This window comes from Myxocyprinus asiaticus, chromosome 3 (genome assembly GCF_019703515.2).
Source record: "Myxocyprinus asiaticus isolate MX2 ecotype Aquarium Trade chromosome 3, UBuf_Myxa_2, whole genome shotgun sequence".
Taxonomy (NCBI): domain Eukaryota; kingdom Metazoa; phylum Chordata; class Actinopteri; order Cypriniformes; family Catostomidae; genus Myxocyprinus; species Myxocyprinus asiaticus.
In genome coordinates, this window is record NC_059346.1 from 4,822,740 (window position 1) to 4,874,614 (window position 51,875).

A 51,875-nucleotide genomic window follows, 5' to 3' on the forward strand; every position below is an offset into this window, starting at 1 on the left:
ACACACACATATATATATATATATATATACATATATATATATATATATATATATATATATATATATATATATATATATATATATATATATATATATATATACATATTAATATTAATAATTATGCACCTATATTTGTGTTTTCTACACACCCCTTGGCTTTCCTCATTCAGCTCGACTGGTTTTTCCGGTAGAGGAATGAGCGCGTTTATTGTGGGAGTGGCAGCGCGAAACACCTAGCGACCGCAGCAGCGTGCTCTTGTGACAGGGATCGTGCCAACTTGACTCATGAATATTAATGACGTAGCGCGAGGCGCTCCCAGTACGCCTATCTGATTGGCTGAAAGGCAGACGTTTGTAAGTAGGCGCTGGTCAGCTGGCGAATAAACACGTCCTACTCTGGGTTATGAATAATTAATATGTTGCGTGACTGGTCGCTCCAGGAAGGTTACCAAGAAACGTAATTGTGGATAAATTTATATTCATGAGGTAGTGTTCGTCTAGGATTTATGAATTTACGACCCGCCCTCTTTACTTTGAAACACTGAAGTTTCAGATGTACACATCTACAACCCTAAAGAACGCATAAGGACGTGTGTGTGTCCTCGGGAACTACATTTTCAGTCTTATGGAATAATTTTCTCTCCATATAGGTAAATGTTCAACTTTTGAACTCATCTATTTGTGTTATTCATATGTCGTGGTATTTCTAATTAAAACAAATGGTATGCTAATGTAGGCTGTTGTATGTATTTATTTTACATTAGTTTGCTGCATATTTAATATATATGACAACTGCAACAATAGTACATATTTTCCTTCTGTCACTATTTATGCAGGGTTCAAAGACAGACAGTTCACTGTAAGAGTCACTTATTTATAAGTTACCAATTAGTAACAGGTGCAGATTACAGTGCACCACTAAGATAAGGTTTGCTTTTCGTTATTTTTTATATTTTGGTAACACTTTTAATAATAAGCCATTAACTTTATGTGATGCTTAACAACAATAGTTCATTTACATTCATATATGGGGAGATATATGGCATTTCTAACTATTTGAATGAACATTAACAATCATTAAATACTTTTGTCATGCATTATATAATATACTGTTTTGATGTTTGCCAATGTTATTAATGAAAGTCAGTTGCTTATATGTTAAATCCACCCTGAGAAAAGCAGGTAAATAAACCTGGTTGTTGAACAAAAGGAGGTTTATTGGTCCTCTGATGACGTGCACTGGCCATTGGGTTGTAATAAGCTCAGCAGGCAAATTTGTGCATTATAATTTGCATATGTTCCTGGTGAGAGCTGATCTACTTCGGTTACATGTTGTCAACCAGTTCCAGTTTCTGGAATGTTTTCTTTTAAGCATTCCAGATCACCATTTTATTTGAGTGTGTAAAAATGATTTGATCCCAAGAAGGGGAGACTGTACACAAATTTTTCACATGTACCGTACACATGTTTCGGAAGGAAATTGGTACTTTAATTCACCAAAGTGGCATTCAGCTGATTACAAAGTATAGTCAGGACATTACTGATGAACAGCACCATCACTATTGGGAAAAAAGTCATTTTTGATCTAATCTAGACAGGCCCCATTTCCAGCAGCCATCACTCCAACACCTTATCCTTGAGTAATCATAACAAATTGCTAATTTGGTAATAGAAAATCACTTGCCATTATATCAAACACAGCTGAAAGCTATTTGGTTTATTAAATGAGGCTTAACATTGTCTTTGTGTTTGTTTTTGAGTTGACAGTGTGCAATAGACTGGCATGTCTTAAGGTCAATATTAGGTCAAAAATGGCAAAAAAGAAACGGGTTTCTCTAGAAACTCGTCAGTCAATCATTGTTTTAAGGAATGAAGGCTATACAATGCTTGAAATTGCCAAAAAAACTGAAGATTTCATACAAAGGTGTACACTACAGTCTTCAAAGACAAAGGACAGCTGGCTCTAACAAGGACAGAAAGAGATGTGGAAGGCCAGATGTACAACTAAACAAGAGGATAAGTACATCAGAGTCTCTAGTTTGAGAAATAGACACCTCACATGTCCTCAGCTGACAGCTTCATTGAATTCTACCCGCTCAACACCAGTTTCATGTACAACAGTAAAGAGAAGACTCAGGGGTGCAGGCCTTATGGGAAGAATTGCAAAGAAAAAGCCACTTTTGAAACAGAAAAACAAAAAGAAAAGGTTAGAGTGGGCAAAGAAACACAGACATTGGACAACAGATAATTGGAAAAGAGTGTTATGGATCTTAACCCCATTGAGCTTTTGTGGGATCAGCTAGACTGTAAGGTGTGTGAGAAGTGCCCGACAAGACAGCCACATCTATGGCAAGTGCTACAGGAAGTGTGGGGTGAAATGTCACCTGAGTATCTGGACAAACTGACAGCTAGATTGCCAAGGATCTGCAAAGCTGTTATTGCTGCACGTGGAGGATTTTTTGATGAGAACTCTTTGAAGTAGTTTTTCAAATTGTAATATTAATTTTTCACATTATTAATGTCCTGACTATACATTTTGGTCAGCTGAATGCCATGTTGGTGAATAAAAGTACCAATTTCTTTCCATAAGAGCAAAATATGTACATTATTCCAAACGTTTGGCTCCAGTGTAGTTTCTCAAGTGTTTAGTAGCTTTTAGCTGATAAAATCATTCTGCATCAATAAACTCTCTTGGTGGCGACTCCAATAAATATCAATAAGGGACTGTCTGATAACTTTGTTTACTTTTTTTTGCTTGCTGCATATGGCAGTTATTAACATGTATTTTGAGGTTAGCATATTTTCTCACTCCAGCAATACATCTCACCTGACAAACGCTGGCTTGCTGTTTGACCGGTTTGCTCAATGAAGACAGATTTCTGCAGAGCTATGATGTAAAACTCGAGAAGTGAACCCTTTTTTTCCCACCCGTGGGCTGTGGATAATATTTCAGTGCCATAGCTTAAAGGATTTTCTGTCACAGCCTGTTTATGGCAACTGGATTTTACGAAGCAAACGGAGATAATTAAACTTTGCCTAACTTTGTATACATTCTAAGGGGGGCTTAAAGCGTTTGTTTTGCATACTGATAAAAAAAAATAAAAAATAACGTAGTCAACAGTTTCAAAATGTCAGCATTCGGTCTGCTCCAGTTAATTTCAGGGTAGTGTAATCAGAGATATTTAACAATAAATGACTTGTTGTAAATGAGAAATGTATCCATGTGGCAGAGTGTATGCCGGCTTGCATTCTGATAATATCAGATTTAAACTTCAGCTGAGAGTGATGTTGGTCATTTATTGTGGGTTACACAGGGTGTGTATAAACAGCCTACAGAGAAATGTCTAGTCGTTTCTTGTTTGAGGAACTCTAGGTGGATTGAAAAACTTAAAAATCTAGCTCAACCAGAGTAACATGGCCTTAGAGATCGAAACCTACTGGATTGGTTTTTTGTGTCTTTCCCAGAGTGCACTGGTTTGATGTGTTTGGTTTAAGGCTGCTACGAAGAAACACTATAAGTATTGTTTCATTCATTGATTAACTAATTAATTCATTCGTTCATAAGAGCTTGTACCCTTCATACCAGCTTAAGTAAGCTTAGTTGCTGGTTCAATCCATTGTGCCCTTAAGCAAGACATTTACACTGCGTGCACAATTATTAGGCAAATTGTAATCTCAATTTTTAGAGTAGGTGCAACAAATAAGTAACACAAAATGACAATTAAATAACACTTTTGGCCTTTCAAAAATATTCAGTGACCAATATAGCCACCCTTCTTTTCAATAGCTGCCATGAGCCTTCCATCCATGGAGTCTGTCAGTTTCTTGATCTGTTCACGATCAGCTTTCACTGAAGCAGCAACCACAGCCTCCCAAATGTTGTTCAAAGAGGTGTACTGTCTTCCCTCACTGTAAATCTCATGTTTGAGAAGGGCCCACAAGTTCTCAATAGGATTTAAGTCAGGTGAGGAAGGGGGCCCAAGTCATTATTTGGGCATCTTTGAGACCCTTGCTGGCTAGCCAAGCAGTGGAGTACTTGGATGCATGTGATGGAGCATTGTCCTGCGTAAAGATCATGGCCTTCTTGAATACTGAGGACTTCTTCCTGTACCACTGCTTGAAGAAAGTACTGTCCAGAAACTGGCAGTAGGTTTGGGAATTGAGTTTCAGTCCATCTTCAACTTGAAAAGGTCCAACTACCTCATCCTTAATGATAGCAGCCCATACCAGTACCCCTTCCTCCACCTTGCTGGCACCTGACTCAAAGTGTTGCCCTGTGTCCATTAGTGATATAGCCACGGGCCCATCCATCTGGTCCATCAAGTGTCACTCTCATTTCATCTGTCCATAAAACCTTTGAAAAATCTGTCTTCATGTATTTCTTTGCCCAATCTTGACGCTTCAACTTGTGAATATATTCAGTGGTGGTCCTGTTTCAGCCTTCTTGACCTTGGCCATGTCTCTGAGCACTTGACACCTTGTACTTCTGGGCACTCCAGGTAGGTTGCAGTTCTGGAATATGGTAGTCTTTTGCAGTTAATTTGTGCCTTTTCTTCTGCATGTGTTTTTTGCGCCTCAGTTGACAAATCCGCAAAACAAAACGTTTGATTGTCCGGTGGTCACGCCTCAATAGTTTAGCTATTTCAAGAGTGTTGCATCTGTCTGAAAGGCATTTTACAATATTTGACTTTTCAGTGTCAGTTAAATCTCTTTTTTGGCCCATTTTACCTGAGGTAATGAAGCTGCCTAATAATTATGCACACCTTGATATTAGGTGTTAGTCACTTCCGCCACACCCTCCCTCATTACACAAATACATATCACCTGAAAATGATTGAATACATTAAGTATTCAAGTTTATATGGTTTGGAGTTGGAAAATGTGCATGGAAATTATGATAAGATCAGAATACTCACTTGCCTAATAATTGTGCACGCAGTGTAAAGGGATATTTCACCCAAACATGAAAATTCATTTACACACCCTCATGCCATCCCAGATGTGTACGACTCTCTTTCTTCTGCTGAACATAAACCAAGATTTTTAGAAGAATATCTCAGCTCTGTATATCCATACAATGCAATTCAACAGGGTCTAAAAAGCACATAAAGGAAGCATAAAAGAAGTCCATATGACTCCAGTGGTTAAATTCATGTCTTCAGAAGCGATATGATAGATGTTGGTGAGAAACAGATCAATATTTAAGCCTTTTTTTACTATAAATCTCCTCTTTAAAACAGCCCTCCTAAGTGCTCTTCTCTCCTAAGAGTTCTTCTTCTTTTGTTTTTGGAGATTCACATTATTTAAATAATTTTCTTTTTATTTATCACACATTATACATTTGCACATATACAGTGAAATTCTTCTTTTTCACATATCCCAGCTAGGCTGGGGTCAGAGTGCAGGGTCAGCCATGATACAGCACCCCTGGAGCAGATAGGGTAAAGGGCCTTGCTCAAGGGCCCAACAGTGGTATCTTGGCAGTGCTGGGGCTTGAACCCCCAACCTTCTGATCAGTAACCCAGAGCCTTAACCGCTGAGCTACCACTGCCCTTGTATTTGTGCATATCGCCACCTACTGGGCAGGAAGGAGAATTTATAGTAAAAAAAACGACTTTAATATTGATCAGTTTTTCACCCACACCTATCATATCCCTTCTGAAGACATGGATTTAACCACTAGAATTTTATGGACTACTTTTATGCTGCCTTTATTAGAGGCAGACCTATATATCTGTTTTACTGATTAATCTTTGCCGATAGTTGCTTTTTGGAACTATCGGTTATTAGCAAAAATTCATGCTTATAGTTGCCGATAGTTATTTTTATTTCTCTGTGGCCTCTAAAGGTGAAATAAAACAATAACTGACTGACAATATTCATCCATATTTTTATCCTAACTTCAATGCAAATTTGGTTATTTTGATTAGTTAAAGCTGCACTACGTAACTTTGTGCTCTCTAGCGACATCTGTGGTTGAAACTTAAAATTGCAAGCAATTTGCGGAAGAACGATTGATGTCAGTCGTGTTCTGGCGCTGCTTTTCTGTCGGATGAATCTCCCAATTTGATCTTACCTGGACATCACCTGTGTGTGATCATGACTGGAGCCGGAGTCATAACGTGCTATGTTCATGTTGATATTATGTTATACGATTAAACATTTGAAATATTACTTGCTTTGATGAAGATAAACAACACTCTTATTTAGATATTTGAATGAATTTTACACTTAAATCACTTTTCTGACATGACACTCAAAGCACTTTTAAATAGAGAACAGGGGACTCTCCTCAGCCACCACCAGTAGATCTTAATATGATTATTCAAGTGTTTTATCTACTATTAATGTTTGAATTGTTCTACAGTTTTCAATTTAAGAGGTTAAACTCATGATATGGCTGATACGAGTTCAACAGAAGACTTTATTATTGTTATACTATATTGTCCAGCCTCAGTTACTATAATAACATGTCTATGCAATGCACACAATAACACACAATAAACGAAAAACATAAAACGAGGATTCAGTAACGATGGGGATAAAATATACTTTATTAAATGTAAAGATAATATGCTTAAATATGCAATATAACTGTGACGAGGAGGAGGGCCATGATAACAATTATAAGAAGTCGATTTCAGAAGTCATGTATATTAAACATGCCACAGTAACTTCACCAGAAAACGTAGATACATCACGATCGATTAACTTACGAGTAATTTGATTCATAAAAGCATGACAAGCAATATAAGCTTCAGCAACCCTACCAGAAAACATATCCAAGCATTAAAGCTGGTTAACAACTTCACCAAACGGATAACAGGTAAACATCCATCTAGACTGTAACGATGCTGTCCTGATCTGTGTGAGTGTTACTGAACTGAGTTGAACAGCGTAGTTAGTTTCTCCAGCCAGAACACAAGACAGCCGGTACTTCTTTCCTGTGTGTGCAGACATGATGTAATGATGCAAGGATGTACGTCATAAGCCAGCGATTGTGTGGCAAATTGAACCCGACAGGTCAAAATACAAATAATTTTTATAGGCTTACCGTATTGAATCAGGGTAAGGACATTGTTTTGAACACTGATTGTTTATGTACTCAATCAATAATGGCAATTTGTTCATTTTTTACCAAAAAATCTTACATAGTGCAGCTTTAATTAAGTGTTCTATATTAAAGCGAGAGCATGAAAAGAAAAACACGACTGATTGGAGACATGCCCCGTCAGCGCATACATCCTGTCTCCAACTTTATGTCTTATGAATAATAATAAAAAAACGAATTTGGTGAAATGTACTGTATATGTACAAAGTCCTTAATCTGGTGAATAGTCTCACATCAATCATTTCAAAATAAGAGTCCTGAAATATGTGAGTTTATTTTGTGCTTGTGCATAGTCCTGCGTGATGCTCCAAATCTTCGTCTTTTTTATTGGGGTTTTGATTGCACAATTAACTGCAAATAGGATTTTATCAATTTTGGACTCTTGGTCATAGTAAGGAAAGGCTTTTTTTTTTTTTTTTTACACTATTCATGCAATTTTACAAACTATTGTCCGATTAATCGGTTATCGGCCTTTTCACCACCTTAGTTATCGGTATCTGCAAAATCCACTATCGGTCGACCTCTAGCCTTTATATGCTTTTTGAACATCACAGTTTTGGACCCCTTTTGACTTGCATTGTTTGGACCTACAGAGCTGAGATATTCTTTTAAAAATCTTCATTTGTGTTTTGCAGAAGAAAGAAATGCATACACATATGGGTTGGAGTAAATGATGAGAGTGGGTGAACTATTCCTTTAAAGGTCCCAAAAATGGAAATTCTGACATAATTTACTCACCCTCATGTTGTTCCAAACCAGAATGACATCCTCAGTCACCATTCACTTTCATTGTATATTTTTTTCTACACATTCTGCCTAACATTTGTTTTTGTGTTTCATGAAATAAAGAAAGTCATATGGTTGTGGAACAACATGAAGGTGAGTAAATGATGTTAAATGTCTCTTTAAAACATACTGTACAAGCTTAGCATTCATGAATGCCGTATATTGATTAAACAGTCCAAAAAACCTTTGACCACCTTTCCTTATCTTACCAACATCATGACAGTTGTGTATGTATTGCATTCGTATTCATTTGTTTGTTTTCCCAGCTAGCCACTGAAGTGATCATCACAACCACAAAATATGGACCTGTTTCTAAGTTGCTTTAGGAAGAAAGCATCTGTCAAGAATTGAAATTTAAAGTGAAAATTAATTCACTCACTCTCATGACTTTCTTTTGTGCATGTTACACACAAAAAAGAAGATTTTAGGCTGAAAGTTAGGGACTGACAGTCTAAGTCACCATTCACTTTCATTGTATTGAAAAAAGATGCAATGAAAGTGAATGGTGACTGAGACTAAGATTTTGCCTTTGGGTGAGGGTGAGTAAATGATGACAGATTTTCATTTTTGGGTGAACTATCACTTTAAATGCAATGCAACTTAATTTTTAAAAGGGCCAAGCAGACAAATAGTCTTGATAGACCCTGATCTGATTTTTTCATCCACCAGGCAAAAATCTTAGAAAAAATTGTTTAGAAAAGTAATAGCGCAACCCGCACAATTATTTGTGTCCGTAGCACAAATACCTAACATCTGCTTTTGTGTTCCACAGAAGAAACGGGGTTAACAATGACCACATTAAATTTTTTTAATGGAACTATTCTTTTAGGGTCAACAGAGATACTTTAGTGAGAGTCTGCTCTCATTTTATGGATGAAACACTGTTTTAAAAGTTCAAAAGTGCTCAGTAGACATCATTCATGGTATTTTCAAACATGTTAATCTTTTACGAACATGTGTATGGTAAGATCCTAAATCTGTATGTTGAGATCAGGTGTGTTTCTCTTTTGTGTTCCCACGCAGGTGTAGTGTGTGTAGCCATGGCTGCAAGGGTGGAGGCGACCACAAGGGAACTGAGCCAGTCAGGGGCGCTCATTAGCCCAGACAAATCTTCAGTTTCAGCCTCTGCACCCTCTGGAGACAAGAGGAAGCCAGCGTTGGGTCCCAAACCCAGCCTCATGCCCAAACCATTCGCCCTGCAAAAGAATGTCACCATCCGTCCAATTAAAGCCCCCAAAACCGTAATCGGAAGACTCCCTCGACCTGCCTCTTCTGATAACCTTGACTCGTTGAGTTACACAAAGCCTTCTGATAGTCGTGTTGGTGATTTAAAAACGCCAGGATCCCTAAAACCAGACTCAAACAGCACCCCTAATGGGTCTAATAATAGCACAGGTCCTAAGCCTGTCCCGCTTGGCTCAAAACCTGACTTTTTGGATAAGCCTAAACCAGCACCTACTAGGAATGCCGACATAACAGGTTCTGATCATCGAACAGGTCCAGATATAAAGCATGATGTCACTGCTACCTTAGCTGAAGACTTGAAGGAGGTTCAACCCAGGATCAGGGCAAAATCCTTGGGTGCTCAGGATCAAAGAGTTTTCAATAAGAAACCAGAAGGAGAAACCACAACCAGTAAGACTGACGCTGGTGTTTCTTTACCAACCTGGCCACATAGAAATCGTCTCTCCATGGAACTGACCTCCAGGTTCGAGTCACCTTCTCAGCTGGAGAAGGAGGTTGATTCTGCAAGAAGAGACAATGACAAAATGAGGCCACCAAATTCTCCTTCAGCAGAGTCCAAGTTGAAGTCTACAAAGCCACTGGTGGAGACAGGAGAGATGGGGGGCATGGAGGTCAGCGGAAGCAGCATTAAGAGACGAATCAGTCTCCTTTTCGACCGTCCTACAGCCTCTCAACACAGGGACTCTTTTATTAAAAGAGACGCCACACCTTCAGAAATATCTGTCGACATTAAACAGAGAATCAAGAATCTAAGCTTGAACTCGGCCGAACCAAAGGTCTGTCTACCATCCACTGGTGCACTGAAAAGGTTAGTTAAGCCTGCATTTTCTCTCTTTGTTTTGAACATCATAATCATACAAGTATTTAGTTATACCTGTCTTCAGTGTTAGTTTTTACACAGATTTTAGTTTTAGTCAAAAACGAAATAATTTAGTGTTCAGCTCTTTCTGCTTTAGCAGGAAAATACCCAATATACTGGATTATTGGATTTAGGGTTGCTCCGATACCAAAATTTTGGCTTCGGTATGACACCAGCCCTGCTACCTCAGTATCAATACTAAATCGACACTTCGGCAACAAATGATTAGCCTCAGATTACTGATAAAATCACACAGAAAAGGACTTGATTAAAAGAACTGCATTAAGTCTTGCGGTTGCATAGTCTGCATTTCCCATTTAAATTTTTCTGGACTCCATGTTGTATGTTTTATCTAAATGTTATCATCAAATCAGTGTTTAATCAAATTAATACATAAAGCTTTAATCAAATAAAATATAGTAATTCATTTTCAACAAAAAAACAGCTATTTATTTATTTTTTGTCAAGTAAACTGCTGAATAACAGAGCTTCATAGAATAAATGAAAACATTAATACAAAAAATCTGATTACCACTGGCACAAGGCTGCTACAGCTAAATCACAGTGTGCTGATATTCAGTACAATTGTTTTTGTGATATTGCTTACATGTAATAATAATTGTAATAATAATTATTATTATTATAAATAATAATGATAATAATAATAATAATAAAACCATTTATTATTAAATTATTTTTATTAATAGTATTTTTGCTATTACTTTGAATATTACATTTTTCAGTGACGGGCCGTGCTTTTAAAGTCTAGGCCTTCAGTGTGATTCATGCCATTAAGAAAATACCGTTTCACAATGAATAAGACACCCTATGGACATCATATATTGCGCCAACTAATAACACCAATTGACATTTTAAAAATGTCCACGCATGAAAGCCAAAATTTGAAATGACACTGAATGCTCAAGCAAGCCTAATTTACACTTAGAAAATTCCTGATGTTGCTATAACAATGCAAAAAGCACTTACCAATTTTCTTGGATAGAAAATCAGCCCTCCTTTCCTGTTTAACAAATTAAGCAATCACAAGGTCATGCAGAACATCTTGGATTTTTAAATAAGGGGCTTCTGTAGAAATTCTGAAGGCCTAACTGGGTGGAACTCAGACTCAAAGCATTTTAAATTTTTTGGTATTGCGATATTTCGTTAGTACCGGTATACCACGCAACCCTAATTGGATTAGATGAATCAATTATTTATAGATCTTTATTCCTCTAAAAACAGATGTTTCTCCTTTGCATTGTTAATATTTTGCAATATTATTTTTTTCTCTTAATATTTTAGTTAAGAGTATGTTTTAATTAAAATTGTTTAATTATCATCATGATACATCTTTTTCATCTTGTCTTTATCATCGTTGACAAAATCAAGAAACCTTTCACCAAGAAAATGTTTCGTCAGTAATTTCGTTGATGAGATTATCACTGCCTGTGTTACTTAGTCTCGAAACATATTCTATGCAAGGGTCAACTACTGGTGATCAACAGTTTGAAGAAAAAAATCTCTAGGCAGGTTAGATCTAATAAACATATTTTCAACTTTTCATCTCCACTCCATTCATATAGCAAATACATGGAGAAAAACGGTTAAAGGAAAATCCATCATCCCCTTGAGTACTGATGTTTGTTACTTCCACTGTAACGCAACAATGCACCTTAAGTATGTACTACAGGCTTACAAATGCAATTGTATTTCCGTACTTGTGTAGAGTACGTTTTGGCGTAAGTCTGTAAAGTGCTACATAATGTTTCCCTTTTTTTAAAGACAGTAGGTGTAAAATATATCCAAACTCTTATATTTTCAGTCCACCAATTGAGAAGACACCAAGCAACTCAGATGAGTCTTCATTTGATGAGAGAGCACCTACAGAATCAGAACTTCAAAATGGATCACACCAGCCAAAAGGGCAACAGGCTGCTGAAAAACCACCAAGTACAACAGACGTTCAACCAGTTGGCAGAGTAGAGCGAAAGAATGGAAAACTTGACAAAGTCTTTGAGATCAAACCTGATGTCAAGGAGAAAGCCAAGGAGGCTCCTACTTCCAAATTTGGGTTTGAGAAGAATTTGCTGGTTGAGGACAAGAACTCCATTAATAAGGAAGAGGATGAAGTTGAAGAGGACAAGGAGAACTACGTCCCTGTGCCTTTGTACCGGAGGGTTGGGACTGGTAAAGAAGCAGAGACAAAGCGAGAAGAAGAGGAAAGACAGAAGAAGGAAGAGCAGTTAGAGACAGAAATTAAACAGCTGGAAAGGGAAAGACTTTTGGAAGAAGAGAGGAAGTCAAGTCAAGAAATAGAGAGACTGCAAGAGGAGAAACAGAAACATGCTGAGGAAGAGAGATGCTTGGAAGAGGAAAGAAGAAAGCAAGAGAGAAAACAGGCAGAAGAAAGACAAAGACAGATGGAAGAAAGGAGGAAGAAAGATGAAAGGAATCAAGCCGAAAAAGAAAAGGAAAGACAACAAGAGCAAGAGAGATTACAAAAAGATAGACAGCTCGAAGAGGAAAGGAGAAAGATTGAAGAAGAAAGGGAAAGAGAGAGACAGAAAGAGAAGGAAAGATTGAGACTGGAGAAAGAGAGAGAGATAGAGGAGGAGAAGAGAAGAATTGAGGAGGAAAGACTGAGACAGGAAAGAGAGAAAGAGAGACTAAGGAAAGAGAAAGACATGGAAGAAAGAAGACGGATTGAAGAGGAGGAGAGACTGATACAGGAAAGAGAAAAAGAGAGACTAAGGAAAGAGAGAGAAATGGAGGAAGAGAGGAGATGTATTCAGGAGACTGAAAGACAGAAAGAGGAAGAAAGATTGAGACAGGAAAGGGAAAAGGAGAGACTGAGGAAAGAGAGAGAAATGGAAGAAAGAAAACAAGTTGAAGAGGAGGAAAGACTGAGACAAGACAGAGAGAAAGAGAGACTAAGGAAAGAGAAAGACATGGAAGAAAGAAGACGGATTGAAGAGGAGGAGAGACTGATACAGGAAAGAGAAAAAGAGAGACTAAAGAAGGAGAAAGAGATAGAGGAAGAGAGAAGACAAATTCAAGAGATGGAGAGACTGAAAGAAGAGGAAAGATTGAGACAGGAAAGAGAAAAAGAGAGACTAAGGAAAGAGAGAGAAATGGAGGAAGAGAGGAGACGTATTCAGGAGATTGAAAGACAGAAAGAGGAAGAAAGATTGAGACAGGAAAGGGAAAAGGAGAGACTGAGGAAAGAGAGAGAAATGGAAGAAAGAAAACAAGTTGAAGAGGAGGAAAGACTGAGACAAGACAGAGAGAAAGAGAGACTAAGGAAAGAGAAAGACATGGAAGAAAGAAGACGGATTGAAGAGGAGGAGAGACTGATACAGGAAAGAGAAAAAGAGAGACTAAAGAAGGAGAAAGAGATAGAGGAAGAGAGAAGACAAATTCAAGAGATGGAGAGACTGAAAGAAGAGGAAAGATTGAGACAGGAAAGAGAAAACGAGAGACTAAGGAAACAGAGAGAAATGGAGGAAGAGAGGAGACGAATTCAGGAGATTGAAAGACAGAAAGAGGAAGAAAGATTGAGACAGGAAAGGGAAAAGGAGAGACTGAGGAAAGAGAGAGAAATGGAAGAAAGGAAACAAGTTAAAGAGGAGGAGAGACTGAGACAGGAAAGAGAGAAAGAGAGACTTAAGAAGGAGAAAGAGATGGAGGAAGAGAGGAGAAGAATTCAGGAGATGGAAAGACAGAAAGAGGAAGAAAGATTGAGACAGGAAAGAGACAAAGAGAGACTAAGGAAAGAGAGAGAAGTGGAGGAAGAGAGCAGATGGATTCAGGAGATGGAAAGACAGAAAGAGGAAGAAAGATTGAGACAGGAAAGGGACAAGGAGAGACTAAGGAAAGAAAGAGAAATGGAGGAAGAGAGAAGGCAAATTGAAGAGATCGAAAGACATAAAGAGGAAGAAAGATTAAGACAAACAAGAGAAATAGAGAGACTGAGGAAAGGGAGAGAAATGGAGGAAGAGAGGAGACGGATTCAGGAGATGGAGAGACTGAAAGAAGAGGAAAGACTGAGACAGGAGAGAGAAAATGAGAGATTAAAGAAAGAAAGAGAGATGGAACAGTTTAAAGAAGTAGAGAGATTGAGAGAGGAAGTTCCTACTAGTTACGATTTGATATCTTTTGACTTGGAAGAGCCAGCGCTCTCACAGAGTCGAGTGTCCAACATCCAGGCCACCAATATCTTGCCTCAAATCCCAGAGGTTCTTTACGATGACTTTTCCGTGAAACCACGGAGATGGGGAACAAAGGCCAGACGTTCCTCAACACCATCCCCATCCAGAGAACCTCCTGCAGTTGATGTGATTCCTGAGCAGCTGGACCCAAAGCCAGAATCCCGGTCCAATGATCCTGGATCCCAAGGACTAGATCAGGTATATATGGACGACCTGATCGGATTTGAACCTGCAACATCCAATCTGCAGAACTCTTCCAGTAAACATCCAGAAAGCAGAAACCAACTCCAGACTGTGGAGTCCAAACCAGAGCATTGGTCCAAACCAGAAACGGAATCATCTGCACCACGGCGTGATGAGGTCACATCACATGAGGTGAGACTAGGGGCGGTTCTAGGGTCAGGGAATATTCAGGGTTTATGCCAGACATCTGTGCATGCGTATGGTTCCATCCTTTAATGAAATTGTCAAATTTAGCTCACTGAAAGTTTTTACATTTGTTTCTTTGCTTTTGGGAAAAAAGTAGTAGCTGGATTTACTAAACTTTGCATCATATTTGCAAGTACAATCCCCCATCAGAGAACAAAGCGTGCTAAACAATCTCTGCAGTGACCTCCCACTTATATGACGCACTGTGAGTTACGTAATCGAGTCGGGCTCCCTACACTCTCAAATTACTTATGTATTTATGTCGATACCAATATTGTGGTGGGGTGAGCAAGAGATAGGCACGGAGGGTGTGGCGTCAGGAATCGGAGAGGTGTCAACAAAGGAGTTAAAAGGGGGGAAATAATGTGTCCATGGGGAAAGTGTCCAAACAAAGGGATAATCTCACGTCGAAAAGGGGCTTTGTGCAGATCAGGGTGTGCCGGAGGGGTTGGTCCAGGCTTTTGGGGCAGGGTTCGGCGGCCGCACGCTGCCCTCCTGAGTCCAGGGCGCGAGGGGCTGCGACTGTCACATCTCACACGGCCAGAACCCTACCCGCTCCATTTCTGGATCTGCGAGGACACCAGCATGCATGCACATGGGCTAGAGACTGGTCTTTCGAGGAGAGGCACACTGTAAGTTAAGAGCTTTATAATCTGGCATATATCCAGATTCACGGTGTAGTCAAACGCACTTTCAGCATGTTAAAGAAATGATTCTGGTATCTGGATCACAGTAGTCCATGTTGCTGTTCAGTCCTACCAAAGTGTATCAGATAACGGTGGTCTGCTGCATCCTATATAGCGCTCAAAATTGGCCCGCAAGATTAGAATTACACATGCAAATTCCGTTCTGCTGCGATTTTGTGTTTGTGTTTGCGTTATTGCCTGATCTGCATAATGTCTTTAGTGAATTGGGCGCTAAACCAGCACATACATTGCGTGCAAATAACCAGTGCTTTTACTGGCAGCAATTCATTCTTAGTGTATCCCCTCAGGGCTTTACCAATAACATTTGGGGCTTAACTCTGCCCCAAGCACCACTGTATTTATGCCCACAGAATTCCACAGAATTGGAATACGTCCCTAACACTTGTGGCTTTGTTAATTAAATAATTTGATAGTGCTTTTCAGCTAACAATGAGAGTGTAGGACTCTCATCTTAATTTAACACATTTTACAATGTTTACAATCCATTGTGCAGTATTCAGCAGATTTTTTCCCCCCAATGAGTGCATGCAAATAGGAGAAAAAAAGTCTGCAGATTCCATCTGGGTCTATCCATGGTTAAGACCACATCAACCATATTCTGCCCAAAGTTTAGAAGCAGGGTAAGAGATACATTGTGTAGTTGATGTTTCTCTTGTAAAGTTGACCAGCATCTTCAGGGCAGGGCCTTTGTTTCCATTGATCGTTGTGTCATGTTGGAATTTCCCTCTGGTGTCTTATGACGGAATGAAGTGATGTCATTGCAGTAGATGTTGTTTAGTTTGGGTGTGTGCATTATTTGTATATATGCAGTATATGTGTCTTTATTCTTAGATGACGCATGTCTTTGAGTCAGGCCTTTGGCATTCTCCAACAATACCTTCTGCCTCTCAAAGTGAATAGTAACATTACAAAAGCAACAGATTATACAAACATAGTTCTATACTAGGGATGCACTGGTTACAATATTTTGGCCGATAACCATTTTTATGGCAGATATTGCTAAAGCAAGCATCACTGTTACTATTGCTCATATTGAAACCACCCAAAAGACCATATCAACCTCATAACAATGCAATAAGTACAGACTAGCAACCACAAAGCAACACCCTAAAGACACCCAAAACAGCCTATCATCGTGGTGCCGAATTTTGCACGGGCAAGCACCTCTCACATTTTCTCCAGAAAAATCAAGTTAATCTACTGTATACTGGTTTGATTGATTTATAAAACATGGTTCATATTAAATCTAGATTTTAATGCATCAAACATACTAATTTGAAAAGATTCTGTTTACTGAAGTTTCATATTTATAGTTAAGGGTTTGTTCAAATCCCTAACACTAAATATGAGCAATAGTAAAATGTGATATTTGCATTAGCTAGAGCCAAACTTACATTTGATTTTGGGGACAGATTAAGGAAACGTAAATTTCTCGGCACCGACCTTCATGTAAATGATTTGCAAAGGCCTATAGCTGATGATTTAGATGTAAGATCCTTTCATATGCAAAGCGGGGAGCCAAAGGCTGTTTGCATGCCAAAAATCATCCAGAAGTTTGAAAAAGAAACAAGCACAAACAATTGGTAAAACAGTAGAATAAAAGTGATAATCAGCAGGGACCTGGCAGTATGATAATTATATTGATATCTGGGTCACCATATAATAATATTGTGTTACGTTATGTTTAGTGTATAGTTATTCAAACCTGTCAAAAACAAAGTGTCAGCTGTTTGAAGTCTTGAAGTCTGTCCCAAATGCACTCTTTTATAACACATGTATCCACATAGCCTTGCTGACTAGCGCCCCATCGGTTTGCACTTGATTATGTCACCAAAATCTGGACTCGAGACAGGACCGCAAGGGTTTAGGGTGCCATTTGCGACAGGGCCTAGGATTGGGGTACTTTTCTCAACCACTGGGGGTCAGTGAAGTCTCACAAACACTGTTGCGTAAATCTACCTGGGGCTAGACCTTATGAGGTCTCTCAAATGTTCTTATAGGCTGGTATTTTTGTATATTTGACTGGGTTTATATTTCTATTATTTATTAAAATCACCAACCATGATGCCAGATGGATACCAGGCTGTTTATTCAAACCCCTAACCCTAAGTATGATGCAGAACTTCAGTTTCACTCAGAAAAATGTGACATTACGGTGTATAATGTGTTGCCATTTGTACTTATATACTTGAATATACAGTATATATATTCTTTTTTTTATTTATCCTATATGATTATATTTTGCGTTTTAAGGTGTGCTCCAGTGGTTTACTGCAGCTAGACTATACAATATTTACTGCTGCAAAACAACTGTTGAAATCCCATATCCACGCAGCCAGGAACAGGCTACTGCACGCACATGAAAAGGTTTATAATAGACAAACATGACCTGGTTAGTCAGATGACAAATAGACAAACTAATACACAGTGAAATATAAAGCATCTCATTGAGCAATAGTTTGCATAGGATTTTGTGGTTTAGAGTTTCGCTTTAAAAGTGTACTTGCATACAGCCTTCAAATGTTCCTATGTAAAACTCTTTCTAGTTTCCTCTTAAACTTTGTCTGTATCTTACTATTGAAAATCCCAAACATGGATTTCCTTGATCTTCTTTTGTCCCTTCCCACTTTCTCTCTCTCTTTCTGTGAGCTTGGATGTTGTCACTCATTTGAGGGCTGTGTCTGTTTCCGGAACCTGTTCGTACCTGCAGCGTGACCAGTGTAACAGGTGGGATTGCCGGAATACTGCTGTGTTTTACCTGTGGGATCTTGGATTTGGGCATTAATAATAAGCACAAGAAAACTCCAGCTCATGAGACTTCACTATTTGGATCAGTGCAGATTCTTCCCTGATTTCTTTTTCTACTTCAACGGGAAGAGGAGTTTTAAGAAGAAGAATGCCATAGTGATCAACCACTGAATGGATTAAACCGTTCAATGTCTTAAAGGAGGAATGTGCCATAGTAGACAACTTAAAGTGCTTTCTGTGATTGGACAGGTTTGATAGACTTTAAAAAATCTTGTGTAGCTGGACTTTTAACTATCTGGTCCATTTTGCCTCTTATTCTGGCCAAGAAACAAATTTGTGCTTTATTCCCAAACACCCTAGTGAGAAGTTGACATCTTTGGTGTCTCAACCACTTCTCACCAGATACCAGAAGATTCCAACTGTACCAAGTGTTTAGCTCTCCAAAGGGACTTGTGTTGTCATTGGGGTAGCAGAAGATGCAGTATCTGGGCGATAAACTGTCTGCGGCTCAGACGCATGTGTCTGGCTGGGTGGGCAACATGCGCCGGTCGTTACAGGAGGCTGTGGAGAATGTGTCAGGGGCTCTAGAACGTGAGGAAGTGATAGAGCAACAGGATGATGAAGAAAGGGTGGGAAGATTTGAAAGGGCTGTCTCACCGCTAAGAAGTTTCGCCTCTCGTGGACGGCAGACACTACGGAATCTGTCTCAGCAAAGCCAACAACGCTTTTCTCTGCGCAGACGCACAACTACAACAAACTCAAAAAGTGTAAGCGTATGTTTTCTTTGTGCTATTTATTAATCTATCTCTCTGTCTGTCTGTCTATCCATCTATCTTTCTATAAACATTTTTTATAACTATCTACGTGTCTATCTATTTACCTATTTTTTATAAATAAAATATCTATCTATCTGTCTGTCTGTCTGCCTGTCTGTCTATCCATCTATCTGTCTGTATGTCTGTCTGTCTATCTACAGTATATATCTGTCTTTATGTCTGTTTGTCTATCTATCTATTTACTGTGTGTGTCTGTCTGTCTGTCTGTCTATACATCTATCTGTCTGTCTGTCTATCTATCTACAGTATCTATCTGTCTGTATGTCTGTCTGTTTATCTACAGTATCTATCTATCTATCTATCTATCTATCTATCTATCTATCTATCTATCTATCTATCTATCTATCTATTTAATGTGTGTGTGTCTGTCTATCTATCTACATTATCTGTCTCTCTGTCTGTCTGTCTATCTACTCTATCTATCTATTTAATGTGTGTGTGTCTGTCTATCTATCTACATTATCTGTCTCTCTGTCTGTCTGTCTATCTATCTACAGTATCTGTCTGTCTGTCTATCCATCTATCTGTCTGTCTGTCTATCTATCTACAGTATCTGTCTATCTATCTGTCTGTCTGTCTATCTACAGTATCTATCTATCTATCTATCTATCTATCTATCTATCTATCTATCTATCTATCTATCTATTTACTGTGTCTGTCTATCATCTGTCTGTCTGTCTATCTATTTATTCTGTCTGTCTGTCTGTCTATCTGTTTACTGTGTCTGTCTGTCTGTCTGTCTATCTACTCTATCTGTCTGTCTGTCTGTCTATCTACAGTATCTGTCTGTCTGTCTGTCTATCTATCAACAGTATCTATCTGTATGTCTGTCTATCTATCTATTTACTGTGTGTGTGTCTATCTGTCTGTCTGTCTGTCTATCTATCTACAATATCTGTCTATTTATCTACAGTATTTATTCTGTCTGTATGTCTGTCTATATATCTATTTACTGTGTGTGTGTCTGTCTGTCTGTCTATCTACTCTATCTATCTGTCTGTCTGTCTGTCTGTCTATCTACAGTTTCTGTCTGTCTATCTATCTACAGTGTCTGTCTGTCTATCTATCTATCTACAGTATCTATCTGTCTGTATGTCTGTCTGTCTATATATTCTGTATCTATCTATCTATCTATCTATCTATCTATCTATCTATCTATCTACTGTGTCTGTCTGTCTGTCTGTCTGTCTGTCTATCATCTTTCTGTCTGTCTGTATATCTACATATTCTGTCTGTCTGTCTATCTATCTATTTACTGTGTCTGTCTGTCTGTCTGTCTATCTATCTACAGTATTTATCTGTCTGTCTGTCTGTCTATCTACAATATCTGTCTATTTATCTACAGTATTTATTCTGTCTGTATGTCTGTCTATATATCTATTTACTGTGTGTGTGTGTCTGTCTGTCTGTCTGTCTGTCTGTCTACTCTATCTATCTGTCTGTCTGTCTGTCTATCTACAGTTTCTGTCTGTCTGTCTATCTACAGTATCTATCTATCTATCTATCTATCTATCTATCTATCCCATCTGTCTATCATCTTTCTGTCTGTATCTATTTATTCTGTATGTCTGTCTGTCTATCTATCTATTTACTGTGTCTGTCTGTCTGTCTGTCTGTCTGCTACTCTGTCTGTCTGTCTGTCTATCTATCTACAGTATTTATCTGTCTGTCTGTCTATCTATTTACTGTGTCTGTCTGTCTGTCTGTCTATCATCTTTCTGTCTGTCTGTATATCTACATATTCTGTCTGTCTGTTTATCTATCTATTTACTGTGTCTGTCTGTCTGTCTGTCTATCTATCTACAGTATTTATCTGTCTGTCTGTCTGTCTGTCTATCTACAATATCTGTCTATTTATCTACAGTATTTATTCTGTCTGTATGTCTGTCTATATATCTATTTACTGTGTGTGTGTGTGTGTCTGTCTGTCTGTCTGTCTGTCTATCTACAGTTTCTGTCTGTCTGTCTATCTACAGTATCTATCTATCTATCTATCTATCTATCCCGTCTGTCTGTCTATCATCTTTCTGTCTGTCTATCTATTTATTCTGTATGTCTGTCTGTCTATCTATCTATTTACTGTGTCTGTCTGTCTGTCTGTCTGCTACTCTTTCTGTCTGTCTGTCTATCTATCTACAGTATTTATCTGTCTGTCTGTCTATCTATTTACTGTGTCTGTCTGTCTGTCTGTCTATCATCTTTCTGTCTGTCTGTATATCTACATATTCTGTCTGTCTGTCTATCTATCTATTTACTGTGTCTGTCTGTCTGTCTGTCTGTCTATCTATCTACAGTATTTATCTGTCTGTCTGTCTGTCTGTATATCTATTTACTGTGTGTGTGCGTGTATGTGTCTGTCTGTCTATCTACTCTATCTATCTGTCTGTCTGTCTGTCTATCTACAGTTTCTGAGATAGACAGACAGTCTATCTACAATATCTGTCTATTTATCTACAGTATTTATTCTGTCTGTATGTCTGTCTGTATATCTATTTACTGTGTGTGTGTGTGTATGTGTCTGTCTGTCTATCTACTCTATCTATCTGTCTGTCTGTCTGTCTATCTACAGTTTCTGTCTGTCTGTCTGTCTACAGTATCTATCTATCTATCTATCTATCTATCTATCTATCTATCTATCTATCTATCTATCTATCTATCTATCTCCCTGTCTGTCTGTCTATCATCTTTCTGTCTGTCTATCTATTTATTCTGTATGTCTGTCTGTCTATCTATCTATTTACTGTGTCTGTCTGTCTGTCTGTCTGTCTATCTATCTACAGTATTTATCTGTCTGTCTGTCTGTCTGTCTATCTATCTACAGTATCTGTCTGTCTGTCTATCTACAGTATCTGTCTGTCTGTCTGTCTATCTATCTACAGTATCTATCTGTCTGTATGTCTGTCTATATATCTTTTTACTGTGTGTGTGTGTGTGTGTGTCTGTCTATCTGTCTGTCTATCTATCTATCTATCTATCTATCTATCTATCTATCTATCTATCTATCTATCTATCTATCTATTTACTGTGTCTGTCTGTCTGTCTATCATCTGCCTGTCTGTCTGTTTACTGTATCTGTCTGTCTGTCTACCCTGGCATAACTTATTTTTTATAACTAAAAACTACTTTTCATTTTACAATGAATATTATAAATATTTACATTATTAGTCATTATTTGTTTTTATTATGTTATTTCTGCTAATGTAACCAAAGCTGTACCGGTGGAGAAAAAATAATACTACCCAATAATATTAGAGTCTGATTATTTCACCTTTCATGATCCAACCAGTTCCCGATGAAATAAATCAAGTCATAACATCATGACACCCCACCCCCTATTTTATTTATTTTGATACTACAAAGTTACTATCGTGTGTTATTATTTACTGTTGTCTAATTATTGTGTGCTACTGTGAAGATTCTGTCAGTGCATACTCATGAGTCAGTATGTTCATACTAAATAATGTTACACAGGATGTGAGGTGTTCTTTCATCATTTTGCTTGGAATCTAAAGTTGTCTAGGCTTGTTTTACACACTCACAAATTTTCTCATCCTTTCTTTCTACGTTTTCATTTTCTGTCCTCTCCATATATCTATCATAACATGTCTCCATTTGATACACCCAAAACACTACAGAAATGTCATTAATTTACAGAAATCTGGAGCACCAACTAGATTTTGCAATCAGTGCCTTAATTTTGTGTTAGCTTCTTAGAGGGCAGTGTATGTTTTTTGTCTAGATATAGAGGCCTTGCATGGACATATGCTCACTATGAGAGTGTTGATGTGTTTGTTGATGTCAATGTGTGTGTTTATGTGTATGTTAGAATGTGAAATAGTTTTTGATGGTGTTTTGTAGATTAATCATTACTGCTATTAGACTATTAGTCTCACAGGTCTCACTGATCCTGGACCAGTAGAGAAATCATGTGTTTGCTGGACAAGGCCTAGAACAGGGTCTATATATATTGAGTCATGAATATCAAGATGTTTTCTTAGGGTTACTCCATTTGACCTAAGCAAAATATTAATAACATTTGTTTTTTAAATTAACACTTATTTTTTAAAGAAATTATTCTAAAATATGAATCTACTTATGACAAAAATTATTTTCATTTTTCAAGAATTTCACCTTGTAATGAGACTGATTTATTTTAATATATCTGGACGATTACACCACTCTTTCTCGCTATGTTCATCATAAAAGAGGTGTATTCAAGTAATTGTTTTGTGTTAATTGCATTTTTTTTAAAACTTAATAGATTTGGACATCTAACATTGCTCACTGTCCGGCTCACAGAGAGATTGTTTACGGGGAAGTGTTTTGTTACCTGGTAACCATACTTGTACATGTTTTGATCAGCAGAGTGACGTGAAATTCAAAGCATCTGTTTTGTGTTTGTAGACGTGTGTTTGTTATTCTTGTGAAGGACAGCCTTACCCCAGTGACCATGTCAGCTCATTAAAAGATGTACACTTGAGCTTTTCTTGGCTGTTAATGACGACATATGCGGTTTTGATGTGTGTGTGCCTACATTGTGGGGAACAAATGTCCCCCAAATGACAGTAAAACATGAAAAATCTAGTTGGGTGCAGCCAATGTTCCCCACAAGCAAAAGGGCTTAATATATATGCAAAATAATGTCTTAATAAAAATGCAAAAATTCAGAAAGGTTTGTGTGAAGGCAAGGTTTAGGGGTAGGAGTAGGTTTAGGGGATAGACATTATCATTAGCTCTGTATAAAAACAACCGAAGTCAATGGAAAGTCCTCATCATAATAGAAAACCAACATGTAAGTGTTTGTGTGTGTGTAGTCACTAAGTATGGACTAATAGAAAAGCTCACTTCTCACTGTATATCAGTAACACCCCCTATTTATGTATACTTTCAGCTGCGAAATAAAATAATCCAATGCACCTGTGAATTTGGCATTTCTACAATAGCATTGGTAACAGAAAACATTTATGTGATGTTTCATCCATACCAACAGGTGGCACCAGAGTCCAAAATTACACTTCTTTCACACCTACCAATGCTGTGTGAATTTAGAATTATTATTTTTATAATTTACCTACCATGAAGTTACATTTTGCATTACTTAAATATTCGTTTTTTTTTCCTTTGACAAAAGAATTAGTTCGCTGTTTTTCCATTACATATTTGCAGCAAACGCTGTAATGTCAGTCGAAGTATCAGTCTATTGTGAAATGTCACCTCTCACAAACACATCGAGACCCAACGTTATTTAGCTGCTCAGATATGTTTTGGTGGCTTAGCGCCAGGAATGTGTCATTTCATTAGCTTATGCAGTAATTACAGTAAAAAACATTTTTAAGCTACTGATCTTAAGGTGAACCTTTAAGAAGGGTTTGTCCTCCTAGATCCTTTTAACAAAAATCCTTAATGTAGATGACTTCCCTGCTGAGACAACCAGCTTTTGCAAGCATTCATTTCCATGCTGGTCCAGGCTGGTTTGGTGCTGGTCTTGGCATACTGTTCATCAGAAAAATTTAACTGGCAAAACAGGTCGACCAGCGTGGTGAAGCTTTCTAGTGAAACTGGCCAAGGAAGTAGTGCTGGTTAATATGCATTGCACTGACTCTTTTGAAATCCTTTTATTAATCGGTATTTCTATCTTTTTGTCTGGAAGAACTCTAAACATCCTAAAAAAGAAGAATATAAAATTACTTGAGAAGCAACTTTTTGTAAGAGATTGAAGGAATATTGCGGGTTCAATTAAAGTTAAGCTCAGTCTACAGTATTTACAGCATAATGTTGCTTACCACAAAAAATACTTGAGACTCGGCCCTCCTTTTGTGAATGGGGCCAAATTGTGAAGGGTTTAAAAGGCAGGAATGTGAATCTTATAATTTAATAAAAGCTTTTACATCAATTCTTCGGTTAAAACTTGTGTATTATTTGAGCTGAACAGTTTTGTAACCTCCTGAGACCCGTGCATGACTGCTGTGTCCATTTTTCATTTCCTTTTTTGATTTGTAGCCCCTAATAAACCAGCAAAAAAGCACACACACACACAAAAAAAAATCTATAGCAATACGTTTTCCTTAAAATTTTGTCCACATATGTTGTGAAATGTAAAATAAAACCAAGCAATAGAAAGCCAGATTTTTTAAAATCAATTTCTTTATTATGTTTCCAGCAGTGTTGGTTATTCATGTTTTTGAGACGCTACAGACATTACATCAGAAATTTGCATAAATAATTCTGATTCAAAGTAAGGGCCAGCAGCATCCAATCACTGCCAACCATGTTCAAGAGCACCTATTATGGTTTTTGAAAGTGCCTAATTTTGTTTTAAAGGTCTCATACAATAGATTTACATGCACCCAAGGTCAAAAAACACTTTCATTTGCTCATAATTTAAATTGCAGCATTACCTTTTTTTCCCAGTGTCAAAAACGACTTGTTCAGTGATCCGTTCTAAAGGATTCATTCTAAACTCCTCCTTTCAGAGAGCCTACACTGCTCTGATTGGTCAGATGTCCCAGTCTGTTGTGATTGGTCTACCGCTTAGTGTAGTGTTTGAGGGCGGGTCAAAGCTGTTCGCGAGCAGCCAATGAAGACCAGAGGTGGGTTTTTTGTTACCAAATTATGTAGGTTAGTACAGGAAGTAAGTCTGGAATTACTAACAACTCGTTTCAGGTGTTCAGAATCGGTTCTTTCTTTTGGGAGTCAATAACTCCATTTGTTGTGCACTTTGATTTTTGAAACTCTTCAGACTTTTTTACATTCACAAACAGTTTGCTCCCTATTTAGTGAATGACTTAACCTCCAGTTTGCTGTCTGTCTTCACTGGTCTCAGAACAGTTTGAAGTGCACCTTATTTTCATCTTAACTCCATATAAAGTCTCTGAAAGACACATTTTTCAGCTTTTAGAATAACCCATTGATTCTCAGTATTGTAATGCACATTGAATATAGGAATGCTTTTACTAATGTTAATGAATAGACCTGTATTGTACAGTGATAGCCAAATAAAATATAATAAAATGTATATTAAAATGAAGTGAAATGACACACAGATGTGTTCATGTGGAAAGTTATCCGAAATATGTTTTTCAACTTTTGAGAAAATAATGTCCCAAAATCCACGTATGTGTATATCATGTTTATCAGTATGCTTACACGTGAAAAATGAATGAAATCAAATGAAACTAGAGAAGCTACTCTTTACACCCAAATAGGTTTCAATGAAAAAACGTAAAGAGGTGTCTACCAGAGGCACTTTTGTTTGCTCAGCGGCCGTAGAAGCACTTCACAGAAATTGAGTCATGCTGTTGTGTCATGTGACTCTGTGCATCAGAAATGTAACCCTTAAATGACCGTCTAGAGTCTTGTGAACAGTATTCAGTTGGTTTAAATTAAGTGAAATTATGCGTTGCGTAATAGTGAAGCCAAAATACAACGTCCACGCATGTGGATGCGGGGTCGCACAAGGTTAAATCATCATTTTTATGGTCGTTTTAGGGTTTGCGTGGGTCTTCATGGCAACAAAGTTATAAAATTGGATACAGCTTTACGCAGAGAGGTTACTATGCGATTTTATTACACTAAAATCAGGTTAAGACATATTGTTTACATGTCTATTGTTCTGAAACAGTGAGTATTTTAACATTTACAGATTGGCCCCATTCACGTCCACTGTAAGAGCCTCACTGTAACCCAGATTGGTCCCACTTTATACTGTATTAGGTGTCTTTAACTACTACATACTAACATTAAAATACATACAATACAATGTACTTTTTGTATTGCAAAATTCTCAGAAGATTCACATTTGCTGCTCCTGAGGTTGAGGTACGGGTAGGTTTAGGGTTAGGGTTAAGAGTCTGGGTTTAGGGTTGGGGTAGGGTTAAGTTTAGTATGAGGGGTTAGGTTAACAGTGTAACTACAGATGTAATTAAATGCAATTACTTTAAATGTAAGTACAATATAACAACACATACATGACTGTACATAATAAATACACTATATCAAAAGCTTAAGTACGTATTAGTTAAAGACACTTAATATAAAGTGGGTCCCCCAGATTTTTGCTTTTCTTAAAGGAAGTCGAAATAAATTTTTGCGGTAATCAGCATTATGAGGAAAAAAGCTAAATGTAGAGCAACAAACAGAATAGAACGCAGATGTCTCGAGATACATTTTTAGAAGTTACACTTTGTACCTTGACGCTCCTGTGTGAGACGCTGAAAAAAAGCGAGAAGTGGCACAACAGTCAAAAACAACTGTCAAGTTAATGTTCACATAGAAAAACATTTGGGAAAAAAGCACAGATGGATACAAAAATGTGTTCGGTGTGAGCAACCTAATGACATCTGGTGGGACACATGCATCCAAAACACAACAGTATGCTGGTCTCTTCAGCAGGGTTTGGCAGGACTTTACTGTAATCCAAGTTTTGAAATACTTCTGCCTTTCTTTGCTCTCCTTTAACCCTTTAGGGTCAGTTGAAGGACAGTGTACTCGAGGAAGATGGAGTTGCACTACATGATGCATACTTTCTCATAAAGGAATCTGACAGCCCTGATAAAAGCAACACCACTGTCGATAAGTATGAAATCTTACAGTATTATCTCCTTAACTGCCAATACAATTATGAGCTTCTTTATTTACAGTATCGTGAATAATGTTATAAACCTGCACCACTACATTAGAGTTATTGGATTCATTGTAAACTCATGCCATTGGTCATCCATTTGATAAGAGAAGTTTTGTGGATGTCAGTTTTGTTCGACTGTTATCTAGTGGTCATAAAAAGCATGTAATGATGAACTCTAGTCAACACTCAATGGACTCTTCATCAAACATTGTTTGACACTGTAAATGTTTACCTGTTCAGTGTCGACGGAGAGAGCAGAATCTTTCAAGCTCTAAACAGGGTTAAACGACAAAATGTACTGACTGATTCAGACAAGACAAATGCCCCAGGTCAAGAGGAGCCTGAACTTCTTCCCTTTCCTGAGGTACATTTAAGCAATTCACACAACTGTGAGATACACTTTATGACAACTTTCATTTAACAAACATAATTACATTAAAGCATTAGTACTATATGTTCAACAGTTAGACACATCATAACACTTTGATTAAATATTCATATTCCAAATTACATAAACTACTAATCTGTCAAGCATTGTTTAATATTTGTTCACAACTATTTTTTTTATTATTATTTTTTTTTCCCTTTATCTCCCAATTTGGAATGCCCAATTCCCAATGTGCTTTTAAGTCCTCATGGTCGCATAGCGATTCGCCTCAATCTCGGTGGCGGAAGATGAATCTCAGTTGCCTCTGCGTCTGAGATCGTCAACCCACGCATCTTATCACGTGGCTTGTTGAGTGCGTTGCCACGGAGACATAGTGTGTGTGGAGGCTTCACGCCATCCACCATGGCAACCACGCTCAACTCACCACGCGCCCCACCGAGAACAAACCACATTATAGCGACCATGAGGAGGTTACCCCATGTGACTCTACCCTCCCTAACAATTGGGACAATTTGGTTGCTTAGGAGACCTGGCTGGAGTCACTCAGCACGCCCTGGGATTCGAACTAGCGAACTCCAGGGGTGGTAGCCAGCGTATTTTACCACTGAGCTACCCAATCCCCTTTGTTCACAACTTTTTAATGAAAGTGTTATCTAGCAACAGTTTTGCAATATGTGCAACAGTTTTGGTCTTAACCCTGTAAAGTCTGACATACAGTATGAAAGAATTGTTAGAAATTGCATTTTTTTTTTTTTTTTTACATTAGACGTTTTTTGATACATATTTGATACATTAAGACCCAAACATACTCTACGCAAGTACGTGAACGCATGTGCGAACGCTTGACCACTGCATAGACAACACGCTGTCCGGTTGAACATGCTTAACATGCGTTCTTGCGTTATCGTGGCGGGAACAAACCTCAGTACTCAAGGGGGCGATAGAGTTACCTTCAAATATCTGTGCTATTAAACTGGATGTTTTATTATTCAGGTAACTGGCTTTAAATATATTGACTTTAACTTTCTCGTTCAGCAATTCTCTTCAAATTGTTGCTCCTCCATGACAGTAGTTGTGTTGAAAGAGAAAACACTGTAGAAGCAGACAGTTCACACTAATCTTGCTCTAGCAATGCAATGCATAGTTGCGATAAGTTATGAATTGAGGTCTGACACATTTTAGAACGCAACGACACGTTAAATCGAGCTTGGGTTGCAAGATGCGTCTGCGTTTCCCAGCAATTCATTTTTGTGTAGGACATTTGTTATTGATGTTTTTCTTAGCGCATATCTGCTACAGTGGTAAATCTTGGGGTATTATCAGAGGACTCCCTGGGCTTTTCAGAGATACCAAATGTTTGACCATGACAACTGCTCCTTGCTCTATAAATATGGATTGAAATATATCACAGTTCAGTTCAGCACATCAAATAAAATAAGAATAATATATGATTTTTTTCAATAGACAAATTTTATCATATATATTTTATGCACCAAACACTATATTGACATTTAAAAAAGGGTCTCAGGAACTTATGGCAAGATGACATCATAATAGCTTGAAACGTAAAATAATGAGATCTTTATAATGACAGAGCAGGCTGCATATATGAAAATACACAGAAATATTAGTTCACACTTTAAATGTATCTTATAAAAAGCATATGTCAGAATTTTCAAAGCTCTGTGATTGTTTTTGTGGTGTGCATGAAAGGAATGTAATAGTGATTGAGAGATATTCCTCAAAAGCCTGTTGTATCATATTTGATACATGGATTTCAATGTCTTTTTCAATAAAATAATATACAAAGTTTTAACCAAGCACAAGTTACTTATATTCAGCAAATACTCGTTTTAGAATTTCAGTAACATTATAAACATTACTGTCACATTTACTTTATTAAACATTTTACATAAAAAACGTGCATGCAATACAAAGCGGATATTTTCCATCAAGAAATGCCCGTTAACGTCCACCAGGTGGCAGAAGACATCTAGTACATTGCGAACAAACAGGATTTCTGTCCAAATTTTGATTATGTTAGTGATGTACAGGCTTTAGAAAATAGTGTATCAAATTTGATACAGGCTGCGTTAAAGGGTTAATACAAAAAGTATAAATTGTTCTCATTGTGTTTGTGTTTAATGCTGGAGTAGTCCTCAGCTCCTCTCCTGGACTCCAGCGTGTTTCGATCGAAGGTTGATCTGGCAAAGAAACGGAGCATCAAGCGTACCAGACCTTCAAGATCCGTCCGACAGAGAGCAGCGCTACCCTCGCTGACAGAGGGAACACACCCCAATTGGAGGTTCTGTGACTCCACAGGTCATATCATATCATATTTCATATAAAATCACATCACATCATATATCATGTCTTATTACACGGCTCTCTGGAACACTCAATTCTGATTGGTCAATCGCACCATCCAGCAGTCTGATATTTCTGAATAATGGCCGCTTATTTAAAGTAATACATTTATATTTTACCGTTCATCGTGGTATTGCGATTCATCTTTCCTACATCTCATATAAATCTGTGATCGCTACAAGTAAGCAAAGAAAATAATTTCAGGTCAAATCAATACTCAAGTCCATTTATTTATTTATTTTCCAAGTTGTCATGTAATAAGCAGGATAACGGGCAGTCAGACCATATGTTTTGCAATATAAACATCAACAGAAATCAGACACAAACCAGAATTCAGGTGGGATTCAGCTTATCTTGTCACATACAGTAGTAAAACATTTTTAATTCAATTCATTATTTCATGTTCATTTCATTATTTATTCGATAAGCAGCCATGTAATAAGGAGGATAATGTGGGATAACTGTACTTCCTGGATCAAGTTCATGGATCATACAAACATAGCCCTAACACCCTAACAGTGGCTGTGATTGGTTAATCGGAATGACAACAACTGACGTTGATGCAGGAACATGTCTGTGCAAAACACATAAAGACAAAATCATCCAGACCTTGTTTCAGGCAGTTCTATAATATTATATTTGCCATTTAAATCTATCAGAACCTTTGCATCTCAACTGAAGTGGTTTGAACATATGTGAACAAGTGATTAAACGAGGTGCGTCACAATCTATTCCAGATGCAGCAGCTCAGTGTTCTAATGAAGGAGACTCAGATTCAGAAGAAGAGCCTTCCAAAGATTCTACTTCCTCGCCAGCACCCAGTCAGCCGAAAAGAGTTCCACTGTTTCCTGGAATGGACCAATCAGCCCTCATGGTACAGCATGACACTGACTTTAACTCTGTATGTCTCTTGAAAAGACTAGTATTGCTGGCATATGTTGGGTGTAGGATGCTGGTCTCCCTACCAGGGTTCTTAAAGGAATAGTTCACCCAAAAATGAGAATTCTGCCATCATTTACCCTCTTGTCATTCCAAACCCATATGACTTTCTTTCTTATGTGGAACACAAAGGAGATGTTTTAATGAATATAACAGACAATGACGCTTTCAGCCTGTCAATACGTTTTCATAGTATTGTAGTTGCAGCAAATTATTTTTTTTTCCATGTTGTTCATAAAATTTGTTAGTTGAGGGTACCATTTAACTACTGTTGTTTTTAACAACCGTTTCTGCTCATTTTGGTATCTTTGGAGTTCGGGGTTTTGGAAAGAGGGGGTGTGGCTAATCCAATTGCTCAGTATCGTAGAAGTAGAATGGCTGAAATCGTTTACAGCACCTTTAAAATGAGCTAATGTAACACAGTTCTTGAACATTTTTTAACAACTTAATTGAATTGCGTGCAATCAGTTTAAATTTGTAAATTGGAAGTTTGTTTAATTCATTTACATTGGGACAGCGTTAATAATTGTGATGCACATGTGATGTTAGGTTGCTAATTAATGTCTTAAATAGGGCTGTTGATTTAACGCGTTAATTCAGTGCGATTAATTAGATAAAAAATAACGTGTTTTTTTACGTAATTAATCATGTTCCTCCTGAGCAGTTCAAGCTTGAAGTACCACCTGTTTTCTCCAGGGGGCATTAGGTAAAACTTGCTGTATAGGCAATGCACAGCTCAAACAGACAGTGAACAAATCACACTCACTGACAGTAGACAGCACAAGATGAGGACGGACAGGGGCGCAACTACACATTTCCGAGCGGGTATGCAAAACTAAGTTTAGTGCCCCATGTATCTGTCAAGTGAGGGGAGGAGATTATCATCCATTATAAGAGGGGGGGGGGGGTGATGTTGGAGGGGTCGAGGAGGCCGATTACACCACCTTTAGTGAGTCGCTGGCGCCCCCCTTTACATGGCACCCCTATGCATTGCATACCTTGCATATATGGTTTCTCCGCCTCTGAGGACAGACGTGTTCATACGTTCACAGCTTGATGGAGCGCAAATCCGAAGGCAGGGACCTCAAGACGTGTTTTTCTAAGTTTCAAACTTCATTTAACTTGACACAGCGACCTAAAAATGTTATGTTTATGACGCAACGCAACCGAGATGCTCCAAAAGCGTCCGTCTGACACAGGTGTACATTGAGGTGTCCTTAGACAAGCCCTCATAATAAATCTATCTCGGACTGATTAACGGATTCAATTGTAAATTGTACTGCTGTGAGGCAGAAAATCTATTATTTGTAGCTTTCTATATGATGCTACAGGCAACACTGGTTAGTATTTCACATATAAGCATTCTTTATTCTTGTAAAAATACTCAAACCGCATAAATATAGCCTTGTAATCGTGTATTTATTGGATTTATATTTCATCTGTCGGAGCGTTTCTAACTCTTTGTTGCGATAGATCCTCAATGGTGTCAGATCCACATTTTCAATCGTAAGAGTATGAGAGCGCCCTCTGTCTGCTCTTATGAATATAACATATCATAAGAAAGTGTTTCACCGCTGTTCAAACTGGCATAGTTTAGTGTTCTGTGCTAAAACAAATTCTACTATTGTGTTCCACTTGAGAAGTAAGTTCAACAGGTTTGGAATGGCATGAGGGCGAGTAAATAATAATATAATTTTCATTTTTGGATGAACTATTTCATTACTAGCTTAAACAGCAAGGACCTACAGTAAGATATACTTTCTCTTATTCATCCATATAATTTTAACCTAAAATCTTGATGTGCACATGTTTTTATACTTATTCACAAGAAATTATGTTGGCTTGACAAAACATTTTCTTATTAGGGCTTTTTCAAAGACCCTAAACCAAGACCAACAATTTTGACTGTAACTCCTCCTAGAGTTTTCAAGCTACATCCACCAAATTTGGCACAGACCTTCAGCCTGTTCAGACTCAGATGCCTATGACTTCTCTAACTGATCAGAAATATGGTTTTCCCACAGCAGGCGATCAAATATCCCCCAAATCCCATAGACTTACATTAAAGGAATGTTTGTGAATTAAAACTCCAACTGTCAAAATGTAAATTGCTTGTAAAATAACACATTTAATTATCAATAAGTACTGTTGTTACTGTGTTGTTGCACAAATCAAAAAGTTTGACTTGTCTGCACACAAGCTAAGTTTTGCTGATAAACAGCATTGCTGTTAATGTACAAGCTTTTTCAACACCTCCTGGATCAGCACAGGAGATTCATTTACGGCCTAAGCTGGTCTTTCCAGCAGGGTTATCCCTTCAAAACGAACCAGGTTTATCTTAATTCTTTCTGTGAGTCACTCATCATCTCTCCATGTCTCTGTTTTCTCTGTCAGGCCCAGCTGAAGAGGAGAAGTGGAGTAATAGAAGCAGACACACCATCAGAAGGACCGACGACACCCTCTGTGCCCACACGCTTGCCCCGTGTACCCGCCAAGTCCCTCGGCCCCAGAGTGCTGCCACCTGTTGACGCCAAAGACAGCGGGTAAGTGCTGCTAAGACCAATGTACATATTTACTCTGATAAATTGACTCAATTACAGTTCTTTACTAAATTATGCAAAATGTTGTGATTTTTCATGTTGTAACCTTAAGCAACTGTCCAAACATATTATAACAGATAATTGTGATAATTCTGATTCATTTAAATCCACAAGCTCCGGCTCTTCACCGTCCTGGCTGCTTGAGCTCAAATCCAAGAAGCGTACAAGTCAACCTGAGAGTGAAGTGTGAAGCTAAAAGTGAAATTCGGGTAAGTGTATTTCCAAAAATCTCTCACCAGCTGCCCTTAAATACAAATAACAACATACCAAGTGCTCCAGTGTTCATGATTATTAGACCAAGAACCCACACGGAAGAGTTTCTGCACGCTTCTCCACTCATTGCCAGAAGAGGATGACAAAATCCAATCCCGTGTCTCTCCTCTTCCTCTGCATGAACATCTGCTTCGTTCCATTGCTTTTTTACGGAGCCCCTCCTTAAATTGACCATGGTTTTACTACAGTAACCATATTTTAACCATAATATTCATAGTGAAACCACAGTTGTAATAGAGGAAAATGAAAATTGTGGTAATAAAAACCATACTTTTGTGTGTATTATGGTTTTACTATGCAAATACCATAGTTTAACTATAGTAAAATTGTGATAACATAAAATAAGGTTACATTTGTTAAAATTAGTTAACAACATTAGTTAACATGATCTAACAAAGAATAATACTTTAACAGCATTTATTAATCTTGGTTAATGTTAATCTCAACATATTATTTTTAAAATCAAAAGTTGTATATGTTAACATTAGTTAATGCACTATGAGCCTACTGTAAAACATATTTTGTTCATTGTAGGGACTAAAACCGAAATGTATTTCATTGCTTCAAAATAAACATAACATTTGAGATTTATCACAATAGAAATAGTAACAAGCATACAGTTAATTAACAGTTAAGTACAATTTTAATTAAATATCTGCCTTTGAGTCAAAACCCGGCAGCATCAAATCTCTATTAATGCATCATATCTAACATTTTAAACTTAAAACAACTGAGAAAAGTACTTTTTACATCTAACTGTGTTTTCCTTATATCTGAATTAGCCGTGCATGTACAGTATATGTAGTAATTAAACATAGTTGTTAAAAAGGTCTTCATTCAAAGAATGCAACGTCCACAATGGACAATTAGGCAATGAAATGTGTGATGCACCAGTGGTGTAGTTCCAAACATTTACTGTCATAAACCCTTTAGCCTTTAGTTTCATGAAAAAAATTATCGGAACAAAATTAACCAGTTATAACCGGTTTCCAGCATTTAAAAATAACGTTTTCACTCCGGAACAATTGAAAATCACGTTGTTCCGGTTTTCTGCTAAAAATTTGGTTCGTTTTCAGTTTTCGTTCCTTTAACTGTTTTTAGTCCCTGGTTAATGATATCTAATGCTAATACTACCTAATACTTATTTTAATAAATGTAACCTTTTAATAAAGTGCTACCAATATTGTAGACTATAGTAACCGTATTTTCTGTAGAAATATTGTAGTAACCATGACTGAGGAGGCTAACCGTTTTTTGTGTTGTTTTTGACAGATAATAGTAGTAATGTTGTAGTCACTATGAAAAGTAAGTTAAGTAATTTGTCACCATCCATAATCATAAATCTTCTAAGGCTCCTGTTAAAAGTGGTGTTCCTCAGGGCTCTGTCCTTGGTCCACTCCTCTTCATAACCTACATGTTACCTTTGGGACAAATTATCCGACGCTTTGGTCTTAGCATTCACTGCTATGCCGACGACACCCAAATTTACATTAGCTCCTGCGGTACATCAGCCTTTCCTACATCTGCACTGTCTGCTTGTATCCGTGAGCTAAAGCTATGGTTGTTTTCAAACTGTCTGAAATTTAACTCCAGTAAAACTGAAATAATATTGATTGGTCCAAAATCCATAGTCTCAAGCCAACTGGAGCACAAAATTGATCTGGATGGTGTTCTGATCCAACCCTACCTGACCGTACATAATCTCGGTGTCATATTCGATTCTTCACTATCATTTGAGGCTCATGTCAGTAACATTGTTAAAACAGCTTTCCTTCACCTCCACAACATCTCCCATATTCGCTCCTTTCTCAATCAAAGGGATGCTGAAATTGTAATTCATGCCTTTGTTACTTCACATTTAGATTACTGCAGCTCACTCTTAATTGGCTTCCCTGCTAAAACCCTTTCACGACTACAATGTGTTCAAAATTATTTTGCAGCTCACCTTTTCACTTACACTAAAAGCTCAGCCCACATCACTTCTATCCTCCAACACTTGCACTGGTTGCCACTGGTTTCTCATCATATACAGTACAAAATCCTTATCTTTACATATGAGGTACTACATAATCTTTCCCCACAGTATCTATCTGAACTACTCAAACCCTACTTCCCGGCTCAAGTTTTGAGGTCTTCTGATACTGGTCTGCTCCCTGTCCCCAAATTTAGATTAGCCTCAATGGGTGCTAGGGCATTCAGTATTGCTGCTCTGAAACTTTTGAATTCACTTCCTCAAAATCTCTGTGTAATAACTTTCTTCTGCTCCTTCAAAACGCATTTGAAAACGCTCTTTTCCATGTACTATCTGTTTTAGTCTGGTCTTTGAACTTCTGAGTTCTGTATTTTCTTTTTTTGTTTTTTTGTTGTTGGATTTTTCCCCTTTTTCACCCAATTTGGAATGCCCAATTCCCAATGCACTTTTTAAGTCCTTGTGGTCACGTAGTGATTTGCCTCAATCTGGGTGGCGGACAATGAATCCCAGTTGCCTCCACGTCTGAGACCATCAACCCACGCATCTTATCACGTGGTTTGTTGAGTGCATTGCCACGTGTGTGGGGGCTTCACGCCATCCACAGCGGCATCTGCGCTCAACCCACCATGCGCCCCACTGAGAACGTACCACATTATAGCGATCACGAGGAGGTTACCCCATGTGACTCTTCCCTCCCTAGCAACCAGGCCAATTTGGTTGCTTAGGTGACCCGGCGGGAGTCACTCAGCACGCCCTGGGATTCGAACTAGCGAACTAGAGAACTCCAGGGTTGGTAGCCAGCGTCTTTTACCACTGAGCTACCCAGGACCCTGAATTCCCGCCCTGTCCTCTCAGGGGCTCCGTACTTTTTAAACAAAGTTACCTCAGTTTACATTATTTATATGTTTTTGTCTTATTAGCCCGTTTCATTTATCCTGCTTTTTTAGCTTTCCATAAATAAGCTTTGTTTGGAGCTTTTTCTTGTTTTTAAAAAACATAAGCTCCTTTGCATTACAGCAATTTTACACCCTTGAATTGCTTTTACTGCTAATTTCTCTCTCCTCTACACAGTTTTACCACCTCTACATAATCCTGCTGTGTTTCCTTACAGATCACTTTCAAAGGAAGTTCTTCGTGCTTCACTGTGTGATCATGTCATAAAGTTGCCAAAGGAACTGACTTGTACATGAAAAGTGCAACGAATCTTTCTGCTCTTAAAGAGCAGATCCTGTTTACAGTTCATCTACAACACCTATCAGTCTTGGACCTGCAGCTGGCTATTTTGCATTTACATTTATTCATTTAGCAGATGCTTTTATTCAAAGTGAATTAAAAGTGAGAATAGATTTACAACTGATCCAATTGAAAGTCCATACAGTTCGAGCAGAGGCAAAATACACATACCTTGTCGTGCTCTGTCTCTGAAAATGGAAGATATCAGTATAGCTCCCTGCTAAAATGCACTTTAAAAGAGTCAGACCACTGGGAAAAGTGTCTTAGGGGTTTTAGGCATTATACTGCATTTGATTTTGTTTTTTAAATCATTAATACATTAATTTATACTTCATTTTAAAGGTGAATAATACTGTGTTTCTAAAAGGCTGTAAAATATAAACCACACTGAGTCTGATCCTGACATATTCAATATGTCATTGCTATATACAGTTTCTTTTTTCATTTTTGGGCTCTTTAATTTCTAAATCTTTACAAAATGTGCCATGATTTCAAGGCCAGTTTTCATTGGACAATACTTGAAACCTTTAAGAAAAACAGGAAAAGTCACTTAAGCAACTAATATACTGTATACAATCCGCTTAATGCATTTTTTTTTTTTTATCCTCTATATTTCTGTACTTTTATTTTATCTACAAAAGGAGCTAGAGAGCAGAAAAGCATCAACTGATGTGCTTTAATCTGGCTGATTACCATTTTACCCATTTTTGGTTTTGTTTACCAAGTCTTTTCCTGCCGATGAACACTTCCACAAACACAAATAAGAATTGCAATCCTGTATATTAAGCTGCTTAATTCTTTATCTTTAGCATAAAACCATTTTTTTATGTTTTTCAGTCAGTTTATAATGTTTGTTAGATTTCGGCTGTGTAAATCGCTGCTATTGACGTGATGAAAAAAGTTTACCTGTTCAATACTGGGAAACGGGAACTGTGTTTTTATAAAAATGTGTAATGAATTACAATCATGGGATGTGTTTATTAAATCTTTTTTGAAATGGGTTGCAACTCAGTCTTTCTAGACAGATATGTCCAGTCTCCACACGTCTTGTGGTTTTCAGATTCATCTTTGTTCATAGATCTGCAAGGAAAATCATTTACTAAAAGATTCAGATCTTGGACACTTACTGTAATTATTCCAATAAAATATTATAGTCTGTTGCAATTGCATGTAAGACAATCAATAGACTGTTCATTTTCACTTAATCAGTTTACACACAATTTGTATTTGTCTACAGAACTAATTGCAAGCATTTATGCATAAGCATTTACTGTAAATCAAAAGGTTTTAAGATCAAGAGAAACTGTCATTCAGAAGTGTGTCCAAATCTTTGACTGGTGGTGTATATAGGCAATGTGCAAAGAATTGTTGATGGTGTTTGTTTTTTTTTAAGGTATGGTGAGATACACTGCATTAAATTGTTGTTGTTTTTTTTATTTTTATTTTTTTTATCTGTATTTTTCTCTCTTTTTTTTAGTAAATATGTTGAAATATCCTTAAAGCAATATATGTTTACTTGACAATCAAAATGACAAAATATTAAGTGTTGTTTTGTGCTTAAAAAAATAGTTGCCAATGAGGTAAGCAAAAATAAACTTGTTTTCCCTTTGAATTAAGTTCTTACCCCATTGGCAGTTTTTCTTTCATTTTTCAAGCATAAACCTCACACTGTAAAAAAAAAAAAAAGTGTTAAATTTACAGAAAAAAAAAGAAAAAAAACTAGCAGCTGCCAGAAATTCACTGTAAAAAGTCATTTTGGTGCCTATATACTACCGTATATACAATTAAATGATATAATGTTAATATACCAACCTACTGGAACTATAAAAACCTGCTTTGCACTTTTACTGTGAACCACCATAGTAACTCAAGTGGTAAAATAGAAGGCCACATGATGACTTAAATGTCATCAAAATGGCCCATCCAGGAGCAATGGCTAATAAATATGTTTAGACACAAAATACCATCAGGGTAACCCCAATGACACTAATATAATGCAATAAACATTAAAGGAATAGTTCACCCAAAAATGAAAATTCTTTCATCATTTACTCACCCTCATGCCATCTCAGATGTGTATGACTTTCTTTCTTCTGCAGAACACAAACAAAGATTTTTAGAAGAATATCTCAGCACTGTAGATCTATACAATGCAAGTGAATAGGTATCAAAACTTTGAAGCTCAAAAAAAGCACATAAAGACAGCATAAAAGTAATCCATATGACTCCAGTGGTTAAATCCATGTCTTCAGAAGTGATATGATAGGTGTGGGTGAGAAAAACATCAATATTTAAGTCCTTTTTTACTCTAAATTCTCCTCCCTGCCTAGGTGGCGATATGCATGAAGAATGTGAATCACCAAAAACAAAATATGAAGAAAGTGAAAGTGAAAGTGGAGATTTATAGTAAAAAAGGACTTAAATATTGATCTGTTTCTCACCCACACCTATCATATCACTTCTGAAGACATGGATTTAACCACTGGAGTTGTGTGGATTACTTTTATGCTGCCTTTATGTGCTTTATTAGCTTCAAAGTTTTGGTACGCTATTGACTTACATTGTATGGACTTACAGAGCTGAAATATTCTTCTAAAAACCGTTGTTTTTGTTCAGCAGACGAAAGAAAGTCATACATATCTGGGATAGCGTGAGGGTGAGTAAATCATGAGAGAATTTTCATTTTTGGGTGAACTATCCCTTTAACCAAACAACATAAAATGCAACATAAATATCCCAATTTACTGAACTAATATCAAAAATAAAAGAAACAGATATTTCAATAAAATATAATTAATTGTAATGGGTCACGCAGGAACTTGTTTTTACTGTAACAATAGTTTACTGATAGTTTGTCTTGTTAAAAATAATATTAAGTTTCACCGTTAACTTTAAGGTAAATCATACTTTTTATTTTTAACCCTGTATGGCATGCATTATGTTCGGTTGAATATTTTACCCACTTAATTTTCTGACAAAATGTAGCTGTAAAAAAAAAAAAAAAAATCTAAATAAAAATTGTTAAACGTTGCCATATTGCAACTCTGCACCACAATGACAAATAGTCTAAAAACTAGTTTTAAAAAAAAAACTAAATTAAAATGTCTTTAATTAATTGACGCATTTATACACCTGAAACTCCTACAAACTAAAATTGAGTGAATCGTTATTATGCATTCTTCAATGTTGCTGATTATTTTCACTGTCACTAATGCCTAGCTTATCCTCACTGCTGTCAATCGGAAGAGCTAACTGTGCACTCTTCTTGCCCTTTCCATAAAACATTGCAGGGTTCATTTCTGTCTGAGAAGAAGAAAAACAAATCATATTTTCGTTATTCATGCATAAATGCAATTACAATATATTATGGTAAACACTACCAGAAAAAAATATATAAATGCAATAATATAATTGATGGCATGAAAAATTCCCAATGAGAAAATGCTTTAGTGCAATAAGTGCAATTCCATTACCATATGGCAATAATATTTTCAATTGTCTGTAAAACTATGTTAGATAAAGTTGTTCAGTAAAAACAACATTTAATTAGCTTATCAAAGATTAATCATTTAAAAATAATAATAATAATAATAATAAATATTGTAGAAGAAATATACCGAAATTTGTTTAATAGAGCAATTTGTGGAGCACTTCAGCAGGTGTCTTGGACAAAAAATCAAATGGCATGTGGCTTAAAAACAGCATAGAGAGAGAGAGAGAGAGAGAGAGAGAGGATGGAGAGCAGGGTTGTGATGACAGCAGCTGATCCTGTCTGAATCCTCTTGGCTCATGCCCTGTCGGTGCCCACTGTGCCCACACTGGCAGCAGAGCAGGCTGGTGGCTGCAGGCAACCCCTGCCAACTCTCTGGCTATTGAAAGGCAGTCTAATGGACACAAATACAAACGACAGACTTGCTGCATCAACAGCAATCGACGCCCAACCCATTTCTGCTGCTGTGGACGGAATTAAACCATAAATACCCCCCAGGTCCCCTACACTCGCCCGGCACACCCACACCTCCATACACACTCACACACAAACACACACACAAACTGAGCGAGAGTGGAGAGGTGACAACGTCTGGTGAGGAACTGGAGATACAGGTAAAGATTAAATAGAAATTATTTTCTTTTGTTTTTAATCTTTCATTGTTTTATTCTTTATAGCACCTTGCATTTTTGCATATTTACACTCTAATTTTTATGGTAATTGCATAATTATTTTAATACTTATTCTATGTTATAATAAAGTATTTTCTATTCTGTATACTGTATAGCAGATGCTTTAATTCAAAGTGACTTACAAATGATGACAAACACAAGCAATTGTTCATACGGGGCGACAATATTCTAATATTGTAATATAATATTGTAATACCACAACACAGAATTTCAACTGTGGAAAAGAGGGGAAAAATAATAAGGGTCATTTATCAATTCTGGTCTTGGGGGAGAAAAAAACTGTTTTAAAATTCTATCACATTTATTGTGTGAATATACATATACTAAAGTTGTTTATAGTTTGATTGTAAATTCAATAACAGAGAAAGGAATGGCATTGTCTGAGCATGTGATCATAGATGTGAAAAGCTTTGATTCTTAAATGATTACATTTGCTCTCCCAATCCTGAATATGTGGTTCCATCCTTGCATTTGATTTGATTTATTTCATATTTTTTATCCAAACCTGAATCAGTGTTTTTATTTGGCATCCTAATGCCGTTACTGTTAATAAACGCCTATGATTGGCTCTGATGTGTGATAGTGTGTTGACAGGCAGAAGGATGTCAGATCAGCAGGGAGTCCCAGATCAACAAGTCGCTGGGAAGAGCCAAGGGGGAGCGGGCGTGATTTACAAGGTACAAATACCCCGATTTACATGGTTAGTATTCAAAGACACAATCACTCAACCGCAAGAGACACAGATGTATTTTATTGCAGTCATGTCTGTTTTTGGAAAGATTTTTGCTGTGATGAGATAAAGAGTTTAATCAGTCAGTTAAGACAAAGAGTTAGTTAGTTAGTTAGTTAGTTAGTTTGTTTGTAAGTTAAGTGGTTTGTTTTTTGTTTATTTGTGAGTTATTATTAACTTTTACTATTTACTTTAGTTTACGTTAGTTAGTTAGTTTGAATGTTAGATTGAATGTTAGTTTTTTTTTTTGCGTTTAAGTTCATTATTTACATAGGTTGTTTGTTTCTTTACTAGTTAGTTAGTTAGGTTTTTTATTATTAGTTTTTTTTTCATTTGTTAGTTTGTTTGTTATTGCTTTATTTTTATTTTTGCTTGTTTGTTTGTTTGCGTGTTAGTTAGTTAGTTAGGTTGTTGGGTTTTTATTTGTTTTTTCATTTGCTAGTTTGTTTGCTTGTTAGTTAGTTAGTTGGTAAGTTAGTTAGTTAGTTAGTTAGTTAGGTTTTTTTTTTTTTGCTTGTTAGTTTGCGTTTAAGTTCATTATTTACATAGGTTGTTTGTTTTTTTACTAGTTAGTTAGGTTTTTTATTAGTTTTTTTTTTCATTTGTTAGTTTGCTTGTTATTGCTTTATTTTTATTTTTGCTTGTTTGTTTGTTTGCGTGTTAGTTAGTTAGTTAGTTAGTTTGAATGTTAGATTGAATGTTAGTTTTTTTTTTTTTTGCTTGTTAGTTTGCATTTAAGTTCATTATTTACATAGGTTGTTTGTTTTTCTCTTGTTAGTTAGTTAGTTAGTTTGGTTTTTTATTCGTTTTTTTTCATTTGTTAGTTTGTTTGTTATTGCTTTATTTTTATTTTTGCTTGTTTGTTTGTTTGCATGTTAGTTAGTTAGTTAGGTTGTTAGGTTTTTATTTGTTTTTTCATTTGCTAGTTTGTTTGCGTGTTAGTTAGTTAGTCGGTTAGTTAGTTAGTTAGTTAGTTAGTTAGGTTTTTTATTAGTTTTTTTTCATTTGTTAGTTTGTTTGTTATTGCTTTATATTTATTTTTGCTTGTTTGTTTGTTTGCGTGTTAGTTAGTTAGTTAGTTAGTTAGTTAGTTAGTCAGTTAGTTAGTTAGGTTTTTATTAGTTTTTTTATTTGTTAGTTTGTTTGTTATTGCTTTATTTGTATTTTTGCTTGTTTGTTTGTTTGCGTGTTAGTTAGTTAGTTAGTTAGTTAGTTAATTAGTTAGTTAATTGGTTAGTTAGTTAGTTAGTTAGTTAGTTAGTCAGTTAGTTAGTTAGGTTTTTTATTAGTTTTTTTATTTGTTAGTTTGTTTGTTATTGCTTTATTTGTATTTTTGCTTGTTTGTTTGTTTGCGTGTTAGTTAGTTAGTTAGTTAGTTAGTTAGTTAGTTAGTTTGAATGTTAGATTGAATGTTATTTTTTTTTTTTTTGCTTGTTAGTTTGTTTGCGTGTTAGTTAGTTAGTTAGTTAGTTAGTTAGTTTGAATGTTAGATTGAATGTTATTTTTTTATTTTTTTGCTTGTTAGTTTGCGTTTAAGTTAATTATTTACATAGGTTGTTTGTTTTTTCATTAGTTAGTTAGTTAGGTTTTTTATTATTTTTTTTCATTTGTTAGTTTGTTTGTTATTGCTTTATTTTTGCTTGTTTGTTTGTTTGCGTGTTAGTTAATTAGTTAGTTAGTTAGTTAGTTAGGTTGTTAGGTTTTTATTTGTTTTTTCATTTGCTAGTTTGTTTGCATGTTAGTTAGTTAGTCGGTTAGTTAGTTAGTTAGTTTGTTTGTTTGTAAGTTAGTTAGGTTTTTTTTGTTTTGTTTTTTGTTTATTTGTTCTCTCCAAATCTTAAATGAACAGTTCACAGATAAATTAATTTTCTATAATAATTTATTCACCTTCATATTGTTCCAAACCCATATGACTTTCTCTGTACTGTGGAACACAAAAGGAGACATTTGGAATAATAATATTTATATTTTTTTTTTTTGCTTGTTAGTTTGCGTGTAAGATAAATATTTACTTAGTTAGGTTGTTTGTTTTTTCACTATTTAGTTAGTTAGTTAGTTAGTTTGTCAGTTAGTTAGGTTGGTTGTAAGGGTTTTTCATAATTTTTTTCATTTGTTAGTTTGTTTGTTAGTTGTTTTTTTAGTTTTTTTCATGTTATTTAGTTAGTTAGATAGTTAGTTAGTTAGTTAGTTCAGTCTTTATTTACAAAGAGTTTAGGAGGTAGTCAGAGCCATGGCCTTGCAGTTATTATGCTCAGACACATTAAGCCGTGGTGCTCATGAGGCTGTTGCAAGTTTGAATCTTGCTTGCGACATTTCCCAATGAAAATAGATGACCCCCCCCCCCCCCACACACACACACACACATAATTTCTTGTTCTCTCTCCACAATGTGTATAATTAAAAGTGGAATGAAGTCAAAATTGTTGATTATGTCTGATGTGTTGAATAATCTTAACAGGTCTCACTGTATGAATTCGAGAACTTCAGAGGAAAAAAGGTGGAGTTGTCAGCAGAATGTAAGGACGTGATTGAGAAGAATTTGGAAAAAGTTGGATCCATCATAGTTGAGTCTGGGCCGTGAGTACATGATCCTCTCTGCTGTCTCTCCAAATCTTAAAGGAACAGTTCACAGATAAATTAATTTTCTATAATAATTTATTCACCTTCATATTGTTCCAAACCCATATGACTTTCTCTCTACTGTGGAACACAAAAGGAGACATTTGGAAGAATGTTCACTCTGCTGTTTTTCATGCATTGACAGCAATGTTTGAATATGCACATATCCAAATAAGATTTGGAGCTATGGAAGAGGGGAAGATTTTCAGTTTTAATTACTTAAATTTCAGTCTGTTCCTCACACAATGCTGTTGTATGGCTCTAGAAGACTTTGAATATAGCATACAAGTTTTAAGGAGTATGATACTCTCTTGGTTCTTATTTATTTTATTTTTTTTCATTTTGGAGCTTGACAGTCCCTGGTCACTCTATGCTTTCATTGTAAGAAAAGGAGCAGCTTAGACATTCTCCTAAGCATTTAATTTTATGTTCCATGGAAGAGTAATATGGGTTCGGGATGACTTGAGGGTGAGAAATCTATGACAGATTTTTCCTTTTTGCGTGAACTATTCCTATAATCAATAAGAATCACTCATTTATCCATCATGATATGAGCTGTCTGTATGTGTGGATGTTTTTGGACACAGCTGGGTGGCATTTGAGCAGAAAGGCTTTGCAGGGGAGCAATTTGTTTTGGAGAAGGGAGAATATCCTCGCTGGACCACCTGGACTAACAGTCAGAACAGCTACTATCTCCTGTCCATCAGACCTCTCAAAGTGGTTAGTGATTATAGACACATATACAGTATAGATTACAACACAGGGACTGGATACGGCCCATTGAGTTTTCTTTTTATGATTTCGTTCCAGGACAGTGCAGACCACAAACTACATCTGTTTGAGAACTGCAGCTTTGCTGGGAGAAAGATGGAAATTGTGGACGACGATGTTCCCAGCTTGTGGGTTCATGGCTTCCAGGACCATGTGGCCAGCGCAAAAGCTGTGAATGGAACGTGAGTAGGATCGATCACCTTCGATGATGGATTATCTTCAAGTCCAGCGGAGAGAGGGTTTTACATAGCTGTTTATTTCCTAGTTTAACATCAATGACACTTGAAGGAATAGATCCTGGCCCTGCTGTCTTTTCCAGCCGCCACACAAAGTAGCCGGCCCTTCATTTCTGTGCTTACGGACATGGCGTAAACACGCAAGGATGAATGATGTAACCAAGCAATTCTGCGCCAAATAGGACCTGACAGCTCAAAATCCATCATTATAGTAGGCTTACTGTAATAAATGGGGTAAGGCAAGGACAGGGTTTTGAACACAGATTTTTTAAGTACTAGCTCAATTATGGACTTTTGTTACTTTTTTACGAAAAATTGAGCATTAATGCCAAAGCAAATACATTATCCCACTTATTACACGGCTATCTACCTAATGAACAAACAACTGACATGATATTGGAAGGAATGTTTGGATTCAATACAAGTTAAGCTAAAGTTTTTAAGTTTAAAAAAAAAATTGTTTTTTGTGGAAGTCAACATTATCCCACCAATGCTGTCGATTGAGCCAAATTTATAGTGATAATAATCAAATTTGATTTGAGTTGGAATATTATTATGTGAGAAGAAAGAGACCACAGAGTGATGCAAGAGACAAGAAACTAGCACAGTGATGTAGAAAATCAGTTGCCTGCGACAAGTCAATTATACAGTTTAGTGGTCATTATACAAGAGCATTTGACCGCAGAATGTTGCAATTGACCAATCAAGTATTCAATCAAGTATTCTAGAAAGCTGCATATTTGCTAAATTCAGAATTGCACTTGTTTCAGGTGGGTTGGCTACATGTATCCCGGCTACCGCGGAAGACAGTTTGTGTTTGAACATGGCGAATACAAACACTGGAATGACTGGGGGGCCTCAGAACCACAGCTGCAGTCCGTCCGGCGGGTGCGTGATATGCAGTGGCACAAACAGGGCTGCTTCAACATTCCTGACCCAGCTCCTAATCCTAATCCCAATCCTAAACCCAATCCCAATCCAAACCCAAATCCAGCCCCCGATCCCCCTGCCCCATCCACTACAGCCGACAGCAGCTGAAGGAGGGTGACTCACCCTGACACTGATGACCTTTGCCTTGTGCCTGTTCAGAGGGCCACGAAGAAAGCTCGAAAGTGACTGCCTTAACTCTTGTGTATCTATCATTGGAAATAAAGGCCTTGGCCCCATGGTTTGATCTTTGACCTTAAACTGGTGTCTCTGGGTGTGTTTTTTTTTTTTCTGCTAGCCCTGCTGCGTAAACTGGTTTGATGGTCTTAGCTGGTTTCAACTGGTCTTCCAGCCTAGCCAAGATAAACTTGCTGGTCTCTTAGCCCGACCAATCTGATGCCCAACACCAGAGACTATTTAGCAAAGACGGGCCACTTCTATTAAAATGAATGGAAGAAATTGGAACGCTCAACGGTCAACAGAAGTAGAAAGGAAGTCCCGCCTTACAGGTAAAAGAGCCAATCACCATTTAGATACTGACATAGCCTGTCAATCAACTCGAGAATGTGCAAACAAATTAATTACACAAGCCGGAAAAATGATCTGAGGTAAAGAAGAACAATCTATGATTCCAGTATTGTCAGATTTTACTGCTGATTTGAAATATGTTCTTTGATCGTAATCTTGAGCAACCGTTTGAGAAATTTCGGTCTTTCCCCATTCAACTAGATAGGAGCTACACTTTTAAGTCTGGAAATAGTCTCCATGGAGCGTTTCAAAGATGACCGCCAGTGGACTGACTTGCTAGAAAGCCAAAACCCCTTTAAAACCAGCAAACAGACCAGCCTGTCAGGTTGGGAGACCAGCTAAGACCAGCAAACCATCTTAAGCTGGTTTAAATTGTTGTTGTTGTTGTTGTTGTTATTGTTATTTTTTTCTCTCCAGGGAGACTGCTAGTTGACCACTGTATATACAGTATTAGGTAATTGTATTAGTTAAAATAACTCAAATAAAGTTCAAGATACTACTCTTACTATTTTGACCATAACTAAATATAAAATAATAAGAGAAGTATAGAAGTATGCCATTCCGAACTCCGAACGCCAACACCCCTTTAAACTGCATTTCAATTCCTGAACAGGATGTAAAATTGGAATTTAAATTTGAATTTGTGTAAGTAGATTTAAATGAATATTCCGGGTTCAATACGACAGCATTTGTGGCATAATGCTGATTACTACAAACATTAATTTAGACTCATCCTTCCTTTTCTTTAAAAAAAGCAAAAATCTGGGTTTTAGTGAGACACTTACAATGGAAGTGAATGGGGCCAATCCGTAAACATTAAAATACACACCATTTCAAAAGTGTAGACTCAAGATATAAACAATATGCGTGTTAACATGATTTTAGTGTGATAAAATAGCTTACCGTATTTTCCGGAAATAAAGTCGCACCTTAATATAAGTCACATCTGGTCATAATCGCATTGTTGAGAGAAAAGCAACACTGAGATGTCACATCCCTGTATTAGTTGAACTGACAGGGTTTGCATGCGTCAGGCATTAGGACCCCGGGGGGCAACTGACCAACTTCCCCTCAGCCCAAGTATATTTTGCAGCCTTGAGATCGAGACTTGTGTCTCTGCAGAACAAAAATGGGCATTTCCCAATCAGTGGGCGTTTTCAACCGCTTTACATGATTAGCCTACTACACTGAGATTCCCTTCTTTCTCTGGATAGTTTGAAAATGCCCACAGATTGGGAAATGCCCATTATTGTTAAGCAGAGACCTCCAAAAGAGGGTGGAGAAACTCAAGAAGGGGGGTGGAGTTACTCCAAAAGGGGGCGCACTTCCACCCACGGTTAGGGTTAGGGGCTCTGTATGTCTTTGCTGGCAGTTTGGAGCTCATCCTGCAGCTATATCCTTCCCCCACGGGCTGCGGTCAGATTGTTTGTTTAGCCAATCAGAAGTCGTTCTGCTTGTCAATCACTGTGCGCCTTCACAGGGCAGCCCCTATATGCTCATATAAGTGCCGGTACGGGGTCCTGCTCCCCCGAAGTGCTCAGGATCGAACAGGGAAATGCTCAGGGAGAGCCATCGCCCTCTTTCTGCTATAACACAATGGTCTCTAGTGTTTTGAAAAGAGGGGGCATGGCTAATCAATGGCTAGGCTGGTGGAAGTTCCAGAATGGCTAAAATCGCAGAACCTTTAACTTTGCATATTAAAATATCTATCTTGGGATTTTAAGAATGGATACTGAGATCGTTCATATAAAGATTGTGATTAATTACAAAATCTATCATTTTGTTTTATAAGTTCAACATAGCAAAATCCAATTCTTTTTGTATACCCCCTGGAACCTGCTTACGTACCCCATGGGATACGCATACCCCCGGTTGGGAATCACTGCATAAGATGATATTAGCCTTCTGAAAATAATTGGGATGCCACTTATTTCGAAGTATATTTAATAAATTAACTTAATTTTATGAACCATGGTGGGAAAACACCTGTTCTAATTCACTGATTCTCAACTGGTTTTGATTCAGGATCCAGATTTTACATTACACATCAAGTGGCTTCCAAACACATGGGCTACCCAAATTGCTTTTGTCTTGTATATCAAATATATTAATATTACATTAAACTGCACTGGCCCAGCAATATGTTAAATTATGAAAATGGTCGGCTGAAGTTTTGTAGGTTTTGTATAACAAAATATAATCTATTTAAGATTATCCTAATCATTGAGTGTGTTTGCCTGTCTCTTTTTCATTCTCTTTCTTTCCTGTCTCTTTGTAAGTTGTTAATTCTTGGCAGAAGTTAAGCTGACTCATGAGAATGGGGAAGTCAAGCTCTTTATTGTCAGTATACTGATTCCACTGGATTAGAACAAAGCATGGCAGCTTTAGAAAATGATAACTAATGAAATAACTCTGATGTCAGCAGGATGGGGCTTGGCATAGTTTTTCATTGAGGACTGATAGGAAAATTATGGCAAACTTCCATTTCCTGCCCAAAAAATCTATCCATGACATATCTATGAGGATGTTTGTGTAGAGAATGGGTGACCAAGTCAGGCTAGGCCTCTGTGTGCCTCCCAGACTGCTAGTACAGACAGATTTTAGGAAGGAAATTGAGACTGTAACTCCAATCTGCTATAACTTCTGTATTTCTGTGCTGATGTTTAATTTTGCAACATTTTGTAGTTTTACATCTCAAATGGTTGTGCAACAGATATAAACTGATAAAATCCAAAATAACCGACGAGTTATTATTTAGGGAAAAACATTATGCTTTTTTGTATTATATTACCTTGGAATAAGTTACGAGTTACCATATCCGTGATGAATTTTCTAATACATCTGCTGAGAGAGTGACAGAACATTTGACCTTTTTCTCTCTTCTGACTGCTGTAATCACAGCCGTTTTGACGCTGCTGCGCCGATCTATCAGCTCCGATTCCGATTAGGTTTTATAAAATCACATCGAACAGAATGATGTCAAATTGAATATGTGCATTACTGCAGCATTAAAAGTAACAAAGTTCTTAATTAATCATATGATTTTAAATTAGACCCCTCAAGAATGTGCAAATTAGCTTTCCAGGGGGTCTCCTGATGCATTCAGGTGGTCTGAGACCCCCCTTGACCCACCGTAATTCATACCATGCATTTGAGGAAAAAATATGTGGAAATAAAAAATGCATTTCTTACTTTGCAATCTGTTACTAAATTATGGTCTTTTTATATAGTTGCTGAAGGTATTTTTAAACAAATGTTTTTTTTTGGGGGTTTTTTTTGGATTTTCCCCCTTCTTCTCCCAATTTGGAATGCCCAATTCCCAGTGCACTTTTAAGTCCTCGTGGTCGTGTAGCGATTTGCCTCAGTCCAGGTGGCAGAGGACGAATCCCAGTTGCCTCCACGTCTGAGATCGTCAACCCACGCATCTTATCATGTGGCTTGTTGAGCACGTTGCCACGGAGACATAGCACATGTGGAGGCTTCACGCCATCCACCGTGGCAACCATGCTCAACTCACCACGCGCCCCACCGAGAATGAACCACATTATAGGTGGTTCACGAGGAGGTTACCTTATGTGACTCTACCCTCCCTAGCAACCGGGCCAATTTGGTTGCTTAGGAGACCTGGCTGGAGTCACTCAGCTCGCCCTGGGATTTGAGCTAACGAACTAGCGAACTCCAGGGGTGGTAGCCAGCGTCTTTACCACTGAGATACCCAGGCCCCCCATAAACAAACTTTTTAATATATTAATATATTAATTAATTAATAAAGTAATACTACTATTGATGTTTCTTTAAAAAATATCAATAATCAATCATTTATCATAATAAACATAAAAACTGAACTACACATCATCTAGTAAGTAGTTACTCTGATTTTAGTCTCATGAGTTGGACATGGCGAAATTAATGACTTGCAGTTCAGCAAGGTATTTTTTGTGGTGTAGATCCAAAAGAACCAGCTCATTTAAGTCATTAGTTCGAGAATCTGGCAACACTAGTTGCGCTGCTTATTTTACTCTGTAGATTCAAAGAACCGACTCATATGAGTCATTCGTTCGGGAATCTGGCTATTCTGGTCGCATGGTATATTTCACACTAAAAATGCCAAAGAATCGGCTCACATGTCTCATACGTTCTGGAATCTGGCCACTGGTTGTGCTGTATGTTGCGCACTATAGATGGCATTGCGGCGTCGCTGAAAAGAGTGCAACAGTCTGGTTCCGGAAGTAAAACTCCCATTAATTTTTTCCATTGACAAATTGATTTTCAACAATAAATTATAAACCTTTAAAGACAGACCTACCGTGAACTCAGAGGTTGTTCATCGATGGTATGCTTCTGTTGAAGCCATCAGTCTGCGTTATTTCAACTTTACTGTTTAAAAATCGTGTTTGATAGCAGAATTCCTGGTAAACAACATTACCCATGGTCCAGCAGAGAAAACTTCACCAATCAGAGAACTACAGCCAACATAGCTCACAAAATGAGCCTAGGAGCGACTGCTCACTCCCATGATGCAATCAAGTTGGTCTCACTTCACCCTTAAACTACTTAG

At 37.2% G+C, this 51,875-nt stretch overlaps 2 protein-coding genes across 4 annotated transcripts; both read left to right on the forward strand.

Annotated features, from left to right (window-relative positions):
• The first annotated feature begins 543 nt into the window (after nt 1–543).
• Nucleotides 544–38,914, forward strand: tnks1bp1 (tankyrase 1 binding protein 1). 2 transcript variants are annotated; one of them, XM_051667180.1, is made up of 10 exons: nt 544–650; nt 8,921–9,950; nt 11,824–14,584; nt 27,395–27,504; nt 27,793–27,916; nt 30,097–30,262; nt 31,045–31,181; nt 33,641–33,789; nt 33,961–34,055; nt 37,203–38,914. In XM_051667180.1, the coding sequence occupies exons 2-9, from the start codon at nt 8,938–8,940 to the stop codon at nt 34,034–34,036; spliced, it is 4,536 nt and encodes a 1,511-aa protein (XP_051523140.1). In that variant the 5' UTR covers nt 544–650; nt 8,921–8,937; the 3' UTR covers nt 34,037–34,055; nt 37,203–38,914. The 2 variants fall into 2 exon arrangements, with proteins under 2 accessions (XP_051523140.1, XP_051523131.1); XM_051667171.1 differs by lacking the exon at nt 544–650 and having other exon boundaries at nt 8,773–9,950.
• Nucleotides 38,915–41,268: 2,354 nt separating this feature from the next.
• crybb3 (crystallin, beta B3) lies at nt 41,269–47,050 on the forward strand. Of its 2 annotated transcripts, none has more exons than XM_051668856.1 (6): nt 41,269–41,428; nt 42,101–42,183; nt 44,695–44,813; nt 45,443–45,575; nt 45,666–45,808; nt 46,633–47,050. In XM_051668856.1, exons 2-6 carry the CDS (start codon nt 42,109–42,111, stop codon nt 46,898–46,900), a joined length of 738 nt encoding a protein of 245 aa, XP_051524816.1. In that variant the 5' UTR covers nt 41,269–41,428; nt 42,101–42,108; the 3' UTR covers nt 46,901–47,050. The 2 variants fall into 2 exon arrangements, with proteins under 2 accessions (XP_051524816.1, XP_051524813.1); XM_051668853.1 differs by having other exon boundaries at nt 41,282–41,428; nt 42,090–42,183.
• The last annotated feature ends 4,825 nt before the right edge of the window (nt 47,051–51,875 follow it).

What these genes read in the sequence shown, in the direction of transcription:
- tnks1bp1 (XM_051667171.1), top strand. Translation starts at nt 8,818, where the DNA reads ATGGTATTTTCAAACATGTTAATCTTTTACGAACATGTGTATGGTAAG. An exon ending in AACTTCTTCCCTTTCCTGAG is followed by an intron (nt 27,917 to 30,096) that starts GTACATTTAAGC and finishes ATGCTGGAGTAG; the next exon opens with TCCTCAGCTCCTCTCCTGGA. An exon ending in GTTGACGCCAAAGACAGCGG is followed by an intron (nt 33,790 to 33,960) that starts GTAAGTGCTGCT and finishes TAAATCCACAAG; the next exon opens with CTCCGGCTCTTCACCGTCCT.
- crybb3 (XM_051668856.1), top strand. Translation starts at nt 42,109, where the DNA reads ATGTCAGATCAGCAGGGAGTCCCAGATCAACAAGTCGCTGGGAAGAGC. An exon ending in CCATCAGACCTCTCAAAGTG is followed by an intron (nt 45,576 to 45,665) that starts GTTAGTGATTAT and finishes ATTTCGTTCCAG; the next exon opens with GACAGTGCAGACCACAAACT. An exon ending in GCAAAAGCTGTGAATGGAAC is followed by an intron (nt 45,809 to 46,632) that starts GTGAGTAGGATC and finishes CACTTGTTTCAG; the next exon opens with GTGGGTTGGCTACATGTATC.